At 33.4% G+C, this 72,089-nt stretch overlaps 4 protein-coding genes and 1 non-coding gene across 7 annotated transcripts; 2 read left to right on the top strand and 3 right to left on the bottom strand.

Annotated features, from left to right (window-relative positions):
* The first annotated feature begins 30,334 nt into the window (after positions 1-30,334).
* Positions 30,335-35,673, top strand: LOC110663324 (probable WRKY transcription factor 2). The gene is made up of 6 exons (XM_021822580.2): positions 30,335-30,807; positions 31,821-32,338; positions 33,316-33,504; positions 33,764-34,608; positions 34,715-34,873; positions 34,978-35,673. Exons 2-6 carry the CDS (start codon positions 31,886-31,888, stop codon positions 35,543-35,545), a joined length of 2,214 nt encoding a protein of 737 aa, XP_021678272.2. The 5' UTR covers positions 30,335-30,807; positions 31,821-31,885; the 3' UTR covers positions 35,546-35,673.
* A 1,329-nt stretch (positions 35,674-37,002) lies between these two features.
* Positions 37,003-40,323, bottom strand: LOC110663325 (60S ribosomal protein L7-2). Of its 2 annotated transcripts, none has more exons than XM_021822583.2 (7): positions 40,151-40,323; positions 38,502-38,689; positions 38,281-38,378; positions 38,089-38,146; positions 37,860-37,939; positions 37,508-37,610; positions 37,003-37,421 (listed from the first exon to the last, which is right to left on the bottom strand). In XM_021822583.2, exons 2-7 carry the CDS (start codon positions 38,682-38,684, stop codon positions 37,206-37,208), a joined length of 738 nt encoding a protein of 245 aa, XP_021678275.2. In that variant the 5' UTR covers positions 38,685-38,689; positions 40,151-40,323; the 3' UTR covers positions 37,003-37,205. The 2 variants fall into 2 exon arrangements, with proteins under 2 accessions (XP_021678275.2, XP_021678274.2); XM_021822582.2 differs by having other exon boundaries at positions 38,502-38,686; positions 40,151-40,304.
* Positions 40,324-47,436: 7,113 nt separating this feature from the next.
* LOC131178163 (small nucleolar RNA R71) lies at positions 47,437-47,543 on the bottom strand. Its single transcript, XR_009147292.1, has one exon. It is a non-coding gene; the product is annotated as a small nucleolar RNA R71 (small nucleolar RNA).
* LOC131177925 (uncharacterized) lies at positions 47,464-51,388 on the top strand. The gene is made up of 9 exons (XM_058143104.1): positions 47,464-48,062; positions 48,430-48,497; positions 48,916-49,058; positions 49,130-49,218; positions 49,504-49,706; positions 49,818-49,953; positions 50,444-50,670; positions 50,761-50,925; positions 51,018-51,388. The coding sequence occupies exons 1-9, from the start codon at positions 47,464-47,466 to the stop codon at positions 51,386-51,388; spliced, it is 2,001 nt and encodes a 666-aa protein (XP_057999087.1).
* Positions 51,389-56,500: 5,112 nt separating this feature from the next.
* On the bottom strand, positions 56,501-64,211 carry LOC110663323 (chloride channel protein CLC-f). 2 transcript variants are annotated; one of them, XM_021822579.2, is made up of 9 exons: positions 63,536-64,211; positions 62,332-62,734; positions 60,983-61,177; positions 59,914-60,368; positions 59,684-59,788; positions 58,860-59,090; positions 58,534-58,743; positions 57,936-58,168; positions 56,501-56,848 (listed from the first exon to the last, which is right to left on the bottom strand). In XM_021822579.2, the coding sequence occupies exons 1-9, from the start codon at positions 63,959-63,961 to the stop codon at positions 56,776-56,778; spliced, it is 2,331 nt and encodes a 776-aa protein (XP_021678271.2). In that variant the 5' UTR covers positions 63,962-64,211; the 3' UTR covers positions 56,501-56,775. The 2 variants fall into 2 exon arrangements, with proteins under 2 accessions (XP_021678271.2, XP_057992014.1); XM_058136031.1 differs by having other exon boundaries at positions 61,034-61,177; positions 63,536-64,208.
* Between the last annotated feature and the right edge of the window lie 7,878 nt (positions 64,212-72,089).

Genomic DNA, 72,089 nt, shown 5'->3' with positions numbered 1-72,089 from the left:
TTAGGAACAATTTTCCAAACTTTGTTTCTTTCAAAATGATTTAATTCCTCTTGCATAGCAAAAAGCCAATTTTCATCATTTTGAGCATCATCATATGTTTTGGGTTCAAATTGAGAAACAAAAGCAACATTACCAAAATATCTTCTAAGTTGAGCTCTTGTCATCATTCTTTGTGATGGACTATCAAGAATGTCATCTTTGGAATGATTTCTATGGTATCTCCATTCTTGTGGAATATCTTGATGTTGAGGTTCCTCAATTTGTAGTTCTTCCACATTTGGTTGAGAGTCATCTTGAATTTCAACATTTGTGGAGCAAGGGAGTTCTTCTTCTTTGTCATTTTGATCATCCTCCACTGGTTCTTTTGATCCAAACTCATCATTATTCGAACTCTTTGAGTTTAGAATCTGCTCAATTTCATCATCACAAGAATCTTTCCTTTGCAAGGAAGTGTTAGCATCATCAAAAAGTATATGCATTGATTCTTTCATGGTCAATGTTTTTCTATTGAAGATCCTATATGCTTTGCTATTTGTTGAATAGCCTAGAAATATTCCTTCACAGGATTTAGCATCAAATTTCTTGAGATTGCTGTCTTTGTTATTCAAAATGTAACATTTGCAACCAAAGACATGAAAATATGCAATATTGGGTTTTCTTCCTTTCCATAGTTCATAAGGAGTTTTCTTTAAAATAGCTCTAATGGAAACTCTGTTCAAAATGTAGCATGCTGTATTTACAGCTTCTGCCCAGAAATATTTTGGTAAACTTGTTTTCATTCAGCATTGTTCTTGCCATTTCTTGCAAAGATCTATTTTTCCTTTCAACAACTCCATTTTGTTGTGGAGTTCTAGGAGCTGGAAATGTATGATAAATATCATTTTGAGAGCAGAAATTTTCAAACAAATTATTTTCAAATTCTTTTCTATGATCACTCCTCAAAGATGTAATGCAATATCCTTTTTCATTTTGAGTTCTTTTGCAAAAAGCTTCAAATATATCAAAGGTTTCATCTTTATGAGCAAGAAAGAAAGTCCATGTGAATCTTGAAAAATCATCAACAATTACAAATGCATAAGCCTTGCCTCCTAGACTTCTAGGTGTGATTGGACCAAAAAGATCAAGATTTAATAATTCCAATGGTCTAGACGTAGTTACAACATTTTTTGATTTAAAAGATGATTTTGTATGCTTACCAAGTGCACAAGCTTTGCATTGAAATTCTTTTTCAAATCTTAGCTTTGGAAGTCCTCTAACAAGGTTCTTTCTAGAGAGTTTAGCAAGTGTACTCATGCTAGCATGTCCTAATTTTCTATGCCATAACCATGCATTATCATCTGAAGTCATAAAACATGTTTCACAATTTTCTTCAAGACTTGTTAAATCAAGTAAGTAAATATTATCTATTCTAGCACCAACAAACATAACATTATTTCCATGAATTTCACAGTGTGTAGAAGTAAAAATCACTTTAAAACCGTTATCACATAGTTGACTAACACTTAAAAGATTATACTTTAATCCTTGAACTAATGCAACATTCTCAATGCAAGGATTTTTACCAATAGTTCCACATCCAACAATTTTAGCTTTGCTTTTATCACCAAATTTCACATAGCCTTCTTCTTTCAAAGTAAGAGAGGAAAACTTGCCTTTATTTCCTGTCATGTGCCTAGAGCAGCCACTATCAATGTACCAATGTTCTGTTTCCAGCATACTCCTTAGGCAGACCTGAAATCAGTTAACTGTTCTTAGGTACCCAAGCAACTTTGGGTCCTTGAATGTTAGTAACATTAGGTAGGGTTCCTTTAGGCACCCATACTTTCTTTGCCTTAAAGGTTCCTTTCCTAATAGGACAAGTATTAATCATATGACCTCTATGATTACAATAAAAGCATGTAATACTCGGTTGAGAAAAGGATGTAGCTTTAACAAAAAATTGTTTGTATTTCTCATACTTCATAAATCCATCATATCCAATTCCAGATTTTTCATTTGTGAATCTTTGATTCCCAAGAAGTATATCAAGTGTTTCTTTTCCTTTTGTAAATTTAGATAAATCTCTTATCAAAGATCCAACTTTTTCTTCAAGAATTCTGTTTTTCTCAAGAAGTTGTTCACACACTTCTTTTGATCTTTGAAGCTCATCATTAACTTCTTTAAATAATTTCATTTGAGATTTGTAAAATTCATTTTCCTTTGAAGCCATACTCAAGGAAATATTTTCTGATCTTAAAGCACAATTTTCATGAACTAAAATTTTGCATTTCTTTTTAAAAGTTCTATATTTATCATATGTCTTCACAAATGCAAGTTCTAATTTATCAACATTAGAAAGTTCAAGATTTACCTCATTTTCACTATCTTCGATGTGTGAGCTTTCACCTTTTTCTTCAATTGCCATCATGCAAGTATTTGCAGCCTCTTTGTCACTTGTTTCATCATTTGATGAAGAGTCACTATCACTCCATGTTGCCGCCACTGCCTTTTTGCTTTTGTCCTTTCTAAACTTATTTTTCTTCTTTAATGTAGGACATTTTGGCTTAATGTGGCCTGGTTTGTTACACTCATAACAAACTATTTCACTTGAATGATTTGGAGTGTTTGGAGCATATTTCTTTGTGAACTTCTTGTATTTGCTTCCACCTTTTCTAAATGCTCTTTTGAATCTTTTGACTATCATAGCCATATCTTCATCATCATCACTTGAAGCACTTGAATCATCACTTGAACTAGCTTTAAGAGCAACATTTTTCTTTTTCTCATCTACTTTTTCGGATATGAAAGCTATGCCTTTCTTTTTCTTTTGATCACCTTCATTCTCATCTTTCTTATAAATCATCTCATGTGCAATGAGAGAACCAATTAGCTCATCATAGGTGTATTTTCTGAAATCCTTGGTGTCTTGAATAACAGTAGTCTTTGCTTCCCACGTCTTTGGAAGAGACCTCAAAATTTTCTTTACAAGTTCTTGTTCCTCAAATCTCTTTCCAAGAGCTTTAAGTAGATTTACAAGGTCTGTAAATCTGGTACTCATCTCAGCAATAGTTTCACCAGGTTTCATCTCAAATAATTCATAATCACGGATGAGGAGGTTTGCCTTTGACTCTTTCACCACATCAGTTCCTTCATATGTGACTTCTAGTTTGTCCCAAATTTCTTTTGCAGTTTGACATCCTGAAACACGATTATACTCATTAATATCAAGAGCACAATGAAGAATATTAATAGCCTTGGCATTTGTAGAAATTTTCTTCCAATCATTATCATCAAATTCAACTTCAGCTTTAGGAATTTGTATTGTTCCTTCACTGGTTTTATAAGGAATATAAGGACCATCTTTAACTATTCTCCAAGCATCAATGTCAACAGATTGTATAAAGTTTCTCATTCTAGTTTTCCAAAAGGAATAATTTGTGCCATTAAAAAGTGGTGGTCTAGTGATGGAATAACCTTCAGCTAAGGGGGCAGGCATACTAGCAGAATTTCTAGATGAACTAGCCATGTGTGTGGATCACTCTAAGGGGTTTAATCCTCAAGCAAGAGAGACAAGCTCTGATACCAAATTGATGTCCCAAAATATGTCTAAGAGGAGGGTGAATTGGACTTTAAAAATAATTTTCGGTTCTTGCTCAAAACCTTTGAAAATTGCAGCTAGGTTCAACTAAATTGACTAATGTGAAAAATGAACAATATAGCTTTATTAACAAGTTGACTCAAGGTTAAGCTATATGCAATCAGTATACTGATCTAACAAATTATATCAGCATTCAGCAGAGATATCAGTAATCTGAATACGTTTTTAACACAGCAACCAGAGCAGTATACCAGATATACTAACTGACAGCAGATTAAACAACAAGCAGATTAAATCAGATATCAATAGATTTAGCAGTAACAGCAGATTTTAGCAGTAAACTAATTTTCTCAGATTGCAGCAATATTAACAGTAAACAATATCAACTTTCATATCAGCAAAAGCATATCAATCATAAAGTTAATTGCACAAATGTAAAGAGCAAGGGTTGAGAAAATGAACACTGAAATTTTTATAGTGGTTCGGCTTTAACTAGCCTACATCCACTCTCTCAAAGATCCCACTTTAAGTCTTCTCTCCACTATTCTTCTCTTTTGAAGGCAAGAGACAAAGCCCTTTACAAATCTTCTCACCAAAGCTTTTACAAGTAGCTTCACACTTCTACCAAGTGTTATCCCAAACACTTTTCACAACCAAGCTTCAATAGGTGCTTGAATGACCTCTCACAAATGATAATAATGTGTTTAAAACTCACTCTCACTCAATACAACAGAATCTATAAAGAAGAGTTGAGTAAATAAGCCAATGATGAGCAATAAAACACTTTGAGCACTTTGAATGAAAGCTTTTATGATTTTGAATAGTAGAGGGACTTTCATTAAGTGCAAAATGGCCAAAGGAAGGTGTATTTATAGCTTTGGAACGTTTTTTACCATTGCAGAACTCATTTGAATGTTACAGATACGAATTTCAAGAAAATAGCCGTTATTTTGTCGTTTTCTGCGATGTTGTGCAGAGTTGAGACAGTTAGCATACTTGAGAAAATAGCAAACCAGTTAGCATACTAAAATCAGTAGCAAACCAGTTAGCATACCAGGAAAACTTTTCTGCATAACTTTCAAAACTATAAAACTTTACACCAAATCATAGTCAAACACTTTTTAGGCCAATAATGATATTTAAAAGAAAAATCTTTTGAGGGATTAAAAATAAGCATCATTGACTTTTACTCCTCAATTCTTTTCACAAGAAATCCTAAAAAATAAAATTGACTTCTATACTATATGTACCTTCAATTCTGATTTTCAATGTAGCCTTGGAAGGTAACATTTTCTTCTTTGATCTCCTTTGATTCGTCCTGTGTTATCCTTAGAATGTCATCTTTTCTTCAGAAGCACGAATCCATCATGAAATCCTTTTGTCCTTTTTCTTTGAGATACACAATACTTAAAAATAATGTTAGTTTGATTCTAGTTGAGTTTTGGTATCATCAAAATCTATGCTCCTTTGAGCTTATGGGGTCAACAAGAGATTTTATTAAATTTAAGGGCCTAAATAGCCCATTTTATTTGACCAGGACTTATATGACTTTTAGTTCATTTCATAAAGACTTGCTTTTGCCAAAACAAAAACATCAAAGATAGAATTGCTAAAAGTAGCCCAATGATAAGCAACCATATTATCCTGCCTCAACAAAAAAAAAAGATAGCAGATAAGACATATCACGAGGCATCTATATCATCCAAAAACAAACCAAAAGCTACACAGTTGTATTATCAGTTAGAGCTAAGATGAGTTTGCAAATAAGATTCCAAACAAATTGAAGGTATAACTAAAATTCTGGGTGATTTGTAGGCCAAATAGGATAGCATTAGCCTCTATTATGTAAACCGGATGCTACTGCCTAATATATTTACAGGTTTAAACCAAAACCTACCTAATAAACTCAACTAAGCTTTTATTCCAAAAATTTGAGGTCGGTTATATGGATTCGCTTTCTCCACTCTAAACGATTTTGGGTTAAATCCTCAGAAATGTGTAATGCTTCTAGGTCATGTTGTACTACTCTTCTCCAAGTCAATTTAGGTCTATCCCTTTTTTTCTTTTTATCCTCTAACCTAATGTGCTCTACTTGTCTAACTGGAGCCTCCGTATGTCTACGCTTCACATGACCAAACTACCTTAATCTCCCTTCTCTCAACTTATCCTCAATTGGCACCACTCCTACCTTTTCTCTAATACTCTCTTTACAGACTTTATCTAGTCTAGTATGGCCACTCATCCACCTTAACATTCTCATCTCCGCAACTCTTATCTTAGACTCATATGACTCCTTCAGTGCCCAACACTCACTACCATATAACATAGCTAGTCGTATGGCTGTACGGTAAAATTTTCCTTTCAACTTATTGGGAATCTTGCAATCACATAAAACTCTTGTGGCATATCTCCACTTAAACCATCCGGCTTTAATCCTATGACTAACATCCTCTTCACATCCTCCATCTAATTGAAGGACTAAGCCGAGATATTTAAAGTGATTACTTTGGGATAATACCACTCCATCCAAACTAACTCCTTCTCTATCACCAGTTTGGCCTTTACTAAACTTGGAATGCATGTATTCTGTCTTCATTTTACTTAACTTAAAGCCCTTTGACTCTAGAGTACTTCTCCAAAGCTCTAGCTTTCTATTGACTCCTTCTCGCGTCTCATCTATCAGAACAATATCATCCGCAAACATCATGCACCAAGGAATACTCTCTTATATATGTTTCGTCAATTCATCTAAAACTAATGTAAAAAGGTAAGGGTTTATAGTTCATCCTTAGTGTAATCCAATTGAGATTGAAAAATCTCTTGTATCCCCTCCCACTGTGCGCACAATAGTAGTTGCTCCTTCATACATATCTTTCAACACTTATATGTACCTAATAGATACCCTCTTTTGTTCTAACACACTCCATAAGACATCTCTTGGAACACTATCATAAGCCTTCTCCAAATCAATAAAAACCATGTGTAGATCTTTTTTCACATCTCTATATTTCTCCATTAAGCTTCTAATGATAAAGATCGCTTTCATAGTTGAACGACCAGGCATGAAGCCAAATTGATTGAAAGAGATAGAAGTATCATGACGTAGTCGATAATCCACAACTCTCTCCCACAACTTCATAGTATGGCTCATAAATTAAATTTTCCTATAGTTTGAGCAATTATGTATGTCTCCCTTATTTTTAAAAATAGTTACTAAAATACTCATCCTCCATTTATCAAGCATTTTCTTTGAGTTTAGAATCTTATTAAATAATTTAGTTAACCATGTCACTCCCATATCTCCCAAACACTTCCACACTTCAATTGGTATTCCATCGGATCCACAGGCTTTACCCACTTTCATTCTCTTAAGTGCTTCCTTTACTTCTAAAGATCTAATCTTTCTAGTATAATTCATATTCTTTTTTATTGTTCTATAGTCTATATTCACGCTATTACCATTTTGACTATTATTAAAGAGATTATTAAAATAATTTCTCCATCTTTCTTTAATGTCCTCATCTTTTACCAACACTTTTCCTTCTTTATCCTTAATGTACCTAAATTGATTGAGATCTTGACATTTCCTTTCTCTCCTCCTTGCTAATCTATAAATATCTTTCTCCCCTTCTTTAGTTCCAAGTTTCTCATATAACTTTTCAAAAGCATGTGCTCTTACTTGACTAACTGCCTTTTTTGTCTCTTTCTTTGCTATCTTATACTGTTCATATGCCTCATTATTATCACATTTAGGTAATTTCCTATACCATTCCCTTTTTCTCTTCACTGCCTTTTGTACTTCTTCATTCCACTACCATTTCTCTTTTGAGTGTGGTCCATGTCTTTTAGACTCTCCAAGTACTTTTCTAGCTACTTCTCTAATCTTTTATGCCATCTGTATCCACATATCATTGGCCTCCATATCCAGCTTCCATGCTTCGAACTCGAGAAGCTCATTTTTGAACTTCACTTACTTTACTCCTTTGAACTTCCACCATTTTATTTGAGCTACACTATTTCTTCTGACCTGACTTGAATTGTTTCTAAACTTGACATCCAAGACCACTAACCAATTTTGACTTGTTAAAGTCTCTCCTGGAATGACCTTGCAATCCTTGTATAAAGCTCTATTTGTCTTCCTGGTTAAGAGGAAGTTGATTTGGCTTCTATGTTGCCCACTTTTGAAAGTCATTAAATGTGACTCTCTTTTTATTAAGTAGGTATTTGCTATTATTAGGTCGTATGCCATAATAAAATCTAGGATACTTTTTCCTTCCACATTTCGACTGCCAAAACTAAAACCTCTATGAACATTCTCATAATCTTGCCTATCACTTTCTACATGTCCATTCAAATCTCCACTAATGAAAACATTATCTTCATTCGGTATGTTTTGCATTCAATCATTCATATCTTCCCAAAACCTTTGTTTACTCTCACTATCTAATCCTATTTGTGGGGCATAAGCACTAACTATATGTATTGTTTCTCCTTCTAGTACTACTTTTACTAGTATAATTCTATCTCCTACTCTTTTCACAGCTATTACAGCGTCTTTTAATGTCCTGTATATGATTATGCCCATTCCGTTTTTATTTCTCTCCTTTCCGATAAACCACGGTTTATACTCTGAATTACCCACTTCCTTGCTTTTCTCTCCTATCCATTTAGTCTTTTCAATGCAAGCAATATTTACCCTTTTTCCTTTCCAAGGTATCCACAAGCTCCATTAATTTTCCTGTAAGTGATCCAACATTCCAAGTACCAACCCTAATTCTCCTCTTATCCTGTTTCTTCCTAATTGGTCTCCTTCTATGATATCTTCTATTGTTTTCTATGTCTATCTTATATTTTGTTCCACTATCTGTTCTACTATCTGTCCTAAGGACTAACTTCTTTACCCACACCCGTCCATGATGTGGGAACCCTTACTCACTTAACACCACACCCAAGCACCGGCATGGCGTGTCACTTTTGGTGAATGCCCTACACCCTTGCATATTTCTCACTACACCCAGGCTCCAATGGAGCGCGTCGTAAGTAGAGGACACCCCAACGTTTATATCATTTGAATCCATATCATAAGGTGTGATGAAATTTTTACGCTAGTTATCACCTACCGCAACCCTCCTCCTTTATTCAGGCTTGGGATCGGCTAAGGGCAAGCTACATAGGCAGAGTTAAAACCTACCTAATATGATCATGAAAAACCGCAGTACAGCTTATTATGTTTCCATGTTACCTACCAAATACAGAGGCATCCACCTTCACCATAGATTCAAGAGGAGGAGACCAAGATCCGAACTATGGACATCACTTTGCTTAGACCTTATAACATTAAAAAATTATAAAGTGTAGCATAGCAAAGTAGGAGGGTCTATTATATGATGCCTAAAGACTAGTTTATTTATTTTAATCCATATTACCCATAAAATGATCACTGCTAAGGATAAATTTTAATAATTGTCCCTAAACTTATATAGTTATAACACTACAGTCCTTTAATTTTAAAATGTAAAATAAAACTCCCTAAACTTTTAAATTTTGTACAGTAAAATCCCTCTTACTTTCAATTATTGATTTTTCAGTTAGAAATTGATGTGAATAGCTCCTCCATGACTCTTAGTTAATATTTCTCTCTCATCTCTTATGTAAAGTGTAAAATTATTCTCTTTACACATGAAAAATTATTCTGTCTATAGAGAGAATAATTACTCAATTTACACATAATTTGAGAGAGAAAAGAGAAATATTGACTAAGCTCCATGTTGAAACTATCTAAGTCAGTGTCTAACTGAAAAACTGATAATTAGAGGTTAGAGGAATTTTACTATGCAAAATTTGAAAGTTGATGGAGTTTTATATTATATTTTTAAGTTGAGAGATTGTAATGTTACAATTAGATAAGTTCAGAGATAATTGTCAAAATTTATCCTCACTGCCAATTGTAGATCCTAGATAATAAAGTAGATAGTAACTAAAATCAATCGTATGTACTAAACATTGAAAAACAGAAAAAGGATCCATCCTCAAACCCAAAGGAGAAAGTAACCATGCACCCCAAATCCAAAGACAATCTTTAAATTTGTAGCGTGTAGTTCCATTCCCTTGACCAAACTGTTAACACACATTTGGAACTTCCACCTTACACTTGGAAAGTGCAAATGTAGTTGGCAAACTATCTAATAAAAATCTTCATAAAAAATTGTCCCGCCTTGATTTTGTGTCATCATCAATAAGAGAGGAACTCAATCATCTAAAGGTAGTCCCTTGGGAATTAGAGGGCGTATATAAACATAATCCAGGAGCCAATTATTTGACCAAACCTTTATATATTGCCCATCCCCCGCCCTCAAACACAACCCTTTTTGTATAACTTCCATTCCATATAAAATATTTTGTTAGATAAAATTTGGATTATGTCCTTTTAATGCCTCAAGAAATGAACACTAAGGATAATATTTAGCATTCAAAATGTGATTACATAGAAAATCATGTGATATCTATAATTTCCCACCTTGCTCTGCTAATGAAGTCCAATTGAAGCAATGCAAATTGCAAAAATGAAGACTCCCTTAATTATTTGATCCACACAATTTATCCTAAAACAACCAATAGATCCTCCTATCATTATCCATTATCCCACTAGAAATTGCTAATCATGCACTAAATCTCCAAACAAAAGATGGATGACAATGCAATACAACTCATTACATAATTTGAAATAGCTTGCACAATTGAATAAAAATATGTACCTGAATAGGAACATTATGACTAAGGATATCTCAGACTTAACAAAATCAATCTTCTACCTAGAAGCTAACTCATATTGATTTGCTAGAGATTTTATTTTCGGCATTCCGATTGAGTAGCTCTAGCTAAAAGGACACTATCATCAACAAAATAAAGATGAGAGACACTTGGACTATTCTGACAAACTTTAGTCCCATGTATCTCTTGTCCTGATTTTTTCTCCAAATCGGTGCAAAAAGAACCTTATGCTCAAAAATAAATAAATAAATAAATAAGGAGAAAGGGGCTGGTCCTTGCCTTAATAACCTATTAGGCTCTAATTAATTAGGAAAGAGAAAGAAATAGTAGAAATACATGACATAATAAGCCGGAGAAAAAAATATTGGAAAACTCATTTTTTGTATAATACCTTATGAAAAGGATCACTCCACCTTATCATGTCTTACACAGTATTCAGCATAAAAGAAATCAATAAAATATATAATTAATAAAAAAGTTATAATAATAATAATAATAATAATAATAATTATTATTATTATTATTGAAATAAAAAAATAAATAAAATTTTATGGTTAACTAAAAAATAGCACAGCAATATGAGTTTTTTAATCTTAATAGGGTTATGGATAATTATAATTATAAATGAAATAGTAAAATTATTTGACTTTAGAAGAGACACGTCTGAATGACATATTTATGCGTTCTCTATTCTTTCACATGTGATATAAACTGTACATTCTCATGATAGTCACTGACGCGTTCAATTTTTATTATAATTAGGAATTTAATCGTTATAATAAAAATAAAAAATTAATTAGTATATTAGAATAAGAAAATCCATATAAATATATAGAATGGTAAAAATTGATTAAACAACATATAAGTGTAACACCTCAAATTTTATTATTTATGAGTATTTTTAATATTTTAATTTTATTTAAATTTTAGGAATTTTTTTGAAATTTTTCGGATTTTAAAAATCGGGTTCGATTTTCCGAAAATATAAACTTTGATGATTTTTAAAAACTAATTTAAAGACCACGTGGCAAAACTAAAAATATATTTGGAGTCTACGTATTTTTCTGAGTTTTACGAAATTTTTTCGGAATTTTTGGACCTCGTTTTCGGTCCCGAGGCAGAGTAAAAATTTAAAATTTTGTATTTCGAATCGAACCGGCCGAATCGAACCGGACCGGATCGGACCGGTCGAATCGAACCGGCTCCCTTTCCTTTCTTCTCTCCGCGCGTCGTCCCTCTCTTTTCTCTCTCTCCTCCTCCCTGCGCGCGTCGCTCCGATTTCTCGGCCAAATCCGGCCCGATCCGATTGGACCGTGTTGTGTCTAAAATCATCTACTCGGCGAGAGCTTTCCATAGACACCAAGAACGCCGAAATCCATCGAGCGGTTTGTCCGATTTTTGCTCGGGAAGATTTTAGCCCATTTCAACTTTTGGGCTAGATTTCTCGAAAACCGTGAATCCCACGAGGAAACCGAGGCCACCAGCACGCTCCATTCGTCGAGAGCTTCGCAATGACATAAATTTCGAATTTTTCCGATACCGTTTTTCGGTGGGTCCCACGGAACTTCGCAGTGTAATTTCGAGCATTAAATGAGCTTAGAAAATTCTGAAAAATTTATGTGCTAACCCCCGTGTTATGGGCTTCGTGTAGGTATCCTCGATTCGCGGAAATTCGGCGATTGGCCGATGCGCAAATTTCGGGCGAACGGACGTGGCCGGAAAAGTCTCCGAATTGGGCCGAGGTTTTGGCTAGCCCCCCATTGTCAGACGTCCCGAGCGCGTCCCCGAAGTCGGAATCGGCAAAGGTAAACCCGAACCTAGTTTTTACGTAATTTTCTAGTGCTTAAATAGGATTAAAAATCCATAAAATATTCGTGGTAGCTTAGAAAATTACGATTCTTTTTGCAATAGCTTAGTAATATTGCTAAGGACCGCGGGGCAAAGTTTTATAATTTTTAGAGCTTGTTTGGGCCGTTTTGCAAAAATGATCAATAATAAGGACTAAATTGAAATTTTTGCGTATTGTGATGGATGATTGATTTGATGGGCCTGGGAGAAATGTGTGATATGATTGAACTGTTGATGTATGGATTGTGAGTATAGAAGTGCATTTTTAGCCCTTTTGCAGGTTGGGTAGGTCCTAGGTATAGGGGAGACTCTGCCGGATTTTCGGCACGACTTAGGACGTAATTGGTCTTTTCTTTATTTGTATTGAGTCAGATTGTATTAAATAAATGTAATATGATTGTCAGGTGAGCCGGGACAGCCTTCTTCCTCCGCCCAGCCGCCACAGTAATTTGTCGTCAAGTCTGTGAGTAAAATATTAATTTTAATTATAATTTCGATATTATTATATGTTAAGCATGCCCATGCATCACTTATATGCATATATTTATGTAGTTAAACTCTAGGCACGATTTATGTTGCATTCATAACTGTTGATGTACCATGGATGTTGTTGTGGTAATTTGGAGCAGTGTGCGTGCGTTGGCGTGCGTGTGATGTGGTGTGGACTATGGAAAGGACGGGGTAGTCACGGCTTGAGTAATTCGCTGGGACCCGTTCCTTCGAGGGGTAGTCACGGCTTGAGTAATTCGCTGGGACCCTCGATTTGGTTATTAAGTGGAAGTCCGAGCTTGAGTAATTCGCTGGCACCAGGTTGGATTTAAGAGAGCTGTATAGGGGATCAGCTCCCATATGTTATGATTGATACTACAGGGTGTGTGAGTGCTCCAAATTACCTTTTTGATGTTATAATGTGAAAATGTTGTGTATGTTGCATTTCACTCTACAGTTGCATTAGTTTGGATAGTTATAGAGATTATAGTTAAGATTGATATTTTACTCTGAGTCGAACGCTCACTCTGTTCAAAAATTTTTACAGCCACGGGAGGATATTTTGTTCTGGGTTAACCTGCCTTTTTACCTCGCAGGTTGTTTATCAATATTGTGTAATTTTAATTACTCCTAGAATTTCCGCATGTGTTAGCAGTAATTATTTGAAATTGGTCTGTAATATTATATTCATGTTGGACCTGTAAACTTAATATTTTAAGTCTGTTTGATGGATTGGATGAGGGAGCTGAGCTCCCATTTATTATTATGTTGATGAGTATGTGGAGGGTGAGCTGAGCTCCCCAATGGATTGTTTATTGTGTTTACAGGTCGGGTGAGTCGAAAACTCCCGTTGGAAAGTCCATTTTATGGCCGGACTCTGTCCGTTTGTTTTCTTGATATTGGGCCCAAATGGGCCTTAGAGTTGGGTTAATGAACAGTTAGGCTTACTACGGGCCTCGGGGGCTTTAGGCTGGCCCAGGTCCTAGTCTTGGTCCGCCCATAGGTTGGGTCGTGACAAATGTGGTATCAGAGCTTAGGCTCCAGATTCCTAGGGAAAAGTTGTCTAAAGTGTTGGGAAAAGTCTAATAGGAGTCACATGCGGAAAAATAGGGTCCATATTCGTCTTGCATTGTCGTCTTTGCTTCTAGTTTCTGCTTCATATATTGTGTGTAAATATGAGTCTATAGAGCTGTGCAATGTGCAGTTTTGAATTTTGTGGGCTAATCTTTGCTGAATTTCGGAAAATGCGTAGAAGCGGAGAGCCGCCATCGCACTGAGCAGATGTGCTGACGAGATGTCGGCCACAGATGAGGCGCCGCCCCAGGAGGCGGGGTAGGAGGCCTAGAGCTGCTCAAGTAGAAGAGCGGCTACCCACGCTCAAGAACGATCTTTCATGGCACAGGTCCCATGGACCCCATGGCGCCTACTCTAGATGCAGAGAACCATCGACATGATGGCGCAGTATATGGTCCACCCTCCACAGCAGCAGCAGTCCACCGCACCAAGAGGGGAACCTTACAAACAGATCATAAATTTTAAGAAGTTGGTGCCTGGTACCTATGATGTGTTAGACGATGCATATCGGTTTTTGGATTCTATGACAGCGAGAATTCTGATTGGTGATAGAAGATTGATAGAATGTATGCAGCACGTCAGGGGGCCCATGCCTAGACAATGGATGAGTGACTACGTGTTACCCCGGATGGAGGGTTTGACATGGGCTCAGTTTGTGGAACTTTTTGTCAATCGGTTTGTGCCAGAAAGCTTCAGAGATCAGAAGCAGTGGGCCTTTGAGGCCTTAAGACAGAATGGCAGTGCAGTAGATGAATATGCTCTGCAATTTACGGAATTGAGCGAGATATGCCCCTACAGCAGATATCTCTGAGAGACTATGAAGGTGAAAAGATTCCTAAAGGGGCTTGACAGAGGTATGCGAACCTGCCATGATGTCGGATCAGTCTTTTGATGTGGTGGTTGATCAAGCGCATGATTGAGATTAGCTATCTTGTGGATGACAATGGAAGAGCAAAGAAAAGCAGGCGAGAGGGTTCCTCGGTGTCCCTTCCATGGGTACTCCGGACGGTGGTAGCGAGGTAATTACAGAGGAAAGGGTAGGAGCAAGAGAAGTGGTTTTGAGACACCGACCACGAGGATTCGCACCGAGTGCGGATCAGCGGTGGTACGATTCGCAGTAGTTCTGGTGCAGTTCAGATCCTCCTTGGCACCTTGTGCACAGTGTGGAAGAGGACATTCAGACCTTGTTTGATGGGATCAGAGTATGCTTGGTGTGGCCAACCGGTCACTTTGCTAGAGAATGCCCCATGTTCAATGAGCCACGGATGGGGTCACGGGGTTCATTGCGAATGTTCCTCGGCGATTGTATCCGGTGCTTCCAACATGGCAGCGGCATCGATTCGATGTAGGCCGAGGACAAGGGGCGTGGATTTGGAGGCGGTCGGGAGGTAGAAGTCGATGTCGAGTTACGCCACTCGGGTAGGGTCATGCTCGGGTTTTCACCGTGACCCACTAGGATGCTCAAGCTTCAAATGTAGTTGTGGCGGTATTCTTACAGTCATTCTTATGAGGCTCGTGTTTTGATAGATCCGGTGCTACGCACTCATTTGTCTCCCTGTGTTTGCCATGAGGTTGGGTAGAAACCCTACAACCTTAGAATGCCCTTTGTCGTAGCTACCCCACTTAGTGACAACATAGATGTAGATATGGTTTTTCCGGTAGCCCAAGAGTAGTGGATGGAAAGATCCTCCCAGCAGACTTGGTTCCTCAACCAGAAATGCATTTCGATGAAATCATGGGGATGTATTGGTTGGCAACTCACTATGCCACCTTAGACAGCAGGAACAAAAAGGTGTATTTCCACATACCGATGTGGAAGAGTTTAGTTTTGATGGTGACAGAGCGTGGCTCCATATAATTTGGTGTCGACAATTAGTGCTAGAAAAATGTTGAGGCGTGGATGCCAAGGGTATTTGGCATTGGTGAGAGATACATCCGTAGAAGGTGTCGGCATGGAAAATGTTCTGTTGTCGGAGAATTTATGGATGTCTTCCCGCAGGAGCTTCGGGGTTGCCACGAGAAGGGAATAGAGTTCTGCATTGATGTTATTCCGGTACAAACCCCATCTCTATGCCACCTTACAGGATGGCACAAGGATCTTTGATAGAGTTGAAGGAGCAACTACAGGAGCTTTTGGACAATGGTTTCATACGTCCGAGCACTTCACCCTGGGGTGCTCCTGTTTTATTTGTGAGTAAGAAGGATGGGTCATTGAGGTTGTGTATCGACTACAGCATAATGAACAAGGTATCGTGAAGAACAAGTATCCACTTCCTCGGATCGATGATTTGTTTGATCACTCAAGGAGCTAGATTCTTTTCAAGATAGACTGCGGTCGAGCTACCATCAATTGAGAATCGGGAATGAGGACGTGTCCAAAACGGCTTCGTGACAAGATATGGTCATTATGAGTTCTTGGTGATGTCTTTTGGACTCACTAATGCACCAAAGACCTTCATGGACACGATGAGCAGGGTGTTCAAGCCATTTTTGGACCGCTTTGTCATCGTATTCATAGATGACATTTTGGTATACTCTCGGACGAGGAAGAACACGTGTGGCACTTGAGGATGGTGTTGCGGACTTTGATGGAGCACCGGTATACGCCAAATTTTCAAATGTGAATTTTGGCTAGAAAGCATCTCATTCTTGGGACACGTGGTTTCAAGTGACGGTATTCAAGTGGATCCCAAGAAAATTGAAATCAGAATCGATTGGCTTAGGCCTACAAATCCACCGAGGTGCGAAGTTTTCTGGTTTAGTGGCTACTACAGCGTTTTGTGCAAGATTTCTCCAGATAGCGGCTCCCTAACTAAGTTGACCAGAAGAATGTTCCATTCATTTGGACAGATGATCGTGAGGTGAGTTTCCGAGCTCAAGGAGTGTCTAACCACGCCCTGTGTTGACACTACACGTGAGTGGTGAAGGATACGCCGTGTCTTTGTGACGCCTCCGAGTTGGCCTAGGGTGTGTTTTGATGCAGAATGGAAAGGTAGTGGCTTATGCTTCAAGGCAATGAAGAGGCATGAGCGAACTACCCCACCCATGATTTGGAAATGGCGGTGTAGTCTTTGCACTTAAAATCTGGAGACACTACCATGCGGTGAAGTGTGCGAGATATACACCGACCACAAGAGTTTAAAGTACATCTTCCAAGAGGGATTTAAACTTGAGACAGAGGAGATGGATGGAGCTTCGAAGACTATGATTGCACCATCCGGTACCACCACAGGAAGGCCAATGTTGTGGCGGATGCCTTGAGCGAGAAAATCTTACAGCGGTTTGGCGCACATTTCAGTGAGAGAAAAGACCATTGATTCAGAAGTACATGAGTTGATGGATCAAGGTCTAATCCTAGATCTTTCGGATGAGGGGTATTGTTGGCTCACTTTTGGTGAGGCGGACTTGAGGGACAGAGTTAGAGTTTCCCGGCACAGACCAACAATTGATGAAGATCATAGAAAGAAATCTGACAAGGTGAAGGTGGTGAGTTTGGATTTGCCAATGATGGCGCCCTAGTGCAAGGTTCTAGGATATGTGTGCCCGATGTGTACAAACTCATGAATGAAAAAATGCAAGAGGCACACTATACATCACAAGATTCCACCTGTGTTCCACCAAGATGTACCATGATGTGAAAGATAGCTACTTGGTGGAATGGCATGAAGAGAGACATAGCGGACTTTGTGTCCAAGTGCTTGACTTGTCGAAGGTGAAGTTTGAACACTGAGACCGTCAAGGAAGTGCAAGAGCTCCCTATCCCGAGAATGGAAGTGGGAAATTATTACTATGGATTTTGTGACTGGGTTGTCTCGTACCAAGAGAGGATATGACTCGATCTGGGTAATTGTAGACCGCTTTACCAAATCAGCTCACTTCTTACCTGTAAAGACTACATACTCTGTGGCACAGTATGCGGCTCTACATTCGAGAAATAGTCGATTGCATGGAGTTAAACTTCCATAATATCGACAGAGGGCCCCGATTCACTTCTCGGTTTTGGAGAAAGTTGCAGAGGCACTTGGCACACGATTGAACTTCGATCTGACCTTCCACCCTCGACAGACGGACGATCCGAAAGGACGATCCAAACATCGAAGACATGCTTCGCATGAGTGTCTTGGATTTTGGAGGTCGATGGGATGAGCGACTAGCTCGTGGAGTTTGCCTACAACAACGATTATCACTCCAAAGATAGGGTTGGCACCCTATGAGGCATTATATGGAAGAAAGTGTAGGTCTCCTCGTGTTGGACAGAAATGGGGAAGCGAAAGTGCATGATGTAGACCTAGTGCAAGACACTTGAGGTAGTTCCCTTAATCGAGGAACGATCAAAAACTTTCGATGGCGTAAGAGTTATGCACCCAGACGGAGGGATGTGGAGTTTGCGATGGCGACTATGTATTCCTGAAGGTATCTCAAATCAAGGGAGTCATGAGATTCTGAAAGAAGGGCAAGTTGGCACCTCGGTATATCGGACCTTTTGAGGTTACTGATAGAGTTGGAGCAGTTGCCTACCGGTTAGAGCTACCACCCAACCTTTCTCACGTTCATCCCGTGTTTCACATCTCCATGCTCAGGAAATACATTCCCGATCCTTCTCATGTCATGCAATGGATGTGATAGAGCTAAAAGAAAATTTGACATTTGAGGAGCAGCCTGTAGCCATAGTGGACTACCAAGTGAGACAGTTGAGATCCAAACAGATCCCTATGGTTAAGGTTTTGTGGAGGAGTCAGTCAGTGGAAGAGTGCACCTGGGAGTCAGAGCGGGACATGCGTAGCAAGTACCCTTACTTGTTCAATGCATAATCATATGTTTTATTCTGCCTTGTGTAAAAATTCGAGGACGAATTTTCTATAAGGGGGGAAGAATGTAACACCCCAAATTTTATTATTTATGAGTATTTTTGATATTTTAATTTTATTTAAATTTTAGGAATTTTGTTGAGATGTTTCGGATTTTAAAAATCGGGTTCGATTTTACGAAAATATAAACTTTGATGATTTTTAAAAATTAATTTAAATACCACGTGGCCAAACTAAAAATATATTTGGAGTCTACGTATTTTTCTGAGTTTTAAGGAATTTTTGAATTTTTGGACCTCGTTTTTGGTCCGAGGCGATAAAATTTCAAAATTTTGTATTTCGAATCGAACCGGCCGAATCGAACCAGACCGGATCGGACCGGTCGAATCGAACCGGCTCCCTTTCCTTTTTCTTCTCCCGCGCGCGTCGTCCCTCTCTTTTCTCTTTCTTTTCTCTCTCCTCCCCTCCCCTGCTGGCGTCGCTCCAGATTTCTCGTGTGAATCCGCCACCGTTTGGACCGGGTCATGTGTCTAAAATCATCTACTCGATGAGAGCTTTCCGTAGACACCAAGAACGCCGAAATCCATTGAGCGGTTTGTCCGATTTTTGCTCGGGAAGATTTTAGCCCATTTCGACTTTTGGGCTAGATTTCTCGAAAACCGTGAATCCCACGAGGAAACCGAGGCCACCAACACGCTCCATTCGTCGAGAGCTTCGCAACGACATAAATTTCGAATTTTTCCGACACCGTTTTTCGGTGGGTCCCATGGAACTTCGCAGTGTAATTTCGAGCATTAAATGAGCTTAGAAAATTCTGAAAAATTTATGTGCTAACCCCCGTGTTATGGGCTTCGTGTAGGTATCCTCGATTCGCGGAAATTCGACGATTGGCCAGATGCGCAAATTTGGGCGAACGGACTGTGGCCGGAAAAGTCTCGAATTGGGCGAGGTTTTGGCTAGCCCCATTGTCGACGTCGGCGCGTCCCGAAGTCGGAATCGGCAAAAGTAAACCAGAACCTAGTTTTTACGTAATTTTCTAGTGCTTAAATAGGATTAAAAATCCACAAAATATTCGTGGTAGCTTAGAAAATTACGATTCTTTTTGCAATAGCTTAGTAATATTGCTAAGGACCGCGGGCAAAGTTTTATAATTTTTAGAGCTTGTTTGGGCGCTTTTGCAAAAATGATCAATAATAAGGACTAAATTGAAATTTTGCGTATTGTGATGGATGATTGATTTGATGGGCCCAGGAGGGGCTGTGTGATATGATTGAACTGTTGATGTATGGATTGTGAGTATAGAAGTGCATTTTTAGCCCTTTTGCAGGTTGGGTAGGTCCTAGGTATAGGGGAGACTCTGCCGGATTTTCGACACGACTTAGGACGTAATTGGTCTTTTTCTTTATTTGTATTGAGTCAGATTGTATTAAATAAATGTAATATGATTGTCAGGTGAGCCGGGACAGCCTTCTTCCTCCGCCCAGCCACCACAGTAATTTGTCGTCAAGTCTGTGAGTAAAATATTAATTTTAATTATAATTTCGATATTATTATATGTTCAGCATGCCCATGCATCACTTATATGCATATATTTATGTAGTTAAACTCTAGGCACGATTTATGTTGCATTCATAACTGTTGATGTACCATGGATGTTGTTGTGGTAATTTGGAGCAGTGTGCGTGCGTTGGCGTGCGTGTGATGTGGTGTGGACTATGGAAAGGACGGGGTAGTCACGGCTTGAGTAATTGCGACCCGTTCCTTCGAGGGGTAGTCACGGCTTGAGTAATTCAGGACCCTCGATTTGGTTATTAAGTGGAAGTCCGAGCTTGAGTAATTCGGCACCGTGTTGGATTTAAGAGAGTCAGATAGGGATCAGCTCCCATATGTTATGATTGATACTACAGGGTGTGTGAGTGCTCCAAATTACCTTTTTGATGTTATGATGTGAAAATGTTGTGTATGTTGCATTTCACTCTACAGGTTGCATTAGTTTCAGATAGTTATAGAGATTATAGTTAAGATTGATATTTTACTCTCTTATTCGAAAGCTAACTCCAGTTCAAAAATTTTTACAGCCACAGGAGGATATTTTGTTGCAGGTTAACTCGCCTTTTTACCTCGCAGGTTGTTTATCAATATTGTGTAATTTTAATTACTCCTAGAATTTCCGCATGTGTTAGCAGTAATTATTTGAAATTGGTCTGTAATATTATATTCATGTTGGACCTGTAAACTTAATATTTTAAGTCTGTTTGATGGATTGGATGAGGGAGCTGAGCTCCCATTTATTATTATGTTGATGAGTATGTGGAGGGTGAGCTGAGCTCCCCAATGGATTGTTTATTGTGTTTACAGGTCGGGTGAGTCGAAAACTCCCCGTTGGAAAGTCCATTTTATGGCCGGACTCTATCCGTTTGTTTTCTTGATATTGGGCCCAAATGGGCCTTAGAGTTGGGTTAATGAATAGTTAAGGCTTACTACGGGCCTCGGGGGCTTTAGGCTGGCCCAGGTCCTAGTGCCGGTCCGGCCCATAGGTTGGGTCGTGACAATAAGAATGTGCATAATTTTTTTTATAATTTTTATTTTTACTTTTATATATATTATTATAATTAATAATTATTATTGAGCCTTAATTGCACTAATAGTCCTTGAATTTTAGGAATATTTTCATTTTCATTCTTAAACTTTAATTTATTTAAATAAAATCATTCAACTTAGCTTTTATTGTATGAAAAGTCCTTGAAACTAAAGTCCAGTAAGATTTCCGTCGAATCGCATATGTGTCATGTACAAGTTGGATTTTTTAAATAAAAATAAGCTATGTATAACTAATTTTTTCTCTTTTTATGCATTGCGCGACCTTCCTGAGAGATTGCAATCAATCAATATCATTATAGTGCTTGCGAAGCTCTCTCTAAAACTCCTCCATCTCTTTCTTTTTTTCTCTCCATTTATCTTCTTCCTCTTCTCTTGAAATATATAGAAGAGGGAGATTCTTAGCAGCAGCGTATTCTTATTGAATATCTCAAGGGCATTGAATCAAAAGCAGAGAAAATTATACAAGTGCTTCAGGACAAGCCATAAGATCAATAGAATAAAAAACAATTTCCATTGATACTATACAAAATCTGCAGAGAAGTTTCTTATTGCAATTAGAGAAGAATGAAAAGGAAAACTTTTGAGAGGAAAATAAGCTTTCAAAATGTTAGATGCAATGCAAAAGTAATCACTCCCTTTGTTTTGATGATGAATTGTTACTTGTTTATCAAAAAAAAAAAAAAAAGTGGGTAAGATAAATATTGATATAAGCATTGCGTTGGTGGTAAGCCTACTATGCTTGCTTGATGAGGCGTTTGCGAATGGAAATTTTGTAGATGAAGGTAGCGATGGTGGGGGAGTTGATAGTGAGAGAGAAAGAAGGAGATGGAGAGGGTTTTAGATAGAGATAAGTAATTAACAGAAAAGTTGATTGTTTGCTATAGGATAGGGGAGATAGAAGTGCAAGTGTATTTAAGGGAGGCACAAATTTTATTTTTAATTTAAAAATGTCACATCAAAAATGCCACATAAGCATTTAACTGGGGATGGACCGAATTATAATGAGAAGAACTTTCTCTGCAATAAAAATTAAGTTTAATGATTTTATTTTAATAAATTAAAGTTTAAGAATAGAAATAAAAATACTTTTAAAATTTAGAGATAGTTAGTGTAATTTATATATATATATATATATATAAGTAATTTAATATCAATGCAAAACACCACAACTATATTATCTATTTGGATTTAATCATTAGTATTTATATTAAATTGGCAACGAAAATAGATTCAATTGATAAGATTCAATTATCACTTTTAAGAGATTGAGGGTTCCATTTTTATTAATTGTCTACTATAGTCTTTTAATAATGTTAGTGGCATGCCCTAACTATAGATTGTGGAACCTTCCCTTACATAAATTTTTTTTTTATGAAAAAAAAACCATATTAAATTTGGATACTATATTTTCAATGTTAGTTATCTGGGTTCATTTATATAAATTATTAATTAAACATACAAATTTAAACAAATTCAGATTTGGAGCAATTAATCCAAATTCCGATGAGCGATAATGTGATGACTACAAAAGATGGGCAAGGAGCAGATCTGAAACCCAAAATGTTGTGGGCTGAAAATGGGCCCTGGACATCCAAAGCACACAACAGGGACATTCTAAGATGCGGGGGCCGCGGCGACAGAAGAACCTGAAAAATGAAATGATTAGGCATGGAATTCAGTCCAAGGAGAGGTCCCACTGACAAGAAAATTAGTTTCTTTCTGACTCCAAAGTTTTCACTTAGTTGAAAGAGTCCAAGATTCGATCCCAGCTTGGTTGGGGTCCCCACCGATTCCTGTCCTTTCTTTTTAATTCCTGTTTGTGGCAAAAATTGGAGACAAGAGCAGAGAAGCTTGGGAAAGTGATTGACATATTTATGTATGCCAGGATGGGAAGGAGGGAGGGTGCAGGGTATACCTTAAATGCTTGCTCTAATGTAGCTTCTCATTGGTTCCCAACATTAAGGGAAAGTCTTATTTGGGCAATCAATTTTCCTGGAAATTTGAATAAGCTCTTTGAAGCATAAGTTGTCAGTGCTACCTTCTTGTTTGGAACTAATTTCTAAGTTGTTACCTTTTAAATGTTAAGATTGATTAGTGATAATTATATCATGGAGAGTTCCATACTTTCATTAATGAGATTTTTAATAGAAACTGAGATGTGGGATGAAAGGAATTTATAAGGAAGCTTATTGGTTAGATAAATTTTTTATTTTCGATTAATATGCAAGGCTCGGTCATAGTCGGTTCGATTCCTGAGTTATATTAAATTTGATTGAATTAAATTTAAGATTTGATCCAAATTATTGATTTAATAAATTTAATTGGCCTTGAATTGAATAATAGTGAGGTTGGTTAGCCTCTTGAGGTTCTGAATTAGAATGGGTCAAAATTGATGATTCGAACTATTGATTTTGAACAGATTTAAACTAGATTAAAGGTGACAATTTTAAAGAGTTTTACCCAGATCAAACAATTTTTAAACAGAAATCAAAATCATAAAAAATTAAAATAAAAACCATCTTTAAACCAGATCAAAACCAAAACCGATTAAAATCATTTTAGTTCAATCCAAATCAAATTCACTCCCCTCTCAATAATTGAACCATCAATTTTGATCCAAATCAAATCGATACCCAAGCCTACATAAGCCTACTGCATAATTGAATCAGATTCTTATGCATGATATCAGTGGGATATATTTTCTCCATTTGTGTTTTGTAGTTTAAGATTCTAACCCATTTTCATTTCTTTTTTCTTAAAAAAAAAAATAAAGTAAACCTATTTGCTAATTACAGTAATCTATGAAGATATCTCTTTTCATATTTGTAAAATGTATATAATTTAACTACTAGACTATTAAACCAATGGCATTATTATTTATCTTCAAAGGATGTTCATGGTTGGCTTAGCACATGTTGCTAGTCAAATTTGAAAATTCTTGTGCCCAACTTGACTTGGCCTTCAGATCTTTCTTCAAACACAACTATGTTTTTCTCTACTTTATTTTCACTTTGCTTTCTTTCTTTCCCTCCAATCAAGATTCATTCAAATTCCTTATTTACACACAAAAGTTAACTATAAAGTAAGAGTTTGCATTGTTTGAATAACCAAAACAAAGGAAATTACATTCATAACCTCTATAAAATAAGCTATAACTTGAGAATTATATATATATTGAAATAACGTTAAAATCTGATAAATCTATATTTATATATAAAGTAGATAGATATTTTTAAAAAGATTACATGTAATATTTTTCTTTTTCATATTATTGTTACATGTCATTTTCTATAGCATCGCAACATAGTATTTCCCAAAAGAATTTACCTTGTTTAGTATTTATTATCTTTCATACTTAATTTAATTCTCTTCTAATTTTTTTGGAAGTATAATAATAATAATAATAATAATAATAATAATAATAATAATAATTATTATTATTATTATTATTATTATTATTATCATCTTAATTTTTATGATTTAAATCATTATTTTTTTTAACAATTAATTGTTAAAACTCAATATTTTTATGATTAAATTTGTTATTTATAAATTATTATATTACTTTTTTAATTAATAAAAATAACCATATGATTGAAACAAATTCAAATGATTTCATATTTTTAGTTAATATTACTATATTTTTATTATAAAATTTTTATTAAAAATTTTAAGGGTAAAAAGTTTATTTTATATAAAAAGTAATAAAAAAATAAAAAATAATTAATAAAAAATTTAAAATATTATTTCATTCATTAAAATTATTAATTGATGTATTAATACAGATAATTTTCTAATTAGAAAATAAAGAAGAATTATTATGCTATTTAAATAATAATTAATTCTAATCTAGTTAATTAATTTTCTATTAAAATTTATTTAAATATGTATTACTGTCCATTTCACCTCTTTTTGAAGACAAAAAAGCAAAAGGGTGCTTCTTCTTTTGATTAAGATCTTTAATCTTTGAAATGAAATGGTGGTGGAGTTACAGAACAGAATGAAGGGTGAAGCATTACTCCTTTTCAAGGGGTCCACATGTAATTTTCTTTTTATTTTGTCAAGAAGACAATGGTAACAGTAACAGTGCTGTGAGGAGAAAACTGAGAAAAAGACAAAGACTTAGTCAAAATATCTTTTTTGACCAAAGAAAAAAAAGTGTATTGGACCATCTCCTAATTTATAAATGAGGAATTACTGATGCCTTTGCTATCACTAAAATCTTCTTTTTATTTCCAGTTATTTCCATTGTTTAAAAAAATAAAATCAAATCCACTATTTATAAATATTTTCATCCTGTAATTGTGTGATGCCAGTTTTTTATTTTATTTTCTTATTTTTAATATTCTTCTTATTGACTGAATCAAACCCACTGTTTATGTCACTACTCTCAACATAAGCCATGAACCCTGGGTTCTTTTTTTGTTTATATTATCTCCTCTCCATTACATTTAGAAACCAATTTTTGCATTAGATAAGCAAGATCTAGCCTTGCCCCTTGTATTAATTAATTTCAGTTCAGCTTAATCCAACTAATTGAGAGAGAGTCTCTGCCTTCTTGTTAAAAATTTCATTTTTTTATTTTATTATTATTTATTATTTTCTTTTTAAATAATTACTAGTAAATATTTTTATAAGTGATAATTTCTTCCTTTTCTTTTTTGTTATTTTTTTAATAACTCATATGTGCATGTGTTTATTTGAAATAAATTTTAACCATATATCTCCTCACATTTTTTATTATTATTAATAATAAATTTTGAGTAAGTAAATCATTAAATCTGCGGTTATTAATATATCTTGAATATTTATAGTGTTTTCATTCTATTATTGTAGTTATTTTGTGTGTTTTTTTAGATATTTTACTTTTTAAGGAAGAATACTTTATCAGATGTAAATTTTTTTTTATAATAATTTAAATTTAAAAATTATTTGGTAATGGTTATAAAAATAATCGTAAAATATCATTACATTAAAGAGTGAAATACGAAGCTCACTTATTAATTATTTCAATTATTGTCAATACCATTAAAATTTTTAAATTATTTATATTATTATTTATGAATAATTAATTTTATTTTTATAAAAATATAATATTTTGATTTGTATTTTTTTATACTCTGTTTATATTTAATGGAATATTTTTTTAATTTCTATTAAAAAAATCTAATTAATTTAAACATGCATTAATTGTCACACACTTCCATTTTCATGTTAATGATGATGATTATCCAATGGGCAAAAGTTGGCAAATTGCAGGCCAATTTTATGCTTTGGATACTAAACATCAGCAAATGTCACATTCTAGGAGTGACCTTTCACCATGTCTCCCACCTCATCTTGAATCATAAACATATATTAAAATACACCCTTTATAAATATTAACTCTAATATTTTTAAATTTTTAAGTCTCTAAATTATAAAATAAGTTGAATTTCAACTAATTAACAATTTTAAAATTAAAGTAATTAATGAATCGATATATTAATCAGTTCATTGGTCCTATTAGGTTAACTGATTTAATTTGATAAAAAAAATTAATAATAGATTTTTAAAATTAAACTGAATTAGTTGTAAATGATTAAATTTAATTAAATATAGAAAATTAATATATTTTAAATAAAGTAAAAATAAAAATTATTAATTATAAAATTGTATTAGAATAAAGTTGGGTAATAAAACAATTTTTTTTTTTACTTTATAATCTCTATTCTAAGTGCAACATAATAATTTTTATTAAAAATAATTAAAATATTAAAATTATTTTGACAATAACTTTTATTAAATAACAGATATTAATTTATTATATTAAAATATTTGTGATTTATATTTAACCATGCGTGTATGTGTGTGTATATATATATATATATATATATATATATATATATTAAGATTTAGTTATTGTGTTGTTGTATAATATCTTAATTGAATAAAGTAATATATTTTATTAATTTTATTTACTTATAATTTTTTTAATCATTTATAATAAAAAACAAATATATTAATTTAATATTATTATAATAAATTAAAGAATTAATTTAATTAATTATTAAAAATTAATATATTATAATAATATTTTAAAAATTAATAAAAAATTATCTATAAAAAATTAAATTACAAACCAATATTTAAAAAAAAAAAAAGTAATTAGATAGAAAGGTTTCAAAGTGAAAAAATTATTATTGTTTTTTCCCCCGAGTAGACCCGCAATGATAAAACAAGGCTCTCTCTTCTGTCCTCATTGCCAAGCTAACAATTAACCAAACATTATCACATCTATCCCAACATATATAAATATAGGGAAACTTGGATTCAAGTTGGGTAATAATAATAATAATAATAATAATAATATATGACATAGTTAAGAATAGTAACTAGTTCGATTTTTGTGAGTATTCAATTTTTAATAAGATAAATTTAATTTTGAGGTGAATTTAAATTTTAAAAATATTAATTAAATTTAAATTTAAATAAAATAATTTTTATAGATATTACTCGTTACTATTCCTAGGCATCGAATGATTACTATAGGCTAGGAATAACTTGCAATACTTGTTTTACTTAGTGGGCAACCCACATACAGATCATAAAAGACAAAAGGGAAAAGTCAAAAGAAGGGACTTAGATTATTAGAATTAGATCCTCTTCATATAATACGTGAACACTCCAACAGAATATTATAAAAACATAATATATATTTTATTTCATTTCATTATCAACCAGTAATTTTCTATTTTTATAAATAAAATCTTTATATTATATAATTAGTTTCAAATAAATAATATAAAAAAATACAAAGAAGAAGCCTTTTCTTTGTCTTTCACCATTCATTTGACGTAGGTTAGACGGTCCTCCATAAGCTTATTCTTCTTCATTGGGAGATCCGTTCTTCCATAATGCATAAATAAATCCTTGCTAATTATTTTACTATTTGCTTTCTCCCATACGTAATCTTATTCATTCATCACCACTTTTTGTTTTTGTCTTTTGTTGCAATATTTTTATTTCAATTCACCCAATAATTAAGTCCACATTTTTACCTTTATTTTATATGAAAAATAATTTATAAGCAAGAGGGGTATTCTCGTTTTAGAGTAAAAAAAAAAACTTAAAAATTCCGATAAATTTTACTGTACTATTTACATGATACTCATTTAAAAAAACTAATATTGTCGTGAAATTCCTTGATGTTGGGTCCAACCGAGTTGATGGACTTCTGAAAACCAAAAAAAGGACAAGGGCCGGTGGTGGTTGATAATCTGCTCAAGTAAGTAATTTAGTGATGGATTGAGTATCAGTATAATGAAAGTGAAAGTTTTATTTACATATTTGTTTTTAAAGTTTTACCTTGTTTATATAGTGAATAGGATTAAATCTTGTCCTGATCCTTATCGATTCCTTATTTAAGTTGTAACGATAATTGTCCTCTAATTATACTGAGATTTGGCCGTAATTAAGGGAGTGATTGGTGGGGCATTTTCATTTAGTTCGAGCTCGTAAAGAGGGTACCAATCTCTTCGAGGCAAAGTGCGGCAATCTCGGAGATCTTCGTAAAGCTCGGCCTTCCTAACGACTTGGGATTGATCGTTTGAGCTCTAATATGTTGTGAGCTCGGATAGGCGGGTTGCCGAGCTCCTAGTTTGGTTTTTCGAGTCCTGGCCAATTTCGAACTCTTATGGTCGAGTTCTAGCTAAGTCTGTTTACTTAGCCTTCTATATCACTTTTAATAACTTAAGTGATATTCAAAATTGAGATAAAGTGCATTGAGAAATAACTATTTAATTGCTGAACACATCTTTAATGGATGAGTCTAATCATTTTAAGCTATTGATTAATTTAAATTAAATTATTCAACTCATTATATAAAAAAATTTAATTAAATTTAAATCAATGTATAGATTGCAAATAGTTTTGAATTAAAATGTTAATTTTATAAAAAAAAATAATTTGTATTAATTTTATTGTTAAATTGAAATTTAAATTAATTGAGTTGATTTAAATGAATTATCTTTGAACTAGTCATGCGACTTATTAGATTGATCCATAATTGAACTCTAAATTCTATAAATCATTCAAAATTCAAATATTTTTTTTTTATATAGATAAACAATTGCATATAATTTTGAATGGAACAAATTTGAATATTATTATTTGATTATCACATACTAAAAAATAAAAAAAAGATGGATAATGAATATTGATTCATGTGTTCTATTTTCATTGATTGATTAATATTAGTAGTTATTGTCTTTTGTTGCAATATTTTCCAATCCACTAATAATATGATTATATTCATATGTGAATTATTTAATGATTAAATATTTACATTGAGATGTATGCAGAATTAATTGAAATGTATATATAAAATATATAAATTTAGCTATATGTAAATATTTAATTTAACTATTGCTAAGGTTATTTTCATATGAATTTAAAGTCTCTGGTTAAAATTAATCTTAATGATTTTTTCTTCAAATCTAGTTATAACTAAGCTACTATTATTACCATTAATTTATCTACATTTCAACATAATAATTATTGACATAATCCTATTAGGTAAGCATTTTAATTGATTGAAGATGAACAAAGTCAGTTGATTAAGAGTGATTAGATTAATGATATATAATTAAAGTCATTAGTTAGAGAAAAGGGTGTGCAGATTAATGGTTTAATACCCAATTGTGTTAACAAAACCTAAATTAAATTAGAAGGGTAATTAGTAGATTAATTAGGAGTGTAATTAACAAACTGAAGAGGGTGAACTTGAAAATGGGTCAAGCAGTATAGAAAAGAGTTGGTTATAACATCTTTCACATTCAAAGGGTAGAGTTAACAGGTGTTAGGCACCTATGGAGCTTGACACCCCAACGTTACACATATTTGCCATAAAAACTACAACTGACATTAATAATTGGTGAATTTTAAAGTAGGGTACAGAATCAACTGCAACTCTATCCCTTGAATCCCTTTAACTCCAACCAATAAGCTCAACACTATTTGCACAGCATACCCACATGGCACTCTGTGATTGGGTGGAGTACAAGAGCCAATGGTCGGAACCCAGATGGTGCTTTTTGAGGGAACACAATAGCCCAGTCCAAAACAAGGAATGATTAGTTAAATACCACTGTAGAATCAAAGGGAAGGTAAATGTGTAAGCTTTTATGTTGAGAGAGATCTCTCTCTGTCTCTGTGGTGTTTTCTCTTTTTTTTTTTTCTTCATTCTTCAAAGATTCCATCCATTGGTCCCCCCACCATTCCACAATCATCTCCTTTTAACCTTGCTTTGTTTTCTTGCAGAGGACTTGGAAATATGATATGGTAGAATAATATTCTGCTTTTTGTAATTTTCTCCAAATCAATTAAACATCATCATATCATTTTGCGCTAAAACAAAACAAGGAGGAGAGAGGAGGAGGAGGGCATTGATAGAAAGGTGTTTTAGCATCTTTTTTCTTAGACTGGAGAAGTGGGTCATTGCCATTTTGGTTGAATTGAACAGAAAGAGAAAAGAAAACAAGATTTGATTAAGGATTTGGGTGTTTGGGTCTGGGACTAGGTCGGCGTCTGGTTGTTGGTGGAGGTGGTGGTGGGTCTTGTTCATATCATCATCTTAGCCTTGACTCCATAATCAATCAGGTAATCATTTTTAATCACTCTCTCTCTCTATCTGGTGTTAGCGTTAACTCCTTTTTGTTTTCTGTCCCTCAAATTTTGAAGATTTTTCAATGTATGTCTGACATCCATATCTTCCCTGACAATTTAAAGTACCTACCTTTAGTTTTATTGCATAATTCGTTTATCATGAAATTTTTGGTAGTTTAAAATTTGAAACTTGGCTGTTTGCTGGTTTTCTTTTAATTCTCAATAATTTCATATTTTCTTTCTGTTCTCTTTTTCCCCTCAAATATCGAATTCTTTATCACTGGATCTTGATGGAATATATGAGCTTGCATATTTATTTCTAAATTTGTGAATTTTACTCTTTTCATTTGATTAGTTTCATCCACAAAACGTCATGAAATTGGAATGTTGTCTCTTATCTTATTATGGCTTACTTCCTTTTTTCAGGTAAATATGCTAACAAAATTGGAAATTGGTTTAATCATTATTACTGCCTCCTGATTTTTGAAACTTATCTATTTTAATTTTATACACACAGACACGCACACACACTTATGCATGTTTGGATGAACTCATTTGGTTGGAAATAAGGATGAGTTGGGTTGAGCGTATCTATGGAATTTGTATCCTTTCTTTTTGTACATGGATGAAATCACTGGATTGGAAAATCTTAAGGGAAAAGTTGTTGCTTTGTTCCTAAATCTTTTTCTGGTAACTGAGAATATACTATTTGAATTATTTGTTTCTGTTCTGTTTTCTGGTGATCCCAAAACTCTGTTAAGCTGTTAAGACCAACAGTTTTGTTAGAGTTAGTTGAGTGGAAGTTTTGATTTTCTAGCTTGTGTAAGACAATAATTTATTGCAACTGTAACCTTCGTTTTTCCTTTTTTCAACATCTACTTTTCAACTATAAAATTTGCAAACTGAAGAGAGTTTTCCCTTCAGCACATATGTTTTTAGTCATATTATTGGGGCATATCTGATTGAATCATGTACTTTTTTTTGTTCTTTTTCTGTAAACCTATCAGGAATTCGGCCATAGCCAACACCTTGACTGCAAGCTGTCCAGACTTTTGGCCAAAATTTTCAGAACATGGCTGGGATTGATGACAATGTTGCTATAATTGGGGATTGGGTGCCTCCCAGTCCAAGCCCAAGAGCATTTTTCTCAGCAATTTTAGGTGATGATATCAGCTCAAGAACAATCCCAGAACCTTCTCGAGATATTAGAACTGAAGGGCTCTTTCTGGGATCACTAGAGCACAATACAACAGGAAATACTGACAAAAAGGACGCAACACAAACTGGTGGTGCTCAGTTTACAGAACTAGCTCCATTTTCTGAGCAGAAATCCAGCTCACGAGGAGGTCTCGTAGAAAGAATGGCAGCCAGAGCAGGATTTAATGCTCCCAGGTTGAATACAGAAAGTATTAGGTCTTCTGACCTTTCACTGAACCCGGAGATTCATTCTCCTTACTTAACAATACAACCAGGTCTCAGCCCAACAACTTTGTTAGATTCTCCCGTATTCCTTTCAAATTCTTTGGTAAGTTTAGAATCTTGAAATTCCTAGGCATCATTTTGTTTATCCCTTTTAACTTTTGAAGTATTATTTAGTGATGAATTGAATGTAAGAGATAGTAACAAGCTCTAAAGCTTTGTAAGTTGCAACAAAACATACTAGAATAAGGAGCTTGCCAAAAACAATAAGTAGATATTAAACAACAGATAATCTAATCTAAGAAAAGCACTTAAAATTGGAAAGCATATGCCAGGTCAATGGATTAAATCAATTCATGATTCTGGTTAGCCTTTGCAGAAACATAATCAATTATGTCTGTGATTTCTTATCTTTGCTAGAGTTCATTATTGATAACCAAAGTAGAATTTCTGCATGCTGGGTGATTTTTCTTCTTTTCCATTCTCCTACATGCTTCACAGATTAGTCTATATGTCTTAAATTTGTAGGTTGCATGACATTAACTACTTACCTATGCAAACTTAACAAATCAAGGGGCTGTTTTGATAACCGGGAAATTACTTTGGACAATTGTTAATTCTTTAAATTCACACTTCCATAGATTGTCACTGTCTCATTTTTATGTCTACATATTTTGAACTGAGAACTTGTCAAGTTTGAAGGAAATTTGAAAAACAGATCCAGAGATCCTCTTATTCAAAGACACATTTATTAAGATATTGCTGGTGTAAAACAATTTCTGTGGCCTTCAGTCTGAAATGTAAAATAGTATCCTGCATTTATGCTTGATTTGAAAGTAGGTTGGCAGTCTGAAATATAAGCAATGTTGTTCTGCAACAGAGGAAAAAGTGAAATAAAATTGCTTATTCTTATATTTCAACTCATTAAATGAGTTGTACCCAGGTTGTTCTGCTTTATCATAAGTAGATTTCAACTCATCAGTGTCTTGGATCACTATACTTTTGCTATGGTGAAATCATATTACTTAAATGATAGTAGTTGTTCTGCGATGTACTAAATGTTTCTTCTGTACTATCACTCAGGCACAACCATCTCCAACAACTGGAAAATTCTCATTTGTCGCAAATGTGAACAGTAAGAACTCCACAGTGGTTTCTGAACCAGTTGATAGAAGTAAAGATAATTTCTTCGAAGACATCAATGCATCTTCATTTGCATTCAAGCCTGTACCAGACTCGGGATCGTCTTTTTTCCTTGGTGCAACAAGCAAAGTAAGTATATATCTAAGTCTTGCTTTTTGACAGCATGGCTGCAATTATAATTAGCAAATATAAATTCACACATGAAGATTTTGGTTTCTATCCTTTGTTTTTTTTTTTTTTATAAAAAAGATTTTTAGTAAATTTCAAATACTAAAACTGCACATCTAATAAATAAAGTTAATATTGTGTAAATGAAATGGTTCAACAGTTAGTTTTATAAGCAATGTTTCCCTTCTGAGAATAGATGATTTTATTCGTTCTTCTGCAGCAATCCTTTCCCAGTATTGAGGTTTCAGTTCAATCTGAAAATTCTCTTCAGTCTCGTGGTGTAGAACCAACCAAAGTCCAGTCTCAAAATAGGAACACTCTTCGTTTTCCAGTGGACTTCTCCAGATCAGTAACTGAAAAGGATAATGGGGGTAACTCTGTGATGACAGATAGAAGGTTCTTTGATACTGTTGGTGGTAGTGCTGAAAATTCCCCACCACTTGATGAGCAACAAGATGAAGGAGACCAAATAGCCAGTGGAGATTCCATGGCTGGTGGTGGCTGTGGCACACCATCTGAAGATGGATATAACTGGAGAAAATATGGACAGAAACAAGTAAAGGGTAGTGAGTATCCAAGGAGTTATTACAAATGCACACATCCAAATTGCCCAGTTAAGAAGAAAGTGGAGCGCTCTCATGAGGGCCACATAACAGAGATCATATACAAGGGGGCTCACAACCATCCCAAACCTCCACCCAACCGGCGGGCAGCTATTGGATCATTAAATCCAGTAATGGATGTACAACTAGATGTCGCTGATCAAACTGGACTCCAGAGTGGTACAGATAATGATCCTGTTTGGGCAAGTACACAAAAGGGAACTGCTGCTGGAACTCCTGATTGGAGGCATGACAATGTTGAGGTGACATCTTCAGCTTCTGTAGGCCCTGAATTTGGCAATGCAGCTTCCTCAGTGCAGGTTCAGAATGGCAATCACTTTGAATCAGGTGATGCTGTTGATGCCTCATCGACCTTTTCTAACGATGAAGATGAAGATGATCAGGCTACACATGGAAGCGTGGGTTGTGATGGTGAAGGAGATGAATCCGAGTCAAAAAGAAGGTTAATGCCCCATTTATTTTTATTTTTTAAAATTAATGAAGCCCAAGAATTAACTTGACATTACTTACTATTAAGGGTAATAATGTAAACTTGTTTGACAATCTAGGAAAATTGAAACTTACCCTACTGACATGGGAGGAGCTACCAGAGCTATTAGGGAGCCTAGAGTTGTTGTCCAGACTACAAGTGAAGTAGATATCCTTGATGATGGATATCGCTGGCGCAAGTATGGACAGAAAGTCGTGAAAGGAAATCCAAATCCCAGGTGATTAAACACCTTCTTTGTGCAGCTCTGCCCCTCTCTCTCCCTCTCCACTTTTGGTTGCAGGGAAGGAAATTTAAAACTGAATATTTGTTGTTCAATTGCAGGAGTTATTACAAGTGTACTAATGCAGGCTGCACAGTGAGGAAGCATGTGGAAAGGGCATCACATGACCTTAAGTCAGTGATCACTACATACGAAGGGAAGCACAATCATGATGTTCCTGCTGCTCGTAATAGCAGCCATGTCAACTCTGGCACCTCTAGTACGGGAACTGCACAAGCTGGTTCAGCTGTTCAAACCCATGTTCACAGACCTGAACCATCACAAGTTCACAACAGCATGTCTAGGTTTGAGAGGTCTGCTGCATATGGATCCTTCAGCTTCCCAGGAAGGCAGCAGCTGGGGCCAACCCCAAGCTTCTCTTTTGGCATGAATCAACCAGGCTTGGCCAATCTGGCAATGGCTGGATTGGGTCCTGGCCAACCTAGGATGACTGTTATGCCTGTCCACCCTTATTTAGCACAGCAATGTCCGATGAACGAAATGGGGTTCATGTTGCCCAAAGGAGAACCTAAGGTTGAGCCTATGTCAGAACCAAGTCTGAATCTATCCAACAATCCATCAATGTATCAGCAAATCATGAGTAGGCTGCCGCTTGGACCGCAGATGTAAATTTTTTTTTTTCGGTTTCCTTTCTTCCTCTACAAATGTTAAATTTATTATTGGTATTATTAATTTTACTTTTGTTGCAAGGAAAATAGAAATATTTACTTGGTTATATATAGATTAACATTTCATTATTTCGTCTTCCTCTTGATGCCTTACTTTAAATATAAAATTTTTTATGTAAACATATTTTTGCGTATTGTTTCACATATACATTTGCATTTGAAAAAAAAAAAATATTTGAGCTTATATATATATATATATATATATGTATATGAGAAAGCCAATTTTATAAAGCTTAAGAAACAGGCAAATCACTCTAGTACAAAGAGAGTAGCTGGGGCGGGAGAACATCATGAACAAAGAGATCAACATCCTGTCTAGAGCAAACTAAGCAATGCCATGAGCAAAAGCATTTCCATCTCGATAAGAGAATGAGAAGCTGCACAAAGGAATGAGCTCGCTGAACACAATCCTCAGCTATCTGGAGAAAAGGGGCGTGACCTAGCTGTTGGCGGAGGAGAGCACTATGAAGTGTCTTTGAACCCGTTTCAGCAACAATCCTTTGGAAACCATTCTGCAGAGCAAAATCAAGACCAAAAACACGACGCAATGAATTCTGCCATCTCCACACTCTGCACACTTGAAAATTGCTTTGACCAAGCAGCAATAAGCACCCCCTCCACATTCCGGACAGCAACACCAGCACCCATTTGCCCGGCAGAAGAAATGAAAGCTGCATCCACATCAACGTAACAAGCCATCTGCGGGCGGCACCCAACGACACTCCCTTGCGCCATCTGATACCAGGGACAACTGAAAGGCTGCATTACCACCCATCTCCGCATAGAAAGCATTGAAATCTGCAATTACTAAGGCAAGCTCGCGGTGCTCTTGCTGCATCACCAATTTATTTCGCCCTCGCCAAAGCACCCATAGAAGAACTACCATTCGAACCACAGATTCCCTATCAGCAACTTGAACTAGCCTGCAAAACCATCGCCCCAGCTAAGTTTCATCAAAATCATCAATCCTGACACCCCAAATTGTCAACCATAAGCCTCTAGCCCAAGCACAATCACGAATCGCATGAAGCAGAGTTTCCGCATCAGCACCACACCGCAAGCATTCAGAAGAAGAAACATCCTTCTCACACAGATGACTATGACATGGTAAATCATGTTATTTGAGCTTTTAGTCCTTCCATGTAAATATTATTTTGATTGTGTAGAAGGGGAAAAAATTTTCATCAACTTACATTTACAGTGTATGCTTACAGTGTATGCCAAACTTTAATCTTTATGTAAATCTTATTTTCCAAGATATAATGTTGGAAATAGGATTACTCACAAGCCTGCTCCAAAATAAATCTTGTGTTCTTAAATATTTGTATGCATACAGAATTGTTTTTCTAAATCTAGTGTTCTGAGTCATAGCATAATTTTTCTAAGTCACACCAGAAAGAATGAATCTAAGAACTTGTAGGAATAATAAAAAGTTTTACGAGCCACAAAACAGCAATGCATATGTAAACCAACTGAAGTCTAATACATTTGAATTTTTCAACTTGAACTAACAATAACGGAGTACTCTCATATCACTTGTAATGCCAGCAAAACTCATGAGGCTAAAGAAACCAAAATAACTGAAGCAAACATAATAGGATCTAATTCATCCTCCTAATGAGCTCGTTGATGTAATCCTCGCGATTTCCAGCATCACCACCCTCCACATAATGGTTTCTCTTCTTCTTCAAACCTCCAGATGGTGCACTCAGTTTAAATGGCCATAGAAAGTTATTTGCCTCCTTGAAATGAGGCCCCACAGTCATGATCTCATGAATCAAATCTTCCATGCAAATAATTCCAAAATTTCCCAAAGCCTGCAGATACAGAAAGTGATACATCATCAACACCAAGGCATACACGAGCATTGAAGATGTAAATGAACCAATCAATATCAAGCTACCTGTTCAATGATGGAATTATCAGTGAGAGCAATCCTCTGCTTGTTCAGCTTCCCATAACCCCTCTTATAGATCAACTCCCGCACACTTTTAAGATTAGGATATCTACCAAAATAAATAAATAAATAAATTAAAATTTATATCAAAATAAATGCTTCATAAACTTAGGCATGTATATTTGTTTTTAGGAAGTGATTATTCATGCTGTGCTGGCATATATATAAAAAATAAAAAACTTTATTTATCCAAGAACTGGTCTTCCAGTGGTAATGACAAGAACTCTGAGGGGTTACAAAATGGTGAAGAATCTATAAGTCAATTTGCTTCAAATATGTAATGGATAATCTGACTTACCCATATGTCACATATGGCTCAACCTTATGCAGCATGTTCATGGTTGCTTTATTCACTTTGAGAAACACGCCATTAAATATCTGTCACAGAAATTTAAAGATTTAAGACACTTCAAGAATATACATGGGATTCGAATATCAAGCACCCACATCAGAGGGACAACTGCTTAAAAGAACATTTTATTTTATTCTAACTTTTATTTATAATAGCAAATGCCAGTAAATATTACTTGTCTAAGACGCAGAAGTTGCAAAATTTTCCTTGTCTTTGGATCCATTGCATTGATACTGTAAAGGAAAAATAAGGAATTTTTAGGGTTAAAAATGCCATCATTTAATACACAAATTTGATCATGTATATACCAAGGATAGAAGGATACTTCCATAAATCTGTTTCAGAAGTGAAAACTTCATAAGCTTACCCACGAATGCGAATAATGAATACTAGCTTGGCTTCTGGTTCAACGTAAAATCCTCCTTTCAATTTGGCCTCCCTTTTCAAATTTATCAACTCTCTTTCCTATAAGATATATCCAGTGGGAAAAACATCATAACAAAAATATAAAAAGTGAAAGCGAAAATTCATTCACAGAACAGTGAACAGATAAACTACTTCAGTTACACATTAAGTTTTGTTGCTTACCTGTTCTCTGTATTCTTTTCCATATTGCTCAGCCCTTTTGAAGATTATTTTTCTATTTTCAGCATTTTTTTCCTTCTTTGTCTTTAATTCCTGGATCTTCAACAAAGCCCAATCTTCACTTCTCTTCCTTTTCTTTAACACAGATTCAGGGATAAAAGCTGCTGTCTTAATTTCTTCAGCCATTTCTACTCAAAAAAACAAAAACACACCAAGATGACAAAATTAAAACCCAGAAAAACATAATTAACTCAATACATTAAAGAATAAAGACACAGAAGACATTTTTCTGTTCTTTCAAAAAACATAGGGCCATCAATCATAAAACTGGATAAGACCATAAACCGTGCAACCTTCCTCAATCAGTGATGCAACAGGGGTAAATAATGTAAGCTTTATGATTCACTCATGCACAATTATCCATATAGTACACATTCAAGTCCCTAGGTCTCAAAAACTCAAACACTATGTTTGGATCATGGTTTGGGATGGTTTCATATTATATTGTATGATTACTCTACATGTTTGGGAAGATTGTTCCTAAAAAATGGTGATTTGGAATTATAAACTTTTCAAACCACCAAATTGGTGGTTTGGCATGGTTTAAAATTTTTATTTTCCCATTTTATCTTTATACAATATATAAAATTCCAATTTTGTAGCCTTAATGTTATATATTTATAAAACATATTTAGTGATTAATTAAAACAATAAATTGTGTCTTTAATTATTATTATAATAATATTATTTATAAGTTACTATTTTATTTAAATAAATATTTTTAAATCATTTATATATTTAAAACAGTAATAAAGAATATTTTAGTAATATTTATATTTATTTTATCATTTCATATCATCTATCCAAATAAGAGAAGGTTACTAAACCATCTTATACCATACTATCTTTCTTAACATATTAACCATAAAAACCATACAATATAATACGATACATTAATAATCCATGCTGCACTCAATTCAAACAGGGATAAAGCAAGTTTGTCAACAAAAACCAGAGGAAATTAAAACCATTTCACATTTCATAAGTTAACCATGGACAAACTATGAAAAGGCTAGCCAAGAAAACAAACTGGCCCATAAAAAAAATTTAAAAACGAAAAAAAAAAAAAGAATAAAAGAACCATTTTACAAACCACACCTTAAAGCAAGATCAACTTTGCTTTAAATCACAAGAAATAACTTCAAAGTTCAACCATCCAAATCCATATGGTCTAAAACTCTATGACAATGGAACAAAGCGAGAATTTCAGATTAGTAAAGTTGAAATAAATCTTAATAATCATTTCCTGGCTTAGAAATCTGACCTAAATCTTAATAATCATTTCCTGGCTTAGAAATCTGACCTAGTTAACATCAGAAAACTAGGGCTCAAAAACGCTATTGTATTCCAAGAATTTACTGTCTTAATAATTCTAAACATCAAACTAGTGACCCCATTAAAAGCATTGAGAAAATATAGCCATATCAAACGGATTCATTAAGAAAATAACCTAATAATAGCTAACAACTCGGTGAAGAATTTCACATAATTATTGAGAAAACTGAAGAAAAAAATATTAAATGAAAACCCATTACAAAGATCAAACGAGGAATATAGATAAAAGAGTATAGCAATTGATAGTTTAATCTTGCCTCCTTGAAGCAGCGAGCTGATCAGCAGCCAACGAAGAAGAGACGCAAATGATTCAGAACTTTGAGGGGGATTATAAATAGTACATAAATGACATATTTGTCCTGCCTTAAGTGACACCGTATAGCTAACTTTGGAGGGCTGTTGTGGTCATTTCAGATAAAACTAGGTTTTCCTTGCGATGAGCCGCTAGCGGCAGGACCTACAATCAATATATATATATATATATATATATATATATATATATATATATATATATATATATATATATATATATTTTTTTTTTTTTAAATCGGAAACGTAAAACCTGATAATATAAAAGAAATTGAATAAAAATCATATACCGTAATCCCGAAGATGAAATCATGTTCAGTTTTCTATTACATGATTCAATTTATTTTAAATTAATTAAATAATAATGTAATAAATTTCTATATATTTAAATTGAATACTTAAATTTATTACTAAATTTTATAAAAAAAATTCCTGCAGCTGTTTAAATTTTTGAAATGCCTTTTAATATATTTTAACTCTTATAAAATGAAATAATTTTAATTTTATTGATACAGTAAAATAATATGTTAATTATGATTAAAAAAATATCTTAATTTTTTTTAAAAGATTATGTTATAGAACGTTTTAAAAGTATAAAATTTTTAAAATAGTTAAAGTGAGTTGTTAAAAATTTTAAAAATTTAAAATGCTATAATTTTTTTGTTTTTTTAAATCTAGGTATGAAACAAGGTATATAACACTTAAATGTTTTGTTATTTAGCGTGTAGCATTAAGGATATGAAGAATTATTTATTGTAATTTAGGATTTATGATTTTATATGGTTGGCATTAGGGGTGAGCAATCGGTTTAAACCGAATCGAATCGAACTGAACCGAATTAAATTATAAAAATCGAACCGTCAAATTTAGAAAATGAATCAAACCGAAATTGATGAAAAATCGAATCGAACCGAACCGCTTTATTTCAGTTCGGTTTGGTTTAAACCGATCGGTTTGATTTTTAATTATATTTTAATTTAGACTTGATTTTCAAGTTATTTGGTCTATTTTAACTTTGATTTGAACCTAATAATCATTAATCAATGAAATTAAATAATTAATATATATAAAATTAAGTATAATTCATAAATTTTTCATAAAAATAAATTAATTCAAAAATTGATTCGATTCGATTTGACTATATAAATCATTATTCGGTTCGGTTTAACTAATTTTTTTCTCTTTAAAATCGAACCGAACCAAAATAATTAAAATTTTTATAAATTAAAATCAAACCAAACCAATTAAATTTTAAAACTAAATTGATTGAACCGAATTAATTTAATTCGATTCAATTTTTTAATTTAAATCAAATTCTATTCCGCCTTAATTGACATTTAAGTAGTAAAATAATGAACGCTATTAAAAATGTTGATACATGACAATTTTTTAAAAATTTTTTATACGTAATAAATGACTAAATGACTTAGTGGGTCCCACACATTTATTATTATTATTATTATTATTATTATTATTATTAAAGAAGCTAAAAACTTATTTCCCCAAATCAAACTTTATATAAACCCTAACACTTTTAATCACTAATCCAATTCAAAGTTATCTTCGTCTTAACTCTCTTACCCAAATGGAAGTTCTCTTCATCCCAATTCAACATGGACTGTCCTAACTCAATTTCCCTACCCATCAACATATGTTGTTTCTGACAAATTAGTTATAGAGATGAGGTTTATCTCATCAGCCTCCCACGCATCTTCGTCCCTTACTGCAAGCCAAAATAGCAAATGTGCCTATGGACCTGTAGCTGCCATCAAGACTTCCAAATTAGATGACAACATGGAAAAAATGTATCGTAATTATGCAAAATTAAATTTAATTTTTATTTCTAAAATAATTATCAATTATTTTCTTCTAAATATTTTTTCTTAATCTTAAATATTATAGTGATATTCAAGAAATAATAATAATAATAATAATAATAATAATAATAATTTTTTAATTTATGATTTGCATTTTATTTTTTTTAAGGTCGTAAGCTTGTTGTTCTAAAATTTAATTTTTTTATAATTTCCAACAATTACAAATTTTATTATTTAATTTTTCAATGAGTATGTTATATTCTTTTAAAATAATATTTATTTATTTATATATAAATCATTGAAAAGTTAAACTGTTGACATTATATCTCTTTATTCTAATTATTTGATTTTTATACTTTATAATCTTTATATGAATATTTATTTTTTGTAATATAATCTATAATCATGCATACAACAAAAAAGATATGAGAAACAATGTATTATTATAAACATAAACATAATCGATTTTAAAAATAAAAAATAATAAATAATTAAAAATAATTATACAAAATTTAAAAAAATATAAATAATTAAATTATTGATATAAACAAATAAGAGAGGGAGAGATTTTAATAACTTATATATTCAACATTCAAGAGAAATGATAAATAAATTTATTTTTTAGTACTAATAAAAAATTATTTAATAGTAATGGATATAAATATCATTTAATTTTGAATTTTAAATTTTCATAAATAATTTGTATTATATTTAAAATTAGTTTATGTATACCAATAAGGGATAAAGGAGAAATAGAAAGAAAAAAAAGCAAAATAAAAATGTTACAACTTTAAAAAAAAGTAAAATGGATATAAAAAAAAAGAAAATATTAGGATTTAAATTTTAAAATTAAAGAAGATAAATTAAAATTTAAAATAATCAATATTTATGCCAAATGAATATTATTTATCAAATATTTAAGTCATTGGATTATAAAATATGATACATGTTAAATTTTTAAGTGAATTAATATATCAAATGGCTTAATTTTATGAGGTCATTTTGTGCTTTAACTTTAATAAATAAATAAATAAATAAATATTCTGTTAATAATTTGTAAAACATAAAATAATTGAATGTTTAAATTATTAACTGATTTTAAATCCGTTGAAAATTTATCTGTTGATAATTCATGAGAAATAAAAAAAAATTGAGTATTTAAATTATCAATGAATTTTTTTTAACCCCTGTTGATAGTTTGTGAGATATAAAAGAAATTGGGTGTTTAAATTATCAAATTCATTAGTAAATTACCCTTTAATAAGGAAAATTCTACCTTTTTTTAAATGCTTTCCTTTTTAATAATTGATAAATTTTAAATTTCGTTATTAATTTATCAATAGACTTCAAATCACATATATACATATAAATATTACATTTCTTTTTTTATTTCAATATTTCTTCTATTTTCTTTCATTTCCTTTTCTTTTTCTCTTATTTCCTTTATTTTTCTATGTTTCCTTTTCTCTTTAATAATTTTTTTCTCATTTTCTTTTTTTTTTCTCATTATTTTTTTATTTTCTCTCATTTTCTTTTTTTTTTATAATTTCCTTCATTTTCATTTTTTCTTTTTCCTTTTAATTTTTATCTTATATTTTCCATTTTCATTAATATAAGTTTCCCTCATTTTATTTTTCAAATACTACTTCTTCCTCTCACTATAATGTATTTGAAATAATTGTTAATAATAAAATTAAAAAACATATTTATAATAGTAAAATAATTTGAAAGAAAAAAATTAATCTAAAAACATTAATAAAATTTATTATTTTAATTAAAAATATTTTTATTTCTTTTTAAATTACCAGTATAATATTTGATACTTTTTATTTATTTATTTCTCGATTCACCGATTGATTAAAAAATCGATAGAAACAAAAATTACCAATGAAATTTATTGCAACCTTTCTTGTCAGTTGGTAATTTTAGTTACCAACGAATTTTAGAAAATTAATAACGACAAAATTCATTAACGTAATCTATTTAATTCTTATAATGACATATAAATTATTATTGACAATAAAAAATTTGAAGGGCTTATTAATAAAAATAAAAAAGTTATTATACTTATATAAGATTTTTTTTTATATAAATATTTAAAGAGACTGTGAGAAATTAATTAAAACAATTAATTTTTAATAACCTATTAAAATATTTTTGAAAATGTTTAGGAACCCCTTGTCTTTGCCCCTGGGGTTAAGGATTGGTCATTTATTTTCTGCATAATACATATACCAATGGATTTAACAACAGACTATTCGCTTCTATTATCAATAAATTGCAAAATCCATTAATAGATAAAACTTTTTTTTACATCTTCTAATTTTTCCTTAGGTTTAATAATAGATTAGTAAATCTGTTGCGAATAGTAACAAATAATTTATTGATAATTTCGTTAGTAATTAGTAATGAATAAAAAATTTATTTCAAATAAATAATGAATACATTATCAATTGCTAATCCATTGATAAAATTAATTTCCAATGGATTTTATTGATTCAGCAATCGGAAAAATGCAGTCACTTTTGAATTCTTATGTATGATCTTCCTAGTCACCCAATCATCCTCCACAGGCGGCGGCAAAGCATTCCTATTTTCTCAATGAGAAATACCAATTAGGCAATTTTTAATTGGTATTAACAAACCTAAATTTCACAATTTATTTATCTTCTTATTTTCTTAATAATAATTTTCTTTTATTTCTACTAATATAAAAAAAAAATTAAATTAATTAGATACAATTAACCATCATCATTTGATTTTTTTTTTCTTAACAAAAAGCTCACACTAAATTATCAAATTTTAAAAATTTCAGATATCATTAATATATTTGTCATTTTTATTTTAAAGTCAATTTAGTTCAATTTTTTACTAACAAAATAAAATAACTTTTTCTTTTAAAAAAATCAAATAACTTTTCATATTTTTAACAATTAAAAAAAGTTATTTTTTTTCTTTTTTAGAATAATTAAAAATGTTCACCATTTAAACAAAAAAAACTAAATAAAACTAAAACCAGAAAAAAAAAAAGAAAAAAAAATCAAGGCTCCCTTTCGGTTGCCTAAAGAATAGGAAAAGAAAAACGAAGTTATTAGATTTATTGATAGTTGCTTAAAATGTCATATCTTTATCATTGCATACTTAGTCTTTTGAGTTGGTTTCTTGTTCAATTAACTTGTTAATGCTTATTTTTATATTTTTAGGTGTTTACAATAGCATGTAAGGGCTTATGAAGTATAAAGATAAACGAGCTGCGATTTTAATGAAGACTTTGCCAATGATAAAACGAGCTTAGGGGTGTTTTATTTATAGTATTTGGAGGCTAATGGTGATAAATGAATAGATTCGGACATCAAGTCATGTTAAGCTTCTTTGGACAACTTTACTGAAACTTATTATGTGATCCACTATTTAGAGTGTGAATATGATTTTATAGGCTTAGATGGGCCTTAATTGACATATTTTGAGGTGATAAAATGAAAAATGAGAGCAACTACACCAGATTACATTAAGGGTCACATGTTGATTGTATTTGGGCTCTTTATGTTAAGTTATGTGGGACTAGGAGTTTGGGCCTTGATTGATAGATTTAACTTGTTTTCCTACTTTAATAGGATTCTTGGGAGAGTTTTAAGTTAGAATGCAAAGAAGACTTTCAAATTAGACTTGGAGTCTTAGTTAACCTATTTTTCACTATAAAAAGAGTCCAAAATACAGATTTAGAGTTGATCAATTCCCTTCTACTCATTATGGGCTAAATTTCCTCTTTGTGCATTCAAAGGTGTCGATTGCTCTAGTTGCTGGTGTGATTTCTTCTTCTTTGACTTGTGGAGCACTTCTACATCCCTTTTGAGTGTGTGGCATCATCATCAACATGAGATTTAAGTTGTTCAAATTTCATTCAAAAAGGGCAGCATGTTCTTCTTTGTTATTTTGATTATGTTTTCTTTTGTTATTATAAGTGAGTAGTTTTCTTATTTAGTATAGAGGATTATTGAAACTATGGAATAATTGTTATGAGACTATTTTGAGTTATTAATTAAATCACTATTTTTTTCACTTGAATATCTATGTTTCTTTTGTGATTCATGAAAAGATGACATGTTTAATTATGTAGGAGGCTTACTACTTAATTATTCATGTATGTCTAATGGTAGTATAGTTGATTAAGTTTGTAATTGCTTAATTAACTTTACATATGTAGTAAAAGTGATATTGTGTGAATTCATCATTGCTTAGAGATTCATAGTCTAGGTTAAATGATTATGCCACTTCTTGTATAATTGTTATCTAGAATTGATGATATTTCTCTAGTATGTTAAAGTTGTCAATGAGCTAAATCTTGCGCGTGACTAAGGTTGTTCAACTGGTTAGAGGTTAATTAGACGCTTACTTTGATTAGTGTAATAAGTAAGGAGAAATAGGTAAATTGATGCTTGTTGATTTCTACAACCAATTTGTTTAAGTGAATTAATTATTGCAGTAGTGTCAATAATTGATACTTAATTTCCATGGTGGATACATATCTTTCTACTGAGTAGTTATCATATTGTGTTAGTTGCATTCTTGATACTTTTAGCTTTTAGTTTAATTTGATTAGTTTTGTTTCTTTAGAATTAATAAAATTCAAAAAACCCTGTTTTCTTTATTGTTAGTGTGTGTAAATACTTGAGTTCACTTTACTAATTAGTCAGATCGACCTCTACTTGTTCTTGCTATAAGTTAGTTGTCTAGTAAAGTACTTTATTTAATTGGTGCATTCGACATGCATCAAATTTTGGCGCCTTTACCCAGGAGTGATCTTGCATTTACTAGTAAATCTGAATTCAAGTGTGTTTAAATTTTGTTTTAGTGTTCTCTTTCAGGTTGTATGTCTGGTGGGGATATCGACATAAGGCTTCAATGCATTAGGGATTTTTTAAAACATCAATTAGAAGGATTTTTTAAAACATCAATCGAAATCTACAATTTCTTCTCAAAACATCCCTTTTGAAAATCCTTTCATTCAATCTTTCGAGCAAGAATCTAAAATAGTACCAATGGCTATAAATCAAAATGCCATCCTACTCTAAAGGAGTTGGCTGCTCTTAACATAAACCTACAAACATTGTGTATTAATATCCTGCTTTAACAATACCTTTTAAATTGAAATCTAGATTGATACATCTTTTGCCTTCTTTTCATTGTCTTGCAAGTGAAGACCCTCATAAGCACTTAAAGGAGTTTCGTGTGGTGTGCTCTACCATGAAACCAACAGGGATCATTGAAGAGGAAATTAAGCTTAGAGCTTTTCCTTTCTCTTTAGCTAATTCAGCTAAGGATTGGCTCTATTATTTACCATCAAGATCCATCACCTCATGGAATGACATGAAGTGGCTTTTCTTAGAAAAATACTTTTTCCAGCCTCTAAAGCTGCCAATATAAGAAAGGAAATTTGTGGCATCATGCAATACAATGGAGAAACCTTGCATAAGTATTGGGAGAGGTTTAAGAAATTGTGTGCTAGTTGCCCCTATCATCAAATTAGTGATCAATTACTCTTCCAGTACTTCTATGAAGGACTTCTCCCAACTGATAGAAGCATGATTGATGCTGCAAGTGGTGGTGCCTTTATTGATAAGACACCTGAAGCTGCTAGGAACTTGATTGCAAATATGGCCACTAATTCTTTACAATTTAGCACTAGATGTGAAGCACCACAAAAGAGAGTTAGTGAGGCAAGTCATTCTTCTTTAGAAAATCAAATAGCCAATCTTACCTCTCTTGTAAGCCAATTGGTTGTAGATAATGTGCAACAAGTCAAAAAGTATGAAATTTGCTCACTACAAGGGCATGCAATTGACATGTGCCTAACATTGCAAGATGAGCCAAGTGAGCAAGTTTGTGCCATGGGTGGATTTCTTAGACAGCCACAAAGGAGATATGATTCTTACTCTAACACATATAATCGAGGATGGAGAGATCACCCTAATTTGAGCTATGGTGGTCAAGCACCAAAAAATAACTTTCCTAATGGTCCTCTAACTTTCCAGCAAGCACAACCGTAATACCACCAAAGGCAATCAGTTGTCACATCTTAGAGCCAAAGTATGTCATTAGAGGATATGGTCAAAACTCTTGCATCCAATTCTTTGCAATTCCAAAAAGAGACAAGGATCAATATTCAAAACTTGGAAAATCAAATAAACCAACTTGTGACACCCCTTATTCGTCTACAGTGTAGCCGAGTAAGATATGCCACACAGTGTGCCGGAGCAACAAATCTTATTTTATTATAATTTACCCTTTTCTTAATTTATTTATTTATCACAAAGTGAAATTTATGTCATTTAATTTAAGTGTTGGAGAGTGACGGGTGATTGCATAAGGTGTGGGTCTACAGAGCATCAGCTAAGAAACTGTTTATGCAGAACTGCTACAGCTGCTTCAGCACAAGTAGACAGGCCTACCTCTGCACCTCAAAGGGGTAGAAGGCCCGGTAAATTTGAGGTAGCTGGTCTATCACAGAGACCTACATCTGAGATAGCCGAGAGGCCAGAGGTTAGAGTACTTACTAGGGCTTATGCCATGAGAGCTCAGAAGGAGCAAGATACCCCAGATGTCATCAAGGGTACGTTCTTCCTCTACACCTTGCCTGTGCATGCATTGGTGGATCCAGGATCTACCCATTCATATATCTGCATCAACCTACCTGTAGAAAGGGGGATATTAGTATAGGAGAGTGATCAAGACATTTTGGTCACTAATCCATAGGGCCATAGTGTATTTGTGAATAAGGTATATAAAGGTTGTCCGTAAAGGATTCAGGGGTGTCACACAACTAGCTTCTTCAGTAAGTAGATTGGAAGCTGAAGGGTCAGGTAAGCTTCCTTCCTAAACTCTTGTCAATCCTAAAGAAAATGCTAGTGCAATTGTGTTGAGGAGTGGTAAAGAGTTGGAAGAATCACCAAAAAGGACAATAGAAAAAGAGAAAGCAAAGGAAGTTGAAAAGGAGCTCGAACCATCAAAAGAGGCGAGTGCATCATCTACATCATCTAAGGTAACACCTTCTACTCGTTATCCTGATTTTAAAGTTCCACCCTCCTTCCCTAATAATTTGCAAATTTTAAGAAAAAAGGGGAGGAGAAGGAGATTCTTGATATGTTTAAAAAGGTGGAAGTAAACATTCCTCTCTTGGATGCTATTAAACAAGTGCCTAGGTATGCCAAATTTTTAAAAGAATTATGCACTTCCAAGAGGAAGTTAAGAGGCAATGAGAGTGTAAATGTGGGGGAGAATGTTTCAGCTATCATATAAAAGAAGCTTCCTCTAAAGTGCAAAGATCCATGTATGTTTTCTATTCCTCATAATATTGGTAACACTAAATTCGAAAGAGCTATGTTAGACTTAGATGCATATATAAATGTCATGCCTAAATCTATATATGCTTCATTGAACTTGGGACCATTGCAAAATATTGGTGTTATCATACAATTGGTTGATAGGTCAAATGGATATCCTGATGGTGTGAATGAGGATGTTTTAGTGCAAGTGAATGAATTGGTCTTTCCTACTAATTTTTATGTTTTTAACATGGATGATAATCATTCTTCTAGTTCATGTCCAATTTTGTTAGGTAGACCTTTTCTGAAGACATCTAGGGCAAAAATAGATGTGCATAATGGTTCATTCAATATGGAATTTGATGGTGATATTTATAGCTTTAATATTTTTAACGCTATATGATATCCTAGTGATATGCATTCTATTTGTCATTTAGATGTAATGAATGATTGTGTTGATAAGATTTTTGAGTTAGGTGATGAGGATATATTGAAGGTAGCATTTTACTATGATATGAAGAAAGAAGACATCACTAACTCAAAGGTAGAGTCTGCCATGAGCAAGGACATGGAAGAGACTTTTATGGAGTTGCACCATTTGCCTCCATTAAGGTATTAAGCTAAAACTCTTGAATTACCTATTTCTCACGCAAAGCTTCTTCCTTCTATTGTGCAGGCGCTTAAGCTTTAGTTGAAGCCTTTGCCTGATTACCTAAAGTGTGTCTATTTGGGTGAGAATGAGGCGCTACCTGTCATCATATCTAAGAAGCTCACCTTAAATTAAGAGCAAAAGCTTATTGGAGTGTTGAAAGAGCACAAGAGTGTTATTGGATAGATCATAGCTGACATCAAAGGTATAAGCCCCTCCATATGCATGCATCGTATGTTAGTTGAAGAAAGTGCAAAACCATCTAGAGAGGGCCAAAGAAGGCTAAATTTGCTCATAATGGAGGTTGTGAAGAAGGAGATTTTGAAACTACTTGATACCAGAGTGATATACCCAATTTTTTTATTCTAAGTGGGTGAGTCCAATCCATATTGTGCCTAAGAAGACTGGCATTACAGTTGTGAAGAATCAAGATAATGAGTTTGTCCCCACTAGAGTTCAAAAGGGATGGAGAGTGTGCATTGACTATCGCAAGCTTAATGTTGCTACTAAGAAGGATCACTTTCCATTGCCATTCATGGACCAAATGCTTGAAAGGTTAGTTAGTCATGCTTTTTATTGTTTTCTTGATGGTTATTCTGATTATAATCAAATTTTCATAGCACCTGAAGACCAAGAGAAAATGACTTTTACGTGTCCTTTTGGTACTTTTGCTTATTATCGTATGTCTTTTGGTCTTTGTAATGCTCTAGTTATCTCTCAAAGGTATATGGTGAGTATCTTTTCTGATTTTATTGAGTGCATTATTGAAGTATTTATGGATGATTTTACTGTTTCTGGTGACTTATTTGATGCATGCTTGCACAACCTTACATTGGTGCTTAAGAGAAGTGTTGATGCTAACCTTGTCTTGAACTTTGAAAAGTATCATTTTATGGTAGATCAAGGTATTGTAGGAAATGTTGTTTCATCTAGAGGTAAGAATTTGATAAAGCTAAGATTGATACCATTACATCTTTACCTTACCCCACTAATGAATGGGAAGTGCATTCTTTTTTTGGTCATTTAGGTTTTTGTCAAAGATATATTAAGGACTTCTCCAAGATTGCTTTGCCCTTATGCAACTTGCTCAAAAAAGATGTGAAATTTAGCTTTGATGAGGCGTGCAAGGTTGTATTCAACAAATTGAAAGAGCTCTTAACTTCGGCTCTTGTGATCCAACCACTAAATTGGGACTTGCACTTTGACATTATGTATGATGCTAGCAATCATGTTGTGGGGGCTGTTTTGGGACAAAGAATGGGCAATGCACCTCATGTGATATACTATGCTTCGAGGACCTTAGATGATGCCCAATGCAACTACTCCACAATGAAAAAAGAACTCTTTGTTATTGTCTTTGCTTTAGAAAATTTTTTTTTCTTACTTGCTTGGTACTAACTTAGGTACCTATTGAAGAAAAAGGAAGCAAAGCTAAGGTTGATTAAATGGATACTATTATTGGAAGAGTTCGACTTGGAGATCAAAGATAAAAGAGGGGCCGAAAACTTAGTGGCCAATCATCTTAGTTGTTTGCCACAAAAGAGAGATGCCTTACCCCTACACGAGTTCTTCCTGATGAGCAATTATTTGCACTTGGTGGTGATGTACCTTGTTATGCTGATTTGGTGAACTATTTGGTGACCAAGACTTTGCCACAAAAATTGACTAGAGCTTAAAGGGATAAGATAAAAAGCGATGCTAAGTACTATGTGTGGGATGAGCCATACCTATGGAAGCATTGTGCAGATCAAGTAGTAAGAATGAGTGTTCCCAAAACTGAATTTCATTCCATTCTTACCTTTTGCCATTCTTATAAGGTTGGAGGACACTTTGGACCTAAGAGAATTACATATAAGGTACTTGAATGTGGATTTTTTTGGCCATCCATTTTTAGAGATGCATACCTCTTTTGTAATACTTGTGCACAATGCCAAAGAACAGGTAATGTCTTTCATAAAGATCAAATGCCCTTATCACCTATACTTGCTTGTGAAATTTTTTATATGAGGGGCATTGATTTCATAGGACCATTCCTTTCTTCTTTTGGTAATGTTTATATTGTTTTAGCTATGGATTATGATTCTAAGTGGATGGAAGCCAAAACCACGTGAATCGATGATGCTAAAGTTGTTGTAGATTTTATGAAGTCTTACATTTTTAATAGGCATGGAATTCTAAGAGCTCTCATAAGGGACAGAGGAACACACTTTTGTAATAAAACTTTTGAGGCTCTTTTGAAGAAATATCATGTGACCCATAAAGTTTCTATCGCCTACCATCCTCAAATGAGTGGAAAAGCTGAAGTTTCAAATTGAGAGATCAAGTCCATTCTATAGAAGACAGTCAATCCTTCAAGGAAAGATTGGAGTTTGAGGTTGGATGATGCGCTTTGGGCGTATAAGATCGCAAACAAGACTCCAATTGGTATTTCTCCATATCAATTAGTGTATGGTAAGCCTTGTCAACTCCTTGTGGAAATTAAGCACAAGGCATTTTGGGTTATTAAGTAATGAAACATGAACATTGATGATGCTGGAATACATAAGAAGTTGCAATTGCAAGAGTTGAAAGAAATTAGGAACCATGAGAACTCTAGAATCTACAAAGAGAACTAAAGCATTCCATGACAAGGTGGTTACAAAGAAGAAGTTTATTGTTGGTCAGAAGTACTCTTTTTCCACTCTAGACTTAAACTTTTTCAGGTAAGTTACATTCTAGGTGGGTTGGTCCTTTTGTTCTACTAATATTTTTTTTTATCATGGTGCTGTTGAAATTCAAAGTGTAGCAATAAACAAAGTGTTCAAGGTGAATAGGCATAGGCTAAAGCCATATCGTGAGAGCTTTCAAGAGCATAATGTTGAAGAGATAGACTTAGAGGACCCTACGTATGGAGAAGGAAGAAAGGCATGAAGTCAAGCAAACGATTTTAAACAAATGCGCTATTTGTTCAATAATCGAATTTGCTTTTTTATCCTCTCTACTTTTATTTTTGTTTTTATTTCTTTGCCCTTACATTGAGGACAATGCAAGTTTTAAGTGTGGGGGAGAGATTACTGTCTTTTGCACGTGTTTATATGTTTGTTAGTGTCTTTTTTGTTGTCTTTTTTTTTTTTCAAATTTTTAGGTGTTTTTCAAGATTAATGAGATTAGATATATTATATTATGAGTATGGATTGGTTTAGCTTGATGAGAGAATGGGTAAAATGAATGAGTTGAATTACAACTTAGGCTTTCTTTATGTGGTAATTTAACTGAAATGTTGAATATGCTGATATGGAAGATCAATACCTTTTATGAGCTTTTGAGGCTATGATTAAAACTTTAATATCAATCTATTTTTTGGTTGTGTGGATATTCATTCCTTGATTATGTATCTCTAGAACTTGCTTTAAATCTTTTTGAGATTACATGGATATATGCATGCATTTAAGTGATGAAGGCAAATTAGGTATAACCACTTGAACTTAAATTGCCAACCTTTTGACAACAAAAAGTTATTCTCATAGTGAGCCAATTTTGAGCCTACATTATTCCTATTCTTTGTAATTGAGCCACATTATAAGCCTTAGCCTGTAAAATAAGTGTTTTTACCCTACCATAGGATTAGTAGAGCATTTTAAACTTTTTGAATGGGTTTTGGTTAGAATGTACGTAAAAGTGGCAGTGAATTGGGGATATGAGTATGAAAGTATATAGTTGATGTTCTTGTAACTTAAAAAGTGAAGCAAAAAGTATAGAATGAAAAGCAAAAAGTTCAAAGAGAAAAAAAAAAAAAAAAAACGAAAGGGTGAATTTGCATTCATTCATATAATAAGAGGACTTCAATTGTTATAATTATTGTTGTTGAAAAGGTGTGAACAAGAGAGTTGAAGCTAGAAAAGAGCTTATTTTGTAATGTGATGAATTCTGGTTGGTACATGTTTTATGTTGTGAATTTATGAGTTTTGGATGCTTTACTAGTTTCTTTGGTTTTTAAAATTGTTTATCCTTTGTTCCACACCTTTATCCTAGCCCCACTACAACCTTGATAAAGACCTTCTAATTTATGTTATGCATATAATCTAAGTAGTGGAGAAGAGATGAACAAGCAAGCTTATGGTAGGTCATGTTCATCGATTGAATTTTGAGAGAAAACACTTTACCCCAAACACATGAGAGATGGAGTGATTCTTATGCCTATGTGAGGATCCTCCATCTTGGTTTGTTTAGCTTTTTGATGAGATTACTATGTTAAGTGAAGTTTTAATGTATGTGAAGAGATTTTTTTTTCATGATATCTATGATTCTTAGAGAGCTGGGTTACGTTTATGCTTATCTTTGATAATCTTGGGAAGTATAGATTGAGTCATTGTTTTACATTTTAGTTAGTTTTGATCGAGGACAACCAAAAGCTAACTGTAGGGGAATTTGATAGTTGCCTAAAATGCCATATATTTATCATTGCATACTTAGTCTTTTGAGTTTGTTTCTTATTTAATTAGCTTATTAATGCTTATTTTTATGTTATTAGTTGTTTAGAAGAACATGTAAGAGCTTATGAAGTATAAAGACGTGAATTGAGTATAAAAAGAAGCAAAACACACATCACACATATTAAGGCAAAAGGAGCCACAATTTTGATGAGACAATGACAAAATGAGCTTAGGGGTGTCTTATTCATGGTATTTGCCACTTCTTGTATAAGTATTATCTAAATTGGTGATATTTCTCTAGTATGCTAAAACTACTATTGAGCTAAATCTTCTACTTGACTAAAGTTGTTCGATTGGTTTGAGGTTAATTAGATGCTTGCTTTGATTAATCTAATAAATAAGGAGAAATAGGGAAAATTAACGCTTGTTTAGCTTTTACAATCAATTTTCATGGTGGATACATATTTTTCTACTGAGCCATTATCATATTGTGTTAGTTGCATTCTTGATACTTTTAACTTTTAGTTTAATTTGATTAGTTTAATTTCTTTAGAATTAATAAAATTCAAAACTGCCTGTTTTCTTTATTGTTAGTGTGTGTAAATACTTAAGTTCACTTTACTAATTGGTTAATCATTATCTAGGGATCGATCTCTACTTGCTCTGGCTACAAGTTAATCTAATAGAGTACTTTATTTAATTAATACGTTCGGCACACATCATTTATACCTCCCTCTTTAATTAAACAATTTCCAGTAAAATCAAAGCTATTGATTCAGAATTGAAAATTGAGGATAATCAATTTCAACTTAAGTACCTATTTGGTATTGAGATTTTAAGATTAAAACTGTTTTCTAGAGAAAAAGAATGATTTTAGATACTATTAAAAAAAACAATTCAAAAAAAAAACTATTTTACTAATTTAGTTTTCTAATAACTAAAATTTAACAAATTTAGCTTCCGTTTGTTTCACGAAAATATTTTTTCTGAAAAATATTTTCTACATTTTTTAGTAATTGAGATACTCGAGAAATTTAGTCAAAAACTAAATCATTTTTAAGGAAAATAACTTTTTCTTTGAAGATAGTCATTTTTTATTTTCTAAATTTTGATCATTTTTTATTTTCTAAATTTTGATAATTTTATTAACATATAAAAACATTTATATATATATATGAAATAAACACATATATTTAATTTACAATCAAATAACGAAAAACATTTTCATAGAAAATATTTTTTAAAAAAATATTTTCTTATATAAGTTATTTTCTGTTAAATAAGTAGGACCTTAATTTTAAGTACTTTTTAATACTTTCTAATTATTATATTTCAAAAAAAAAAATGTTTTTCTCAACCAAACCTAACAAATTCAACGAGTGTGCTGCCATGCTGGAAATGCTCTATCAGTTCTCCAACCTCGGCTAAAACTAGTGTCGGCAATGACCCAATCATCTTATTCCTATCACTTAAACAAAATCAAGACCATTAGTACGATGTTAATAGAAATAAGGAATATCAATGTCTGATTACTTTGTAATCATCTATATGTTTTTGTATGGATCCATTCAACAATATAAATCATCACAATGGAATAAAAAAATAAATTAGAAGAGATTCTATAATTCCAATTAGAAATTCATATGCCCTTTAAGAACCCTTCAAATTTTGAATTTTTATTTATTTCTTTATTTTAATTTAGTAATTAATGACTGTAATCAGAACTCAATAATTAAATAATTGACAGCTTTTTCTCTTAAAAGTTGATGGAATCTAAAATATAATTTATATTATAATTTTCTAATTTTGCACTGTATTAACTATTAACAAAATTTAATTTACATTCTGATATCCAGTGCTGCAAATTTTTAAACAATCGATGGGCATCTACACAATCAAGGTTTGGTTCAGCTTTCTTACAAAATCCCATATCTCGCAGTGGACAGGCAAGCCAAGAGCAAAGCTCAAAAACATATATATATACACCATAGAGAGCAACCCAAGGATCTGCAGAAGGTCTAACCAAATGCATATAGATAGAAAAAGAGCCAAACTTCCCAAGAAGAGAAGAAAATTGGAGGAATAAAAAGCAGCATAATTGTAATTCAACTATTGACAAGTTCCTTCTTTTCCTTTTTGATAACATTGGAATATAACTAAATAAATTTTCATATACAAAATGCAATTTGCTACAACTAACCTTAGACAATAGCTAAAGCCATCATATATATATATATATGGTAATGTTTTCATTTCTCAATCATCGGAACAAAACATGTATATACCTGTCATCCGCAACCATGATCTCTCTTCCTACCTGTCCCTTGCACGGTCGTCCAAAGTAACTTAAATTTGACAAGCAACTTTGCCACATTAATGGCTGCTTTCAATTAGACCACTCTCTTTTCTATGCTGATACATGGCCTTCCTACGAGCTATCTCCTCTCTGCAGAGACAAGAACAATTCTCAACTAACAGAAAAGCCTTGTAAAATGCAAAATAATTTAGGTTGTCAAAATTACAAATCAAGTGAAAGGAACCATGTGACCAATTTCTTGCAAGTAAACATCTGTAAGAAAACACAATTGTTCAATAGAGAGCCAACGACAAGGCAATAAAATGTATTGCCTAGGAAACAAAGAAGAGCAGTTATAAAATCAACTCATTCGACTTCCCTTTTTATTGCCCTTTTCTGCATTTGTTGTACTTAATTACATGCCTACGCATAAAAATAGATGAAAATTTGAAGAATCAACATTAACACCTACAAAACAAGTTTAATAGGCTTTACAACTGAGATCATTTTTTTTCATCTAGCTGCCACTAGGACAAGTGGAGAACTTCTTGATATGTTAAACTATCTGCATATCCTCAAAAAACTTTAAACTATGCTTTTATATCATGGAAAATTAACTCGATGTTTAAATGCTATGTTATTCTTAAATTCTCTAATTAAAGCCAAAAAAAAAAGGTATGGATAGCTATGTTGATAGCTGATAATGATAGCTAACAGCTGGTAATTTTTGCTAACAAATGTTAACTGTTTGGCAAAAATTTGCTAATTATTGTTGTCGTTGATATGTCAAATGAGTATTGACGGTATAATTTATTTCTAACATATAATCTTATATCTAATATTGTTTTTCCTTTTAATGTGTTATACAAATCAAATAATAATAAAATCATAAATTAAGAAAATTAAAATTAAATTTGCATAAATATTTGTAATAAATACATTTTTTGCCTATTCAACTATCAGCCAATAGGAAAAAGTCACTGGCTATTGGGTTCTTAACAATTAAAAGCTACTAATTTTTTCCTATCAAATAGGTTGACCTTGTTGTTGAGGGTCAAATAGCTATCAACTAGCCCCAACAACTAAACCAAAAGCCATCATACCAACAATTGCACTTCATAACAATAATAAGATTAAAGTCAAAGTCATAAGTTCTAGAATTGAAATCAGGATTCAAGCATCAATTGTGAAAAATAAATTTTGATTGTCTACTTGAAAACATAAATCCAATATGAACCTGAGACAGTTCCGAATAGAATCGTAATGAAGAATAGCAACAATTCTTCGTTTCCTTTCTTTCCAGAAACCTCTACACCTCTGAACAACAGGCAACTGCTTGATCCCTTTGGCCTCCATTAGCTCCTTGGCAATTGCCAAATCAGTGTCTGGATAGCAGGTCAAAAGCCCACGATCTTGGCCTCTGTAGCTTATCCCTCGGGTACAAACAGATGAAACAAGACAGGTATTTACCTGCATTAAACAATGATAAACACCTTGCATATCATTCATCAGATGTAAAGAATACAATACTATGCAGCACAAGGACAAAAGAAGTGCTGCATGAGTTTGGGGCAAGACAAAACTCAATAAATATGGCTTTGTTTCACAATCATCATACACCACTGGCCTAAATTGGTAGGGTGGATGGGCAAACACCTATATCTGGTATTGGTTTCATGTGTGCGGAGGGAGAGACACACAGATCAAGGGAGGGAGGCTGGGAGTGGAAGAGAGTTGAAAATAACAATAAACTAGTAATATCATGTTCAGAAATGAAGTAACAAAAGCATCCAAGTTAATAAACCATATAGAGATTAAGCTTCATTGTTACGTACATCTGTAATTGTTGAATCCCCTATGGGAGCTTCATCAGACTTATTAGACAGCCGCCTAATGTCACCATATGTTAGCATTCCATCCAGTAAATCTTCATCATCAACCACAAGCACACAATTCTGCTTGCTGTTATGCATACACTCTATGGCTTCTTTCAGAGTTGAGGCCAATGAAACCTTAACATAGTTCTTTGACATGGCCCTAGAAACCTGGCTCAATAAACAGGGGCATTTTTCCCCAGTTATGTCTCAAAGCGAAAGTGAAATAAAATATAAAAGCTGGGAAAAGAATAGATAACTAGTGATAAGTTGGGAATCATTTGAACCTTCAGATCTTCCAAAAGCCAATCTTGATTGATTGCTTCATGATCAGAAGTATTTTCCATGATGGAGAGTTCTAGATCATCTCCACCATCAATTCTTCTCCAGATTTCATTCATATCTTCAGAATCTGAAAGAGAGGAATAACCTCTTGTCAAAGCATGTGTATCAGATGCTTCAGTCTCTTTTGCCTGGTTGGCCACAGAAGGAACCCATATTGCTAATCCAACAGCCCCCTACTCGCAATTTCAACAGGAGACAACATTAACATCAAATAGTTTTAGTTATTAAAAAATCATATATTAATGAAAAGGACAGTCCAACAATAGCAACAAAACATTGTCACAAAAATAAGTTATTAAAAAATGCATTAAATTTCTAATTATGCAAATGTCATCTCTATATAGCTCCCATGACACATAAGCCTTTTTTATTGCAGAAACTGGACTTATTACAAATAGTACGGATTTACTATTCACAATGTAATTTTGGAGGAAAAGTGTCTTACAAGGATTTTGCCAAGGCAAGGATGAATAGGAAGACTAGACTAGCAAAAGGTGGCAATTTTTTTTTTTTTGGGAACACAATAAATTGACATGCAGTACATGGGATTGAACAACATAAAACCAATCTTGTTTCAGTAACGACTACATCCAAGGTTTGTGAATTGTGGGTGTCTACCAAAAAGGAAAAAAAAAAAAAAAACCAATTAGACCATTCATTCCAATAGGCAGAACCATCTGCACACTTCCTTGACCTGATTTTGCTAAAGCTAGACCTTATGCCTATGCATACAAGAAAATGTTGAGCAAAATTTTAAAAAATTTACCATGAGGGGAAGAATTATCCTGTAGTCTTTCGTCAACTCAAACAAAAGGAGAACCGATGTCAATGGCACCGAACAAACTGAAGCTAATGTAGCAGCCATTCCAACCTAAATATCGAATGATTTGTTTTTTAATCAACTCAACAAAATCAAAAGGTGCCTTTACCAAGTGAGAGATGAATATCAATAGTCATATCTTGGGAAAGTGATTATAAGAAAGCATAATACTTTACCAATGCATATGCCTGAGGCTGAGCAACAGCAGCATTTCCAGGAATGGCCGAATTGATAACTTCAGCAGCTGAACCCCCAAATACAGCACCAATAGCAGCACCAATCATCAAACTCGGTGCATAAAGACCACCCACAAGACCTGAACCTTTGCAAAGAGATGTAGCCACAACTTTGGCTACTGCTAGTTGGGTTAACAACCAGATTCCTGGAGCTGAAGCACTCTTCCCAGTACGTAAAATTTCTTCAACATTTGTGAAACCCCAGTACAGTATCCCAGGATACCTGAGAGCAATTATCCCAGCTCCTAAACCACCTAAAGCAGGACAAACAACAGCAGGAAGGGCAAATTTTTCCTTGATAAACTGAAATGACTTGGTGAACCAAGAGACCAAGCGAGTAAAGGCCACACTTACAACACCACAGAGCATGCCCAAGATCAGGTACAAAGGTAATTCTGCAAAACAATGGTAAATGTATGAAATAAGAAATAATAAAAGACAGAAATTGCATTGAAATCAGAAGTTCACTCATGTTCCAAATTTTGCTGCATAGGTTCTACAAGCAAAGATCTAGAGCAGTTTTTATTTTCTTTGGTAAAAAATGAAGTGGGTAACAGAGAGGCAAAGAGGGGGGTGAGAGAGAGAGTGAAAAGGTTTGTGTGTGTGGGGGGGAGAGGGGGGGGGGGGGGGGGGAGGGATGGTGGTGGTGGTGGTGGGGTGGTTGTGGAGGACATTCCATAATGCCAAAAGTATATTAACTATTAAGTTCCACATTTATTTCATGAATGCACATGCAAATTTCTCATACTGCTTCAGTAAAATAAGGAATATTGCCTATAAGGCTACGATCTCAAAGTAAAGTAATAACTCTGCTTAAGAGAAATTTCCACTCAAGGCCTAAAATGAACTAATCGTCAAATAATTAAACTAATGATATTTCCAAATGGTCTATGCAGTTTAAGAATCAGAAACATCCAAACATGTATTAGAAAACCAAGAGTCAGCACAAAAACTCACATTAGATGCAGAACCTAAATATTAAAAAAAATAATAATGTGAGAAATACTACCAGCAGCAGATTTCAAATCATAAGGTGGCACTGTAAAAGCTGATTGTGTACCAAGTAAGGCATTTGATACAGTTGATGATATAACAGAAGCCAATATTATCATTGCAGTTGTAAATGGAGGTGAATTTTCAGCACGCCGTGGCCTTAACACAGTTTCAATAGCAAAGAAACAACCAGCAACAGCTGCATTGAAACCTGATGGATAAAAAGAGGGAAAAGAATAAGAAAGCCATTCCAAATAAATCACTAATAAAAAAAAAATTCTATGGAATCATCATTATCCAAATGAGCTCTCTATAGCCCAACCCTATTTTATTTAAATTTTAAACAAGTTTCCATCTTCCAATTCAAAATGGTTAAGTATTTTTCTTTTCAAGGAAATGGGTAAGTATTTTTTAAATAGCCAGTAAACAGTAACCACCCATCCAGCCGACTCTATTTAAAAGATAAAAAAGTTAAAACCCTTTAATCCACTTTTACAGTCCAAGTTTCATTAGGTAAAGAAAACTTGAGTTCCACATTTCCATAAAAAAAACAGAACTTGATGGTCCTCCTTCCTTTGCTTCATTACTATCTCTCCCCCCTTATTGTCACAATTAATTAAGGCATTGTAACTGCGACGTTACCATATCAGCCACAATCTTATTCTCTACTTTATTATTACCTTCCCTGCTGTTAGTGAATCTCTTTCTTCTTTTCCATCATTATTATCATCAAAAAAATACCTGAACAATAAATTCATAACAGAGATGGGATCACCAGTTTTTGAGGTCCAGATACTGTACAAGAGTTACGTAGGACAGAAGTTACGCAACCCAGGACGTACATCCCAGACCATGGTACAATAGTGGGAGAGGGGCAAGCAAATTAGGTAACTATGGGTGTAAAAGTATTTTAAAACTTTAAATTACACCCTTTAACCCCCAATTTGGAGGTTAATAAACTTCCATCTTCCTACTAAAATGATAAATAGATGAATATCCCTTCCTCAAGTCTTTCACACATCAGTTTGATTGGTATGTTTCTGGATTTTATCTGTAAATAGTCTCTTTTTAACTAAGACAAACTTGTATTAAAATGATAATTGACGAACTTTAATCAGTAACAAATTCATTAACAAATACAGATATTCTGCAACCATTAGCCATCTTAACTTGAATAGCATCAGTCTTTAGCCGATGCTTGAGCATTTAATGGACATATACAGGCTCAAGAAAAAGGAGGAATGCACAAAATAGCATATAATCTTACACCAAATCAGTTAATGCAACACATGGCCTTTGAAATAGCACTTGTCAACAGACAACAAATAAATCCAAGACCAATTCAAAAATAAAATATATAGAAACCTGAAGCAATCCCAGCTGCCGCACCAGCTGCAACAAGAGTTATCTCCCTTTCTCTGTTGTTTTCCATCATTAATAAAAGTCCATTGGCACAGGATTTTCCAATATCAACACTAGGGCCTTCAGGACCCAAAGAACAACCAGTACCGAGAGTAACAGCAGCTTGAATGGCCTTTATCGTGGGGAAAACTCCAGCAACCAAATCAACACCTTGTCTTTGGGAAGGACTGGACTGTCTTATTTGGTCTAATATTTCCACTAAGCCATGCATCATCCCAACAATAACCCCCCCTGTTACTGGTATCAAAAGAATTCGATGCCAAGTGTCAGCCAATCTCTGTAGACGAAGCCATGCAGCACCCTCATTAGGAGTCCCAGCCCAAGCCCATTCATGTATTACGTGAACCTAATCAGAAGCATCAAATATTAAATAAAGAAATTTGAGAAGAACGTAAATGAAGCAGTATATTAAATTTTAAGGAAAAAAAGACCAGCTCTCCATGTAGGAGAGAAGAGAGAAATGCGAACATACCGTGCCCACAGTTGGCATAAATCCAACACGATAAAAATTACAGGACACAATGAAGCATACTCTATATTATACACCAGAATAAGAGGCATGTGGAAAGCAATTTCTTCTTCTTCCTCTCGTTGACGCGAATCAGTAGCGTTTCCAAAGTAAAAAACATTTAGCAGGTACATTCTATATCATATAAAGATTGATGGGACAAAGAAAGGGACAGACACTATATTAAGAAGTATACACAGCTGCTACAACAGTTCACAAAGAAGCTTGCTTTCAACGAATGGGACAAATTTTCATAGAAGTAAACAAATGCCAAAAAAAAAAAAAAGTAATGCCCCAAAATTGAATTTTTGGTTTGATGCATTTAATTTTTCATATCAAATTTTCTGCAACTGATGAAGCTAAAGCCAAAGAAAATTAATAAAACAGCAACACCCTGCTACTAATCATAACCTATGTACAATTTGAGCAGAAGATCAAAAATTCTTTAAGAAAAGCACATTTGCTGAATATGTTACTAAGAATTCATTGATTGAATTGCAGTCTCAGATCCAGATCAATCAAAATAATGAGCAACAAACACACTAAAACCTCAACACAATTTCAGAAAACAAAATATAGAAATGAAAAAGAAGATGAAGGAAGAGGAGGAGGAGGAGGAGGAGGAGAAAAAGGACTAACCCCTTTATTAAAAGCAGCGACACAGAGACCGGAGGCAAGGCCAAGAAGGCAACCAATAAGAAGCAAAACCCACTCGGGAGGTGCGCTATCCCCGAGAACATCATCATCATCACCATGATGTCCGCCAAAATCCTCATGATTATGACTATGATTACGAGAATGAGAATGCAGCGACATATCTCTGTTAGTATCTCTATCGAGACGCTTGAAACTGGAGAGACGGCGACCAGAAAGGCCTCGATCCAAATGTTTGAGGATGAGATCCTTAATAGCACCGCCGCTTCCTCCTTTGCTGAGACGACTAGGCGTACTGATGATGCCTTGATCTTCCAAGTCCTCTCCACCATCGTCGTGTTCTCCTCTGTTACTGTTTGATATCAACATATGATTTTCATCGCTGTATTCTCCTCTTTCTCCTCCTCCCATTTCTCTCTCTTTCTATTTTTTTCTCTTCCTCTGGGCGTCACTAAATTATCAGAGCATAGGAATCGGGCTCTGCGAATCTTGTTCCTTTTCCTATTCTGTTTGCTATTACCTTCTACTGAGATCACAAGGACGCAGCGGAGAGGAGGAGGAGGTGGTATGTGGCGGTGGGCGTGAAGGAGTAAGAGGGACCGGGCATGCTTGGTTCTATGGAGCAATATTTGTGGTATTTCTAAATTTTTATTTCCTCCCAATCGAAAGCGAGCATTGGAATTTTTTTTTTTGCCTTTTTTTTTTCCTGGTATTTATTTATTTTATGAAATTTATTTTTTAATATACTTTTTTTTTCTCAAAATTAGTCCATGAAAACAAAGTCAGAATCAAAATGACAGATTCATTACAAATTCCTTCGTGATTATAACTATCCGCCACAAGCTCAAGAGATCCTCTGTGCAGCCTCCTTCGCTAAGAGTTTCCCCTTAGCTTTGGTCTTCACCTGAGATTTGGATCCCATGATGCCACCACCCCACCTCATTTTTTAATATACTCATCACATTATTCAATTTAATGATTTAAAAATCAATTTTTAATTAAATGTTAAATTAATAAATTACTTTAATAAATTCAAATAAAATTTCAAAATATTTTCTAATTGAGGGACGCATATACAAGCCCATTTGTCAATGTTTTTTTTTTTTTTCACTGCAATGAAATACAAGGTGTAACGCTCTCATTTTACGTAGTCCATACATTCGACTACTCTGGTGTCCTAAATTCAGTCCAGACAATTCAGGATATCTGAAACTACACTTTGGTGATAATAAATAGACATATAATGATGAAAAAAATAAAAAGAAAATAAAAAAAAATTAAAGACAAATAAAAGAGAGAAAGTGAAACTAAGTTAAACGAGTCGATACCGAAGCGATGGATGACTGCACCGAAAAGTTACGGCGCAGGCAATAGCTTACCTCGAGATCACGGGGAACCCTCGAAATTAAATTTCGAGACATAATTAAAGACTTATTGAAGTATAATTGACATTAAAAATGTCCAAGAAAAATTAATGAATTAGTACAAAGAAAAAAACAAAAAAATCGATAAATCGACAAAAATCAGTGTTACCGAAAAATTGGAAATTTAACCTGAAGAGGGGCATTTTGATCATTTGACACTTAGATTTGACTTTTGACTTAAATGTCCATTAAAAATAAGTAGTGTTGAATTTTGAAAATGCCATGAAAAATTGAAATTGGAATGAAATGGAATTAGAGAGAAATTAAAGGGTGGACTTATAATTAATCAAAGTTAATTATTTAAATAATTAACTTTGATTAATTATAAGTCCACCCTTTAATTTCTCTCTAATAAATAATTAAATTCACATAAGTGAAGCACTAAGGGATATTTAAATACTCAAATGGCCATGTGTATTAACCATAGCATCTTCTTCCTCATTTCCATAACATTACCGAACCCATTTCTTCTCCCAAATTCACCATAGATGGCCATGCATGCAAAGCTCCCTTCCTAGTGATCAAGCCATTGTTTCACCCATCTTCCTTCACTAAAGTTAAACTACACACTTTGGGCAGTATATTGGGAACAAGAAGGAAGGGATTTAGTCAGTTTTTAGCAAGCTCCAAAAGAGGTAAGTGTCCAATTACTCCTCCTTTAGGCAAAATGATGTTTAAGGTGAGGGATGGTGTTTGATGAAGAAAAATTGATGAATTATTGGGTAATTGGACTTGGCTAATTTTGGCAGCCATGGAAACTTAATGTGCTTGAGCTTTCTCTACCTTTAATGGATGGAAAATTGGGTTAATTAAGCCACTATGAAGTTATAGTAAATTAATATCCATGTATGTGTATGTTAGTACTTGAAATTAGGGGTTTGAAAGGGAAATTTGATACTTTAGTAAACTGCCATGTTTGACAGCCTTTAACCTTATGAAATTGTGTGTGAATGTATGAAATTTATTGATGAATTATGATGGTGTTGAATTGGGGGCAGTAAGTGTAATTGCCATGGTAGTGTATGGTGTGAATTAAGTGTTGAGATATATTGAATTTGGGTTGAATTAATTGTTGAACAATAATGGTGTATTGTGTGCCTTGAACTCGTGACTGTTTTGCCCAAAGTTGCTTGCTGGAATTGTGTTGAATATATATAGAAGTGCTATGAATGAATGTTGAAGTATTGGGAGGAGGAGAATGACCAAATTGGGAGTGTAAATTCTCTTATGCAGGTTATGTATTATTGACAGTGTATAAATTAGGTTCTAAGTACATAATGGTGATCCCAATTGGTATGAGGCCAATTGGAGGTGAAACTAGACATAAAATAGGCTAACTTTCATGGAGAAATGTTGCTGAAATTCTATCCGAAAACTAACCTTAAGAGTGACCAAATCCGGATTGCCTAAAATGTGAACCCAGAATTTGACCATATAAATAGTAATCAGTCTTTTACCCATAACTCACTCAAAACAAGTTCAAATGACCTAAAATTTATACCATGAAAAGCTTAGACATAGAGCTATAAATCTTATGAAGACAACAAAGCCCAAAATGACCAGAACCAAGTCAAATTGCTTACCCAAGCTAGGGAACCAAAACTGCCAGAATTGGAAATGACAAAAAAAAAAGGACTTAAACTTTGCAATATAAGTGCAACTTGACCAGCAATAGTAAAATGACCATAACTTAGTCCATAAAACTTCAAATGACATGAAATCAGTTCTAAAATTTCAATAAGACATAGATCTACAATATTGGTAGTTTGACCAAAACCCAGAAATCAAGGAAACTAGGTTAATTAACTTGATTAAGTTGGCACACTAAATTTGGAATTGGCACATTTGACCGTAAAATCCAGAATATTCAAATAAGTATATCTCCCACAAGAAGTGTCCAATTTAAATGAGCCATAACAATTTGGAAAGCTAAGAAAGAGTCCTAAAACTTTGTTTTTGACAACTTTCTCAAATTTTAAATGTATAAGGTCAGAATTTAAGGTCAAAGCCATTGACCTGATTGAGGACCATGCCAATATGGGACCTTAGAGTCCAAGTTAACAATTTATCTATAAAGAATTCTATAAGACTTGAAAAATGGTAAGCAAAATTTTTTATTGTCCCTAAGACATAGAGCAACAATATTTATGGAGAATGCTAGACTTCAATGTGATTACAAATAGCCCAAATAAATTAGTAAACTCAGAACCGAAAATGCCTAAAAAGGAAACTAAAATTTAGATTTGACCTAGTTATGGTCAATTGACCATAACTTGAGCTATACAAGTCCAAATGGAGTGATTCAAAAAGAAAATTAAAGAAGACACAATGAGAAACAATTTAATGAAGAGAAATCTGCTAAATTTACACTGTAGCTTAGTCCAATAGACAGTAAACATTAGCTATGAAATCTGAATAATTGCAATAAAATGCAATAAGTTTTGAAACGAAATTGGCAACATATGTCAACATGTGAGAAATGTAAAATGGAACATATTAGTGACATTAAAACTAATTCACCTAGTGTGCATTAAATGTCAATATTATAGGTTGACTAATGAAATGAATAGTATCAATAAAATTTAATTATTGAACCTTATTACTAGAAACAATTTAAATGAGTACAGAAACACTTTAAATTGTGTGTTTCAGTTAGAAGAGACACTGGAAAGGGAAAATACCCACTGAGTCAAGGCCAAGAGGTGACTCATCAGAGGTTTGTGCACAACTAGTTTTTAATTGATTTTGTTTTGAATATTTCATATAATTAAATGACTTTATTTCTCCTATATATTAAGTTTATCAAGTATTGAATTTATTTCACTGACTATTGAAATTGGTATTGTATGCATGAGTTTAGTTTTTGTGAAATGGTATTTCAACAAGTATTAAGCATTGTTGTGGATTGAATAAATTATGTTTTGAAAAAGTTTGATAGAATATGTTTTGAATTGTGATGGCCAATTTGCATGGAAAAATATAAATTTATGTTTTGAATTGTGATGAGCATAAAAATTATTGAATATTAGAATTGACTTTGAATCGAATTATATTGTGATTTATGCTCACAAAAAGGACAAAGTGATTCATGATATTGTTTTATATCTCACTATAGATGCTTGACTAGGTTATTATCCGTCTCTCTCATTTGTTAAGGAGACAATGGAGTTAGCTTTATTTTGATTACCATGGTACGTGTACAGGCTTAGATTCTCCTCTTATTAGAGGTTAGATCTAAGTTTTTTTTGTTATGGCCCTTTTGGAAGTTTCATTATTGTGATGTGTACTGTGCACAATGATTCGACCTCTCTGACCATAGGGAGTTAGAATCCGATTCGACCTCCCTAACCATAGGGAGTTAGAATCACCCCGAAGATGACCCTTTCGGATTAGTCTTGCATAGTTAGTGAGATAAAGAATGGTTTTTAAATAGTAAAGAATTTCAATTTCAAATGGGATTTATGCATAATTGATTTTATTGGAATTAATCTTTATTTCCATACTTAAATGTTTAGTTGTGATTCGATAAATTGAATTTCGTGATCAAAGTCATTTTATACAAATGATTTATATTATTGACAATGAATATTTTAATTTTTGGAATTTGATGAGTATCCAGATTTCTAAATTATTTACTGTAATTTTGCTAAGGTATATTGTATTATGTTTTAAGTTATAGTTGTGCATCACTGAGTTCACCACTCAGCGATAGCTTTGTATGCTGTCGCGGGTGAAAGTAAGGATAGAGCAACTGAGTGAGAATTCCTGTAGCTGCACCTTGAAGACACAATCAGATCAGCTCCAGGTATATCATAGGTATACCCATGTACATAGGTTTGATGTATGCATGTAATAATATGTGTGTAAATTATTTGAGCAGTTGTATAAAAACTCTTGTAAAATATTTTGTTATGTAATTAAATGCAAATTATTGTAATGTAAATTTGAGATTTCATTTATCTGTATAATTTTGTAATATTAATTTTTGAGTTTTGTAATCAATGAAATGTTTCTTTTATAATGAGGTTGGTTTGAAAATGAATTGATTTGATTATTGAGATTGAATTGTATTGAGAAATGATCTGAAATGGAGTTATGGTTCAGCAAAAATATTGGAAGTGTATTTCTTTGCAGGTTTTGAAGAACTGTTTTCTCTAAATACAGCCGGCACTTTGCCGAAATTTTAAAATTTTTTTATAACACTAGATTTTAATCGATGATTTAAATTTCATAAAAATTGATTTAAAATCCCTTGTAGTATATTTAATGGGTTACCGGTAGGCGAAGTACAGTAATTCATTAGGTGTGCTACGGGATCATGTTACATCTTACGGAGGAGTAAGGTGTGACACACGGTTTCATCTCAAATCAATTGTATCTATCATTGACTCAATTGTGTTTGTCATTAACTTATATATATATGTGTGTGTGTGTGTGTGTGTGTGTGTGCAGTAGTCTAGTAAATTGGTTGATCATACAAATGTGGTTTGAACACCATAGGCACTTCTTCAAACCACATTTGTATGAGCAACCAATTTACTAGACTACTGCACACACACACACACAATAGAATTAGGAATTTCCTCCAACCAAACATGTCCATAGGCACTTCTTCAAACCACATTTGTATGAGCAACCAATTTACTAGACTACTGCACACACACACACACACACACACATATATATAAAAGCAAGCTTTCATTGAAGCATCATGCCAAAGATACAATTAAGAATAGAATTAGGAATTTCCTCCGACCAAACATGTCCATAGGCACTTCTTCAAACCACATTTGTATGAGCAACCAATTTACTAGACTACTACACATAGGACCAAGAGTAAACTTCCAACTTGGACATAAGCTCTAAACAATCTTGAAGAACAAATCCTAAATCATTATTAGGGCATTCCTTCGAACATAGCCATTGCACAACCTACAGACAATCAAACTAAGCTGTCACCTTCTTGAAACTTAAATCCACTGCTAGCTCATACGAGATTACCATTGCCTCTGAAATTTTTAACACCCAAGAACCACAAAAACCCCTTGAAGCTGAAGCCAAAACAAGGCCTTGCTTATCTTAGAACACCACCTCCAAGTGAACTAAGTTCGACGCAATAATACCCTCATCAGCATTCATTTTGATCACACCATGAGGAGATGGAGACCACCTGGATAACATAGTTGGAATTGTATGAGATAGTAACCCACCATCAACTACCCTTAGTAGCTAATACTAAAAAAGGAGGGCCCTGCTTTGTTAATAGCCTCATGAGGTGACCATTAGTGGTTCTCAAAAACTAATTTGTTCCTACCATATCAAATAAAGTAACACATACAAGTAATTTTAACTAACTTTTCATTGGAACATTTCTCTAATAAATCGAGTTGCCAAAGTTTAAAGGTCAACCTATTCACTATGCATACCTAATCCAAACTGATTAAATCCCAAACCATTTTAATAGGAGCACAATCACGATAAAACTTCCAGACCCATAAAGGATATGACCAGCTAGTGGAAGAAATGCGACTACTTAGAAGACCCGTAGCGGGTAATATATTTAAAGCCACACGCCATATGAAATTGGCAATCTTGGGGGCGCTGCAAGTTTCCATATGAAATTTTATATTCTAGAATTTAATCTTGAGGATGATGATGAGGTAGGAACCTGATTCATTGCCTTCAATTCCTGTGTCATATGATACCCACTGTGCACTAAATACAAGCCACAAGACTCATAATGCCAAATAAACTATCTGAACAACTGAATGCACCCAAAGGGATGAGTATCTATCATTAACTAATATTTGAAATTTAAAAATATAAAATATTTTAAATTTTATTTTATAAATAATATTAATTTTATTATATAAGGCCTAACTAAATTTGAAATTTTATTCTAATTTATTTTTTTAAATTATAAATTTAATTATTGGTATTAGATAATGTTGAATTCAGTATTTTTACCTTAATAATTATTGACATTAGATTTACAAAACACATCAGCCTTACTTGTAGCATAAGCACTAATAAACCTTGAAGAATCCTACACCAATTGCATGTGGAAATAGAACGAAAGTTAAAACTTATCCTTACCGTGTGTCAAATATTCTCATATACAACATCTTATAATTGTTTCTTTACCACAATTTTTGTCACATCTTATCCTTACATAAGGCATAACATGATCCCGTAGTATACTTAATGAATTATCGAACTTCGCCTACTGATAACTAATTAAATATACTACTAGGGATTTTAAATCAATTTCTAATCATTTTAAAATGGTAGGTAAGATTTAATGATTTTTGAAACCCTTTAATTGGAGTTTAGATCATAAATCATAATCAATTTGAAATCTTCGAAAAATTTTATAGAAATTTCAGCAGAGTGCCGGCTATAATTTGAAAAAATAATTCTTCAAAAGCCTATGAAAACACTCCCAATATACATTTAAATCCCAAACTCCAATATTCTCATCACAATCCAGTCTCAATTCAACACCATTTCAAGCAATTCATAAAAAAAAAATTATTTCAAAAATAAAAGGAAGCATTTCATTAAGTAAAATAATAGATTTTCATTCCAACCATTCACACAGATCAAAAATAAATTTCAAAATTTATTACACAACTGCTCGAGTCTAATATACATACATACAGTGACATATACATCAAAATAAAAATTTACAAGGGTATAATCTATATACCTGGTGATATCTCCAAAATAAGGACCACTGCACATCACTAGCAGCCTACTCTGCTGCTTTATCTGTCTCCTTACCTGCGATAGCAATAAGAAGCTATCGCTGAGCCAAAGACTCAGTGGTGCACAACTTAAAGAAAATAATAATTTACACAATAATCAATCACAATTTTTCCAAAGTAAATCAATTTGAATATTAACACATATAAAGTCATGCTTTATTTCTAAAGCCAGAAAATTTCTTAAATAAACCAAATTTCGTTCCATAATCGCAAAATCAATTTTGAAAAGTCACACAGCTTAATCATGACTCCAATATCCAATTCATCCCACTAGCCAGAGGCTAATCAGAAATACCAAGGCTAGCTAGCACAAATATATGAGTACTCATCCAATTCTTCCTCAACTGG

Source organism: Hevea brasiliensis, chromosome 2 (assembly GCF_030052815.1).
Source record: "Hevea brasiliensis isolate MT/VB/25A 57/8 chromosome 2, ASM3005281v1, whole genome shotgun sequence".
Taxonomy (NCBI): domain Eukaryota; kingdom Viridiplantae; phylum Streptophyta; class Magnoliopsida; order Malpighiales; family Euphorbiaceae; genus Hevea; species Hevea brasiliensis.
This window is presented reverse-complemented; position numbering and strand designations above follow the sequence as displayed.

Bases quoted from the DNA above. Each gene is read 5' to 3' on its own strand.
- LOC110663324 (XM_021822580.2), top strand. From the start codon at position 31,886: ATGGCTGGGATTGATGACAATGTTGCTATAATTGGGGATTGGGTGCCT. The intron at 32,339-33,315 runs GTAAGTTTAGAA...ACTATCACTCAG, and splicing joins TATTCCTTTCAAATTCTTTG to GCACAACCATCTCCAACAAC. The intron at 33,505-33,763 runs GTAAGTATATAT...GTTCTTCTGCAG, and splicing joins TCCTTGGTGCAACAAGCAAA to CAATCCTTTCCCAGTATTGA.
- LOC110663325 (XM_021822583.2), bottom strand. From the start codon at position 38,684: ATGGCTGAAGAAATTAAGACAGCAGCTTTTATCCCTGAATCTGTGTTA. The intron at 38,379-38,501 runs GTAAGCAACAAA...TATATCTTATAG, and splicing joins GAAAAGAATACAGAGAACAG to GAAAGAGAGTTGATAAATTT. The intron at 37,422-37,507 runs GTAGCTTGATAT...CTGTATCTGCAG, and splicing joins ATAATTCCATCATTGAACAG to GCTTTGGGAAATTTTGGAAT.
- LOC131177925 (XM_058143104.1), top strand. From the start codon at position 47,464: ATGCAATACAATGGAGAAACCTTGCATAAGTATTGGGAGAGGTTTAAG. The intron at 49,059-49,129 runs GTAACACCTTCT...GCAAATTTTAAG, and splicing joins CATCATCTACATCATCTAAG to AAAAAAGGGGAGGAGAAGGA. The intron at 49,707-49,817 runs GTGATATTTATA...TTTTTGAGTTAG, and splicing joins ATTCAATATGGAATTTGATG to GTGATGAGGATATATTGAAG.
- LOC110663323 (XM_021822579.2), bottom strand. From the start codon at position 63,961: ATGGGAGGAGGAGAAAGAGGAGAATACAGCGATGAAAATCATATGTTG. The intron at 59,789-59,913 runs GTAAAGTATTAT...TTCGATATTTAG, and splicing joins AGCCTCAGGCATATGCATTG to GTTGGAATGGCTGCTACATT. The intron at 58,744-58,859 runs GTTCAAATGATT...TTATTGAGCCAG, and splicing joins GGCTTTTGGAAGATCTGAAG to GTTTCTAGGGCCATGTCAAA.